Source organism: Eubalaena glacialis, chromosome 7 (assembly GCF_028564815.1).
Source record: "Eubalaena glacialis isolate mEubGla1 chromosome 7, mEubGla1.1.hap2.+ XY, whole genome shotgun sequence".
In the NCBI taxonomy this organism is placed as follows: Eukaryota; Metazoa; Chordata; class Mammalia; order Artiodactyla; family Balaenidae; genus Eubalaena; species Eubalaena glacialis.
The window spans coordinates 97,380,266-97,452,354 of record NC_083722.1 but is presented as its reverse complement, the minus strand read 5'-3'; positions in this window follow the sequence as shown (position 1 = coordinate 97,452,354).

Below are 72,089 nucleotides of genomic sequence, written 5' to 3'. Positions count from 1 at the left end.
TACCTCTTAAATCAGAGTTTGCCAGAAAGTTATATGTACTTTTCTTGAGTTTTATACAACAACTTAATGGAGAAAATCAACATGAATCTGGCCTTGCCTTTGAGATACACAGAAGAGTTTAATTAGGTGTTAATGTTAAAGCAGTGAAGATCATAAAATACAATGTATAAGGTGATTTTAGATTCTCAAGACAGGAAATTTTATGTATGGAATGCATTTAATTTTAATTTTCCTCTGGCAAAATAAAAACAAAAAAGTTTTCAGTTCTCATAATTTTAAGGTAATATCAGCCACTAGAAACTTGTCAATACTAAAAGTTCTTAGAAAGTGAATACAATTTTAAGGAGAAGTAAATAAGAACAAAAATATGAACATAAAATAGAGGAAAATGAATAATCCCAACCTGCCCTAAGCCTAAAACACCTCAGGGTGGTGAATTTGGATCGTCCGCTAAGGAAGTTGCTACCAGGGCAAGGAGACAAATTCTCATCATATTTGGAGCCACGAGGGAAATGACAGCACGAAGCTTCTTCTTAGCATAATTTTGAAAAGAGATCTTGCTGCCAAGTAAATCTGCCTTAACAAAAATGGTAGCACTTATTTTTTCAATTGTTCAATAGGCATTTATTTAAATCCTGGTGTATACAGTGAAAGGGTACAAAGTAACAAGAGCATAGGATCCTTACCACTGTGAAATATGAACAACATACTGGAAACAGCAGGTGAATGCAAGGAACCAGACTCACCAATATGAAAAATGAGGACAAATTATGCTGATAAATGCTATGGAGGTGCAGACACATGATTTGTTATCAGCCAGCTTCCCGCAGACTCAATCCCTAGCATTTGAAGTAGGGGGAGAGTGAGATGATTTCCTGGATGTCTTGGTCTGTTCAGTCTACTATAACTGTACCATGGACTGTGTGACTTATAAACAACAGAAATTTATTTCTCACAGTTCTAGAGGCTGGGCAGTAGTCCAGGATGAAGGCGTTGGCAGATTCACAGTCTGGTAAGAACCCTCTTCCTAGTCACAGGCGGTGGTCTTCTTGCTGTCTTCTCACACGGTAGTGAAAAAGGTGAAAGCTCTCTGGGGCTCTTTTATATAGGCACTAATCCTATTTGTGAAGGCTCCACCTTCAGGACCTAATTGCCTCCCAAAGGCCCCACCTCCTAGCACCATCACACTGGGGATTCAGCTTCAAGTTAGGCATTTTCAGGGGGTCATAAATATTCATTCTATAGCACTGGACCCTAAGATAATCAGGGAACAGCTTTGATTAATAACTATTGTTTTAATAACTACTGTTGTTACAATATGAAGTGTAAATAACTGTGTCTTAGAGTTTCCTAAACTGCTACTCCCACGTGTTGCCTCGCTGATTTAGAGAATCTCCATCCCCACGTGAGAGCTTCAGTGGCCACGCTGTGCTCACAGGTGTTCCAGGACTATCCAATTTGCTCTTATCTTATTTGTTCTAAGTGACCATCAAACTTTCCCTCCACCTAACTTTTTTTTTTTTTTTTTTGCCGTTCTGTTTATTTTTTTTATTTTTTTATTTTCCACCTAACTTCTTGATGCAGGAAAACCACATAATCTCTCTCAGACAGGTTGCCACTGAGGGGGAGCGATGTATGCCACCCCCAAATGTGCCATTTTGGCATGTAGATTGTTTTGAGCTGAAGCCAATTAAGACCCAGCAGACTCAGGAAAAGCTTTTTGCCTCTCCCTTAACTGCCCAGAACAATATATTAATAGATACGGAGCCTGTACCAGGAAGAGAGAGCTATTGTCAGAAATAACTTTTTATATCAGGAAGATTTATCTGCATGGCATGGCAAACATCTGATTACTAAACGGGCTCTTCTCACATTCCTGTGAATTGTCTTCCACCCCTTTAAAGCCCCAGTCTCCCACCCCCTTCTCCTTAGCTCAGGATGGTATATAAGCCTCAGCTGCCTGACTGTCCGTGAGTCTCATATTTTTTTATGGAGCTCCCTATGTACAAAATTGTTTTTCTCCCCTTAATCTGTCTCATGTCAATTTAATTATTAGGCCAGCCAAAGAAGATAGAAGGGAAGGAGGGAAAAGTTTTCCACCCCATCACAAAGCAAGCCTCTATCCTGATGTTACTGGCACCAAAGCCAAAGCTTAACATTTTTACAAATAAAGAGCAGGTGTGGTGCCAACCTATCTCTCAAGGAAAGGGGCTAATTCTTCCATAAGTTCCATCAACTCCAAGACCTCCCAAAGAAACTTTACAATCTAAGTAAACATAGCGTGCCTGTCATGCAGATAGAGCTTCAAGGTCAGTCCCTACCCCACTTCTCACCGGATTGCTGACTGAACCTCTTCCATGTAGAAATTCTAGCGCTGCCCTGGGTAAAGACATATCTTCTTTTGCCATCTACTGGTGTCACCGTTGCAGGTGCCTATTGGTGCCACCTGTAGCTCCAAAGGAACAGAGGCTTGAGCTAAGGCACCTGCTCCTGTTGTTGCCACAGCTGCTGGTAACATGTCCCGACCAAGCCACGTAATTCTTCAAAGTGCAAGAAAGAAGGCTCTTTCCCCAGGCATTTATGCTTAACCGAGGACGCTGCACAACAAAGTTGCCATGGTTACTAGGCTCACCACACTTTGTGGACCTTTTCCCGAGTGCCCTTGAGAAAATGATCTGCTCCTAGTGGACAAGGTACACAGACCCAGAGCCGCCACCCCCTTGAAACACCCACTGGTCCCATTTTTTTCTCCACATGGAATTGTTTGTGGGGGGGGGGGGTTGGTTTGTTTGTTTATTTTCCTTAGAAGGCTTGTTGTTTTGACCAAGGCTCCAGAGATTTCAAGAACTTCGAATACTGAGGAGAAACCTCTTGCATTCCAGAAGATTCCTGGGGTGTTTATCCAAATTTACCACCTCATTTTCCATTGCACTCCCCACTTTATAGCAACCATCAAGTTGAAAAACCTTAAAATTCCACCTCATTAAACCCTCTGCTTCACTGTGAATACTTAAAAGCCTCTTTCATTGCATTCCCCACACCTCTCTCTCACACAGGTTTTGAAAGAACGTGGGGATAATATATTATTGTATAGAATTTGAGAAACATTCTGGGTAGGGGCTACCCTCTTCCTCCCTTCCATATATCATCCTTCTCCTGGGCTTGGGGATCAGATCAATCAGAGTTTGCATTTCAACTGAGAAACTCAGTAGTTTTTGACTAAAAAAGTTAGTGTGAACCTCAATTCCTTATCTATAAAATGAGGATACTGAGAAAGCACAATTCTTTGAGTTACAGAGATCAGTAAGTGATATAAAAGTATCATCGTAGTAGATTTACAAAGTATCTATATCTCATTTACAAAATATACAAAAGTCTGTCTCTCACTTGTAGTTCTTTCTTAATACCCAAAGTAAAGTGCTTTCAAAAATGCTCGGGATTATTAACCAGGAAGCAAAGACTGGAAAGTACTGTTTATACAGAGTTGTAGATGTCTAATTCACCTAGCACTCTGGTCTTTTAGGCAAATAGCCCATTATGAAAAAAGACAGAAGGTCTTTGTATTCCAGAATGGTACAGTTTCCCTACAACCCCAAGACTATTTTATTAATCAGAATGTCCTTTGTTAAAAGAGTAAGGATCATTCATTCAGAGTTAGATAATGACCAGTCTCAAGCCCCTCCCCACCCCAATTCTGAGTATCTCAAAGACAGGAAGTGAATCTGCCTCTGCAATCTTCATTATGGCACACAGTAGGTGCACGATATACTTCCATATCATGCATACATGATACAGGTCAGGGGCACTGTGCTAGTATGACAGTCCTGAGTTATTAAAGATGCAAATTGCCAGCAAGTTTTCTCATCGTTGATCTTTTGTAGTATTGTTTTCAAAACTACTTCTCCCTTTCTAAGTTACCTGTTTATTTGAAAACCTACACAGTTTTATTACTACCGAGTTCTTATTTCCACTGGAATACAAATAGGGCCTCTACACGTTCATTTTCAAAATGATTCCCTAGGTGTAGGAAAGAGAGCAATAAAGGCAGGGGTTATGAACAGTATTATTTACTACGTGGGCTTGTTTAAAAAGTGCAGAAAGAAACAATTCACCTGTCCTAGTCATGTGGCAATGAGTTTAGTGTCATTTGAACAGAGTACATAAAAAGAATCATTCAACTCATTTAACTACTAATTGGTTATCCTTATAGTAAGGTCTGAATGACAGCGCCAGAGCGAAGCACCCACGGGAGAAAGAAACTAGAACAAAAAACTGCAGGCATTTGTGCAAATCTATCCTAAGACAGTGATAGTGTAGCCTATCAACACTATCCGTCTTAGATAAGCTGACACTGGACAGGAACACACAGGAAAAGGTCATTCTTTTCAAATCAGTATTGGCACTTTGCACCTACCATCGTGTGGCCCCGCACATGGATATATTCAAAATAGCTTACACAACTGTATGCAGCCAAGAACAAAGCAAAAAAACTGTGGCATCCTTAAAGTCACTCTTTAAACACCCACTAGCCCAACACAGATATGGTGAATGTTCTCTATATTCTAGAGTATGTAAAAATCTAAAAGTAAGATATACAAAAACAAATACATGCATAAATAAAAAATAACATAATTCTTGTCGTTGAGAAACTGACTCCATAAATCAATTATGTGAACAAATCTTAGCTAGATGGAGAGATTTGGAGCAGTGACAAATGCAAGTGGCAACAAGGGACTTATGTTTTGTCTGGAACATCCCATCACTGTAAGTTTCCAGTAACAAATGAGCATTTCCCTTCTCTAACATCATTATTTCTTAAAAGAAAACAAAATAACCAACAAGAAACATGCCACAACAAAACAATGAAGAAGATGTCGAAATTCAGAACCATCACAGTATAAAATGACAAATTTTCAGTTAAATGTTCAACAAGTCCCTTGCATTCTTTTTTCATTAACCACTCCAAGAGCCGTAACCTCTTAATGCATCAATACCACCCTGGGGATGAGACTGAATTAGCTCCTTCAAATGGCGAGGAGTTCATTTGATGAATCACCACGAGTCTCAGGGCACTAGAGTGGACAGAAGCTGGTCGATAGGGCGGCTCATTCCCATTTCTGAGGAGCTTAGCTGCTTGGGCATCGGGATTCTACTTGGGTGCAAATCATTTAGCAGGGAAATTGACACAAGAATCTACTCTCCAAATTTCCCTCACTTTGCACTATGTTTTGGACTGAATATTATACGGTCCTTGTGTTTCAGGGCCATTCTGAATTCTACGGGGAAGGATACTCTTTAAATATCTGAACGAGATGATAAAAAAAAACTGTCATTAAGGATTGACAGCTGATAGCAGTTTACCTGGTAGTTGAATGGGTAGAAGGCAAATCAGAAACCCTTGAATCAAAGCGGGGTAGGGGGCAAATTCTGCTCACAGGTGTCTTTGGTTTACCTTCCACATGGACTTTTTTTGAAGGCCTGAATTAGCTTCCATTGCTTAAACATTAAGAGTTTTAACAGTAAAATTCAGATTTCTGTCCTTTCTCTGAAAATGTAGAAAGTCTGACAAGACTAGTCCTGCTTTGGCATCTGGCAATGATCTTCCAGGGCATGAAATCAAGGGCACACTCATCAGTTATATCCCTTAAACTATAACTTGCTTAATAAATACTATCCTGTAATCGGCCTCCACTGACTAAACTCCTTTGAATTGTTCTTGCAAATTGCATACCCTCCAAACGTCACACAGCTTACTTAGACAAAACATCACAGGACTCCTTTAACTGCCCCTATAGATAACACCTCTGACTGATGGGTTACTATAGTAACAACTGCTTAAACTGGAGCCAGTCTTGCCCAGTTCAAACCGGTGGAGACCACCGACCTGTGTGAGTGTCCAATTGTCCGTCTTTTGACAACAGACGGCTCAGAACCCCACCCTCAGCTCACATTAACTCTACCACTTTCTGAATATGCATCCCATGAAGATGTGTGTAACTCAGATACACCTGCACAGAACACTCATTACTTCACCATTTTCTTGCCTCCAACCATCCCACCCCATGCCTAAGACCACCCTGCTTCTTTATCCCATAAATATCCCAAGCCCTTCACCTTTGAGGACCCTTGTTCTCCCCTCTCCTCACTTGTCTGCCTCATGAATAAACCCTCTGTCTGTGACAAACCTTGGCGACTCAGTGTTTGGCTTGCTGCACGTCAGGCAAACAAACCTCATTCGGTAACAAGTAGAGCAGAGGTTTCGAGTTTAGAACAAGCTGTATTCTCCAGGGCATCAGTCCCCACTCCTCCCTATCATCTTATACCTCTCCTGATGCTCACCCCTTAGCACTTAAATGTGTGATTCATGCCCTGTAACTACTGCAGATCTCGGTTGTGAATATACTTAAGCTATTAAAACTCTCACGCTAAATTATTGACTTGAAGAAGTTATGAAGAATACATATTGTTCAATATCTTTGTATTAAAATATTAAAAACTGAATTATACTCCAGCAATAGTGGTACTTTCCATTATTATCATTTTATTCAAAATTTATTTTTCCTTCTAAATTTGATTTAGGTCTTTTAGAGCCGATTCTTTGTGTCTCACATTTTAAAATAATTATTCTATTCTTTGTATTTCAAATTTGACAGATACATTAAAAATCAAAGAGACATATAGTTTTTAAGGCTGGAATGTTGCTTCAGTATCATTCAGCTCCAATGCATATATTTTACAAGTAAGAAATCTTAATAAATGTGTGACCTTTTGAGGGCACACAGGTAGTGAATATGATATTCAAGCATGGAATACGATTGTCCAACCTCAGTAAACGCTCAACTTTAGTAGCAACTGGCATTACCTATTCCATGATGCTTCACGAGGGAGAAAAAAATACCGTTTTCTGAATAGAAGCAGTTTCTCCCATTCTCTCCCCCATCTCCCTCCCTTTTTTCTATCTTTTCTTCTTCCTTCCCCCCCCTTTCTTCTCTCCCCTCCCTCTCTTCCTCCTTTATCCCCATTTTAAAGACCCAATATTTAATTCTTACCTCCAAGTAAACTAAACATCATGCTAAACAGATAACATTTCAGTGGAGAGCAGTATTGGGTGATATCTGTATGCAATTTTGTTTCATTAGGCTTGTATTATGCAGTACTGGGCCTTCTTTTTGTACAACGATCAAAGGTGAAAACATGGGTTGTGTCCAGACCAGCTAGCTGAGAGGCGGAACTAAGTGACCAAACCACTGTGGGATTTAACAGCTTAGCTCATCGTTCAGATGATTCACATTTATTTCCGGAAAACAAATTCAGTACAATTAATTTGATAAGTGAAAAAGGGGGCAGACAGAATGGTTTCTCAAACTGTCACAAACCAGATTTCCAACAAGCTGGTGGTTGCAGAGCTGCTGAGACCTCATGGAAAAGTCTGGGAAAAATAATTTCATTTAAAAACCATTTTGGCTTTCCTAATCTTGTTTGTTTCTTACTGCTCTTCTCCCTTATTTTATTAGTAATGAAATTTATAGGAAAATAAGAGTGTCTCCTTCCATGGAAAGCTTTTATGTAGATCTTTTCCTTCCACCATCCAATGCGTTGAGTTTTTGAGATCAACATTTTGAACAAGTGTCACAAACTACACCCCAGTGTCGATGAGGTAACTTTTATAAATGACCTCCCTGTCTTGTTTGTTTGGTAAGCTACAGTAGTCTGCAAGTACCCATATATGTATGGATCTCTGCTGTCATACTGGCATGAGAATGTGATTTAGCAAATATTATGGTTTGGGAGGTAGTGATCCCAAATTGGACACTAATATGCAAATGACTTAAAATGTAAGATGGAAGTGGTTATTTCTAATGGCGTTATACAGACTTATGTCTTCTTTTAAGAATGTAAAGGAGAAGAACCATTTTTGGATATTTCAAAAATTTACTTTTTATATTTTATTTACAGTTTTTGGTGTATTAAACATTGTGTGCACGTATGCAAAAACAGCCCTGCTAAAATTTTAGAATACAGATGAATTCCTAGAATCCCGGGCCCCGCAGCCAGAGTGGGGCCCAGGAATCTACATACGTAATTAACATCCCAAGTCATTCTTGTACTCATTTATGCAATTATTCATTTAACAAAATCTTGTGACAAATATTATGCTCTGTGCTTGGTACTATGGATAGACAAAGCCCCTGCTTTCGTAAATTGTTTTAATACATAAATAAAAAGATATAAAATGCTTGGTAGCCACAAGAGCTATGAATAGAAATCAGATAGGGTAGAGCAATAGCAGGCAAAGATGGATGAGATAGCAAGATGGGATATTCAGGCAAGACCTCTATAATAAGATGTTGCGCATATAAATGGCTCAAGGACCAAAACCGGAGAAAAACTTCCTTTGAACAGGCTAAGGAAAAATAAAACTGATGTCTTGCTTTTCAGCTTACACATGGTGTCAGATATTTCCTACATCTTCAAATGTCTAATTTCTCTTGGTACTTAACGGTTTACTCTTATTTCTCTGCAATTCCTATTTCCTGCTACACACACACAACACAAATCACACATATTTTTATTAGAAAGACATTGGCATAAGTTTAAAACAAAGAAGGTGTGGCACAATTGTAGTATTTAAAAAAAAGACAGTTAATGAATGATGTGATAAAATTGCCAAAAAGTTGGTAATCCTGGGATATAGTAAAAGAAATATGGTATCTAGAATAAAGAATGTGATTGTCACACTTTACTTTTTTCCCCTAAAGGAACACCTAGACATTTTTATCCAGGCTTAGGTGCTTAAATTTAAAATTGATTCAGACATACAGCTTATTCAGAGGTGAGCTCCCAAGGTGGGAGGTGGGATGGACACCACATCGTGGAAAGAAAGGCTGAAGGAGCTGGGGATGTTTTCCGGGGAAAAAAGATAACTCAAGTGAGACATAAAACCTCTCTTCAAACATCTGAGTGTCACAGAAAAGGAATTCGATTTTGTTTTCTAGGGGCCCAATGGGCAGAACTGGGAGAAACAAATGAAAATTCCTGGGAGAGAGATTCAAGGCTTGGAGTTACACAAACATGGACTTGGAAGCCTCAGGAAGGAGCCCTCTTATCAGAGGAGGTGAAGTAGAGGTTGATGACTGTGTATGGGAATGGTAATGCAAACGCCTTCACGCCCCAAAAGAATGGTTGAATTAAAGGACAGCTGAGGTCCTGCTGACTCCTATGACGCATGACTCAGAATTCCATGACTCATAATAGTAGGACTGAGTGCCCAATGAAACAATAGTCCCTCTTACTCTCACAGGCCTCTCAAACCAGAAGGCATGTTGGTGCTGCCTGGACAGATACCCATGTGAGAAGAACTGAACAGCTGAAGTTGATGCAGTTGACCTTTAAAAGGGGCCTATGTGTCCTTCCAGGGCTTGTCCACCCCCTTTTGGGGGCCGCCCTCTCCCAGCATCCATCATCATCTCCCACGTGGCCCCAAAGACATACAAACACATCCCCAGAACATGCTGCCTCTTTCGGAACCACCACTCAGCCTGGGGTTCCCCAAGAGTCTATCTTCTTCAAGGGGAGATATCAAACTAACCAAATAAACAAATTCAATGTTTCTCAAGCCATTCAAGTGATACATTCATGATTTTTTCCATATGCATGCATTACTTGCACTTATTTTTAATTGACTTACTTTTCCATTTAGATTAAACTATCTTAAGATAATATGTTCTCTCACTACTACAGAATGGGAAATCAGCACCACATCCCATAAAAATAAATACACTGAAACCTAAACAATTGAATTCTAAGTAGACATTGTGTCCAGCTGAATCTTGGATTTTGAAGTCTGGTCTCTTTTTATGAGAAAGAGATGGTAGAAAGTGTTAAAAATTTATAAAATCATGCAAGCACAAAACTAGTTTTTGACTTAATCCAAAGTACCAAAAGAGAACGAAAAAGGAAAAATATTTGATTTACATGTCTGCTATTTAATTATACTTAATCTTAGATTATCTATGATTATTTTATACTCCATCAGTGGTACTCATCCCATAACTAATCAAAGCTAATACCCCCATGTTAGAGGACACATGAAGCCTTAACCCCTAAAATTACCCAGGTGGACAAAACTTTAAGGTGAGAATGCCAGGCACCATGGAAAATCCATGGAGAGATCTTTAATCACCTACATATTAAGTCCCCCCTTGAACTGGAATTTCCATGTAAGGACAAACATAGACACAGGCAGGACTCAGTTCTTGTTTCTAATGTAGTTCCCTTTTGCCTAGATACCAGGGCTGACAATATAAGGTTGTCCAGTCCAAGTCGTTCACTCATTCAATCATCCCCAAAATATATTGGGTAACCACCATATACCAGCTTTTCTTCTAGGCACTGGGAATACAGCACTTAAAAGACAGATGAGGTTCCTGGCCTCTCCTCCGAATCTGCTTGGGAACTGAGGACATTTCTTCCTTTGTCTACTCTCACACTCTCACCTTAATTCCTGGGATCTATGGTCTCATTTCCGAAAGGACAGTGAATTAATTAGAAGTATACAGCAGCATTCATCAATACTGCTTTTGCTTCTTCATTTTCTTTGGGCTTCTGCTTAGAACTAAAAACATGTTAAACAAAGTAAGAGAGTTCCATGCCTCGGTTTGTGTGTATGCATGACAGAGAGAAGAAACTACAAAAGAGAAGCAATATTCATGAATGCAGTTAAAAAATACAGTAGAACTTTGATTAAGTATTCTATATCCTGGTCCTTTATTAAATCTCCAAATATATGTATATCACCAGAGCATGTCATTTCACCCATTACACAGTAGAGCAGAGCTTCTCCTTTTGAGTGATGTACAGCTGTTGTACAACTCGAAGGAAGAACTCTGCATAGAATACAAATGAATGGTATTCCCTGGAGTTGTACAAGGCAGTATTCTTGCTTTGGATGTAGGGAAGAAGGCCTTACTTAGAGCAATGGTTTTTCCACCAGGGGTGATTTTGTACCTTCCTTATAGATATTTTAACAGACTAATGCTTCTCAACGCTACTTGTCAAATAAAATCATGGGTAGAGGTTGAAAAGAGCACCCACACCCACCACAACAAGAAATAGCTATCTGGGCTTCACCTACAAAGTTGGAATGGCTGCCCAGAGAGCCTTAGATCTAAAAAGTGCCACAGGAAATTATGATAGGCAGTCAAAGGTGAGAACTACTGTGCTAGGTTGCCAGGGAACACTGGGGGAAAACAACGCAAGAAGATACAGCTTGCAGCATATATATGAATCATTTATCTCTGCAGTTTCCATATTTCAGATACTAAGCTTCTTCCACCAGGCACTGACACTTGCCCAAAATAAATGAAAACCTTTAGCATTTACACTTTTTCCCAGAGAGTATACCTAAATAATTAGCATGTGTGTGTGTGTGTGTGCGCACGCATACACACACACACGCCAGTTATCAGATACAAAGATGACATGGTGCCCATCTGTGCCTCTCTGTGACCTAGAAGTTACTGAATTCTAAAGGTCATTTGAATGACCCCAATCATAAATCCATGTGGTATAAACTATAATCATTTCAAATGTCAGAAAAGGTTTTTATAATCTCATGAAACTCTAGGAAATATTCCCATTGCCTTTAAATCATAGCAACTGGAACTCTAGCCTTTTTAGTGGATAAAGAAAGATATTTCTTAAACTACACACAATTGACTAAGTCATAACTAACAGCTCAAAACATCCTTTTCCCAGAAAACAACTGCTTTTTGAGACTATAATTATAGTAGCAAGCCAGTGAGAAGGTTAAGAATGAAAGGGTCTATAAATAGCATTCTGAAAGAAAACACAAATTCAAGTACAATTTCATAGGGCAGAAATGGGCTCCAAAGGGCGGAGCCATGGTAGCTAGAGATAGGGGGAGGCGAATCCTGGTGCATGAGCAGAAAAAAGGGTAGAACAATTGAAAATACAAGTCTAGCTTCTTTGCATGGCTTACAAGGCCCTGCATGGTCTGGTGCCTGCCACCCTCTCAAGCTTCTCTCCTCCCAGCATCTTGTGTTCTAGCTTTACAACAGTCATTTTTAAGACCCTAGAAACAATCTAGCTCTTTCTCTGCTCAGACTTCAGAGCTATACTTCCCCCGAGCCTGAGGGTCTCAGCCAGCTTAACCTCCTCAGAGAGGCCTCTTCTCTAGCTGGGGATGAATCTTCAGAAGTTACCGTAGCAGGTTTGTTTCCCTGGGAAGCACACTCTGGTCTATTAATGAGCTATCTGAGATCAATGCATGAGGAAGGGATAGCAAGGAAGTGGAAGTGGACAAAGGGAAAAGCTGAGCTGTGACACAGCATAAAGAGAATCCTCAGCCCACCCTACAGGAAGTTCTGAAGTGGGCATAATCCTTAGAGCTGTCCTAATTTGGGTTAGGGTCCTGGGTCTTTATCCCTGTACATCAGGCAGTAGATGTCTCCCTGGAAAGGAGACATGACCTTGAGCAAGGGGGTACTCTCTTCATCTGAGGCAATCGTGACCCTGACTGGGTGCTTACATGTGAGGGCTGGTTGCTGGCAGCACTCCAAGCAACAGACGGAACAGCTGGTTCTCAAAGGCTGATCGGAGTGGAGCGTTACAGAATCTACCACTGTGACTTTATCTCACTGCTCCTCCATTCTCTCATTTGTGAAATGAGGATGATACTAACAATCTCAAAAGATATACAATATCTAACATGATGAATGACTCAACATTAAGTTCTCAATGAATGTTAAATTTGCATCTTTACCTACTCTATTCAGTAAAAAATGTGGATGCAATTTTGACTAGGGAGCATTTTTTCAAAAGACGATTCCTTTCTTTCTCCCTTCATCCACTGACTCACCCAATATCAACTGAGTGGCTACTAGGTGTTAGGGATTTTCCAATATGCGAGGAAAGACTGTTGTAGGTTCTTGTCCAAATGGAGTTTACACTTTAGTAACAGGAAGAAAGAAAATAACCATGTAAATAAATAAGTAATAGAACACTGTTAGGAGTAATAAATGTTAACTGAAGGTTGAAGAAATGTGTTTCTTAAAAAGCTGTATTATTGGACTCATTAATGGGTCACATAAACCCAAATCAAACTAACTTAATTAAGGGAATTTATTAGCCCACAAACAAAAAACATATAAAAAGCAGAGGGAGAACCAGCACCAGGGGCCTCTGAATTCTGCAACCCAAACACCATCAAGCCATCTTGCTTACTCTTAACTTCTGTCTTGTTTGTTTGTAGCATCATTCTCTGAGACTAGCTCTGTTATTCCAGCGTGAGTTCAATAAATCCCCAGCGAAGGATGCTGAATATAACCAAACTGGCATTACCTGTCCCATCCTCTAAGACTGTGGTGCTAAGGGAGGGTAACTGGATCATAATTCGATAGGTACACAGCCTTGTAGCCAGGGCAATAAAAGTCATGTTGTTAATAATTATCGAGGCCTTGCCATGTAGAAAATACAATGCATTTACATAATTGCATCTATTAAAAAATAAATTCTGTAAGTACTATTATCTCCTCTTTACTGAAGAGAAAACCAAAGCTCACAGAGATTGAGTAACTCACAAAAGCACACATTATTAGTAAGTATTGAAGGTCAAATCCAAACCCACTTCAATCAGATCTCCAAAGCTCATGCTCATAACCACTAGGTAATTAGGCCATGCTAATGTTGGTTACTATATAGTTATATCATAATCAGTGTAATTATTTCATTACCTTAATTAATCCATGCTAATCGGTCTTCCATCCAACATGAAGGCATGATAATTGGACATTCACAAATGAAAAGCATATCCATACCAAGGCCAATAAAATGGGAAATGGCATAAGAAAAAAAGAGCAGAGGAAATCAAGATGAAATACCATTTAATGCTATAATCGTTGAGGCCAATCAGACAATGATTGACCAATTTAACCATATCTAATTCATGTCAGGGGTTTGCATGCTTCCATTAAGTTAGGAGGAATCTATATTACATTGGCAAATCAGTGAGGCACTGTAAAATGTACACTAGTCTAGAAGCTAGGAGATATAAGATCTAATTCTTATTCAGTAAGTATGAATTTGACTTTGAATGAGTCAACATCTCAGTTTTCTAACCCATAATTTAGGGACAGTAGTCCCTAGGCTGTCTATTTAATATGTTTACTATGTATTCCCTAAGGGTTAAGATAAAGAAAAATACAAAAGCACTTAGAGTATTTATCACACAAAACATGAGGGTGAGTTTTTAAAATACCAAGTAGAAAAAACATATATCTGGATTCTTTCTTATATCTGTAGCACTAGAAAAAAAGATTAAACGTTTAACATAATACAGACAAAAGTAAACTTTGTAAAGCTGAAACATGAGTAATTTAAGTGAAGCATAAACAGAGTGAAGAAGATGCTCCAATCAAACCAAACACTTATGTACTTAAATAAATAACAAGGTGCAAAATAAATCATTTTCCAGATCTAGAAATGTTATAGAATTTCACTTTGACCAAAATAATCTTAGAAGTATTCTTATGCATTTTATAAGAAATAAGAAAACACTTTTCTAGAGGTATTTCTACATGTTATGGTGGTTGAAAACTTTGGCCTGAAAGCTCGTTTTTTATCCTTTGATTTTACAGTCCTAGAATTTCAATTTCCAACTCAGCTTGATATTTTTAGTTGGAAAATTAAATTCATTTTAAAGAGGACTGTAAAAACGTGACAATTACAAAGGGAATGATTTGAGAAACCAACCATAATGGGAAATTAAACATCCCACCGAAATCCTTTAATGGCTTTTTAGCAGAAGAAATATGTGCTATAAAATTTAATCTAAGATAATAGAAACTTCTAAAATGTGGATTATAGAAATGTAAGTAAAGTTGCTAAAAGGTGGAACTGTGCTTCTTTTCAAAATCTACTTCCCTAAAACAATACTTTCCCTAACCTGCCAGCATATAGACTTCCCATATCTGGAATGAAATTTCCAGCTTTAGATTTGCCTGAAAAATCATGGAACCATTAGAACAGGAAGGAAGCTTGCAATCTAAATCCAACACCCTCCATTTTATAGAAGTATGATGTTGGAACTCAAAGTAATGAAATGATATGCCTAAAATCACACTACAAACCAGTGCTAGACCTCAAGGTGATGGTGATGATGATGATGATGATGACGATGACAGCTACCACTTATTGAGACAATTCTGTTATGTAAGGGTTATGATCAGAAGCCTAAGGTTTGGAGAGGTGAACTAATTTGTCAAACCCATTCTCTTAATCAGTTTACTATCTACTGCACTGTCCTCTGCCCTGTAGCTGGACCCATTTTCCACCACCACTTCCCTTCCAAGAAAAATGAAAGCATGTTAATAAAATTCTCTAATCAAATGGATCCTTCTTACCTTCCCTTCTTGCCCAGTTTATTTCCTACCTCTGATCAGGCATCAGTTTCTCAGAGAAGCTTTCTCTGACCTTCATAGGTCAAATCCCCATTTAACTCTCCTTAGTAGCATTGATCAGAGTGGCAATTTCACATTTTTTTGCATGATAATCTGATCAATATGTGTCTACCCTAATAGAGATAAGCTTCATGAGGGTAAAAACTGCCTGTTTTAGTTTGCTGCTGTATCCTCAGCCAAGTGCCTCTTAACAGTTAAACAAAAATAATTGTTGAAAAAATTAATTTTTAAAGAATGTTTAATTCCTACAAATGAATGAAGCATCCTATATTAGACAACTGTAAAGTGATTTATAAGATTTATTTTGCTTTTACCGTCATTTTACATGTGGCACAGGTTTAAAATGTTGAAAAATACGTAAAGTATGGGTGACAGGAGAATATAATGTATAGAGATATCGTACACAGTTAAGGAACTTGTTATACTCACAACATGGAGTGAAATACCAAAAATCACATAAGGGTTGATTAACCGGTTAACAAGAAGTTAACAATTAGCATGGTAACAGGGACTGAAGTCTCTGACCCAGCCCAAACTCAAAAGACAATAGTTACTCAAATATAAAATAATTTGCCTTCTGTTTCCAGTTGTGAAAAGAACCCTAATATAGACAAGAAAGGGCCGCTAGTAACAGGAAGCACTGCTTAGAGTCTGTTTGCAAGTAAGTTACTTAAGCTAATGGTGCCAACTACTCTCGATCTCAAAAGCAGACCTCAAACATACTATTAAAAAAAAAAAAAACAAGATTCATTTTCACTTTTCTAATAGTGCGTGCTGTCCTTAAGAAAGGGAGATTATACTGTTCAGCGTTCTTAGAGAGCTTTGATGCATTTCTCCTTTGCCCTCCTTCTCTTGCTTTTTTTAGGGCAGGGAATGTTGTGGTGTCTGTGGAGGCCCCAATCTTTGATCTCTGTGCATAAGGCTTCTTTCCATGGCAGCGTCATTTATGACAGGCTAAATTAGCCTTTGATCAGAGGCTTTGATTTACTTCCTACTTCCCAGCTTCATCACCAGGCTCTCAGATGCGCCTGCCCCTCTGTTCTCCCCAGTTCAGGTGGTGACAGAAGTGATGTATTTCATTGCTTTGCTTCTTCTCCAAGGCCTCAAATATTTGCACACATGTGCAGTTCAACAAAATCTGCTGTTTAGGGGAGACGCCTACGATTTGTCTCACTGTTATACATGGTATTGTTCCCCAACATGGATTGCCTTAGGGCAAAAATGGCATTTTGTTGAGGAAACACAGTTTTCTCTCTTCATTGGATTTTACTCTAAGTCATTTGTTTGCTTGTGCTACATATTTCCATGGACATTTTATTTGTGCAGTAGGTCATGTTGCTACTTGAAAAGTCCTTTTAAATAACAATATAAGATCTATAGTGTCTGTTTATTAAAAAGATCACCCAAGTTTTGCTGGGTTTCAGGGTCTCTTTGTCTTTAATATTTTTATGGTCATTTTACTTCAGTCTTTTCCCTGCAAAGGAATAGCAACATTTTTCCTGTTGAAGAAAGGCTCTGCCTTCTGCAATTGCATAGAGAAAATAAGTAAATGATTAGAAAATGGCTAAGAAGACTAAACTCAACCCTATTAAAATCTTACAAGCCAACAGACTGGCAATAACAACAAAAACCTGCAAAATGATCACAACGCTTGGCTTTAAAATAAAATTCTTCACATAGTGCTCATTCTACAATCTTTTGATTTTGAGACGCCATTTCCCTAGTGACTTAAAAATCTACCTGTAGCATTTTAACAACATATTTGCATATCTCAGCTTCCCTCTGGAGCCTTACTGCGTTTTCATGCTTTAGAGATCGCATTTATTTGTGTACGTGATTTGAGTAAAAGCAACTGTAATAAGACTCCAGTTGAAACAAACATGTTTTTGGCACCTAGATACCAAAATTATGTGTGCAAACTGGAGGTAATCCAAAGAACAGCCACGAGAATGATGGAGGGAATGAAGTGCTTGGCTAAGGAAGAAATGCAAGGTTTCTGAATGTCTCTAGAGTGGATAAACAACAATAGAGGAACAAAACAGCCCATAAATATTTAAAAAGTGTAAACATCAACTTTTACAGAGGAGAGGAATGATTAATTCTGGGACAAGGGCATGGAGCTAGTTCTGATGCTCTTATATCACAGGAAGGAAAAAAGAAAAGAAAAAGGATACTGTTTAATATCATCATTTTGGAATATGCAATATTCATTACTTACGCAAAATATTTTAGCATCCAATGGAATCTTATCGTCTCTGAATGCCCCCTTTCAAGAGATGCTGAAAAATCGGCACTTAATTATTCAAAATAGGGGAACTTCTTTCTGAGGAGATCAATTTTACTCAGCTTCCACTTAGGATTTCTTGAGGAGAGCCTTTCATTTTGCGTAAGACTCATTCAACAATTCCTCACGCTTTTATTTCAGAATGGTCCTGAAGTGAATTACCCATAGGCAATGCCAATCTGGGGCCTCTTAGCCAGGTGGGGATATTAAAGAGAGGAGAGTTAAGGGAACATTAGAATTCATCAGAAACCAAGTTTAAGTGAAACTAGAAACTGCTAGCAAGATTGCCTAGACTATAGGACCCAGAGAAGCAATCTGAGAATTTAGCCCAGTAGGTGTCCAAGGAGTGACCTATCAGGAGAACCTTTCCCTCCCTCTGTTCTTCCTTTTAAATCTCCCCATCCCCTACCTTTATAAAGCATCTAGTGTGTGCCATGGTCTATGCTCAGTGGTAACAAAGCAAATATATATTTGAACTGGGCCCTGCCCTCAAAGACATATTACTGAGACAAATGTGTAAACAAATAATTGAAACTTAGTGTAAGGCCCGTAAACAGAGAACAGACAGAGGCAGGATCAGCCAAACAAGTTGCATTTGCGCAGTGTGTTCATCAGGTCCTCCAGAGAAACAGAACCAATAGGATATATACAGGGATAGAGAGAGACGTATTACAGAAATTGTCTCATGTGATTAAGGAGGCTGAGAAATCCCATCGTCTGCTGTCTGCAAGCTGGAGAACCAGTAAAGCCAGTAGTATAATTCAGTATGATTCCAAAGGCCCAAGAACCAAGAATGCTGATGACTGAGAGCAGAAGATGGGTGTCCCAGGTCAAACAGAGAACAAATTCACCCTTCCTCTGCCTTTTTATTTTCTTCAAACCCTTGGTGAACTGGATGGTACTCACTCAAATTGGTGAGGGTGGTCTTCTTTATTCAGTCTACTGACACAGATGCTAATCTCCTCTGGAAACACCCTTACAGACACACCCAGAAATGATGTTTCATCAGCTATCTGGGCATCCCTTATCCCAGTCAAACTGACATTTAAAATGAACCACCACATGCAGTAAATGCAGCACACTGCACTGAGAATATTTCAAAAAGGACAGGCTGCTATATCTTGTTCTCCCCAGAGTATGGGAGCCAAGCCGCGATGTAACTGAGCATGCAGAGCGTTCTCTGAGAGGAGACGTGGATTTCATTGGAAAATAATCAATACCTTTATGACAACTTCACAGACCAGCAAGGGAAGGCAGCTATAATCTTCTCTCACATAATAGCACTATACTAAGATTTAAAAGAAAATACTACTCTCTCTTACCTCCTCTCAGGACATGCAGCCTAGTCTTTGATATAAAAGAATATTCACGCAAATCCATAAATCAGTACGAGGAGCTGTGTGTAGAGATAAGCACCATCAACCAGTCTCGGCACATGACCCAAGGCGACTCACCATATTTAACAGAGCACATATTTTATTGTGACCTTCTGCTACAAAAATACAGTCTCTATCATTCAACTACTTAAGCCTTCTGTTAAGATGTATGGATAGTATCATCTTCGGATAAAGTATACATAGGTATGGCAATGATTAAAATGTATAGATAAACCTATGTTAATGTGCTATGCACAAACTCAAGGTCATATGACCCACCTCCTAGAGAAATGGAAATAAAAACAAAAATAAACAAATGGGACCTAATGAAACTTCAACGCTTTTGCACAGCAAAGGAGACCATAAACAAGATGAAAAGACAACCCTCAGAATGGGAGAAAATATTTGCAAATGAAGCAACTGACAAAGGATTAATCTCCAAAATTTACAAGCAGCTCATGCAGCTCAATATCAAAAAAACAAACAACCCAATCCAAAAATGGACAGAAGACCTAAATAGACATTTCTCCAAAGAAGATACACAGATTGCCAACAAACACATGAAAGGATGCTCAACATCACTAATCATTAGAGAAATGCAAATCAAAACTGCAATGAGGTATCACCTCACACCGGTCAGAATGGCCATCATCAAAAAGTCTACAAACAATAAATGCTGGAGAGGGTGTGGAGAAAAGGGAACCCTCTTGCACTGTTGGTGGGAATGTAAATTGATACAGCCACTATGGAGAACAGTATGGAGGTTCCTTAAAAAACTAAAGATAGAAGTACCATATGACCCAGCAATCCCACTACTCGGCATATACCCTGAGAAAACCATAATTCAAAAAGAGTCATGTACCACAATGTTCACTGCAGCACTATTTACAATAGGCAGGACATGGAAGCAACCTACGTGTCCATCGACAGATAAGTGGATAAAGAAGATGTGGCACATATATACAATGGAATATTACTCTGCCATAAAGTAAACAAAATTGAGTTATTTGTAGTGAGGTGGATGGACCTACAGTCTGTCATACAGAGTGAAATAAGTTAGAAAGAGAAAAACAAATACTGTATGCTAATACATATATATGGAATCTAAAAAAAAAAAAAAAAAAGGTTCTGAAGAACCTAGGGGCAGGACAGGAATAAAGACGCAGACATAGAGAATGGACTTGAGGACACAGGGAGGGGGAAGGGTAAGCTGGGATGAAGTGAGAGAGTGGCATTGAGATATATACACTACCAAATGTAAAACAGATAGCTGGTGGGAAGCAGCTGCAGAGCACAGGGAGGTCAGCTCCATGCTTTGGGACCACTTTGACGGGTGGAATAGAGAGGGTAGGAGGGAGAAGCAAGAGGGAGGGGATATGGGGATATATGTATACGTATAGCTGATTCACTTTTTTATATAGCAGAAACTAACACAACATTGTAAAGCAATTATACTACAATAAAGATGTTAAAAAAAAAGTATAGACTGTGCTGTAAACAAGTTCAAATACATTTGAGTGCTGAAAAACACAACAGCAAAATCAGTATTCATGTATTGTAGTCTAATCAGAGTCTTGGGGATTATTTCACCCCATATTTTTAATTCTTGAGAGGTTGTATGGGGGGACTCTCTAAATCAGAGATTCTCAAAAGAAAATTAATGCTAAAGTATGTCTGTGTGTGTGTGTGTGTGTGTGTGTGTGTGTGTGCGCGTGTGTGTCTATAACTCCTAGGACTATGATTCCCTAAGGACTTCCTGGAAGCTGCACAGTTGAATTTCTCAAGCTCTACAACGAAAATGGATGGCAAGGGAACTTATTTTGTAGAATTAAATAATGATTTGGTTGATCATCAAGAGGAACACAAGAAAATAAACGTAACTCAATAAAATAAAGAATGCATTGTTACGAGTGAGCAGTTGTTTTGCAGGTTGCCATCCATTTTCATGATGTCAAAAGACACAATTATTAATACATCATCATGACACAACCCCAATTAAGGTTCCTCATGGTAGCATGCTAACATCTTTTTTTAAAAATTTAATACCCCAGACATTGTATTTTGTCCTTTAATTTCTGAAAAGATTTACCTAGGTTTCTTAGGATCTAGAAATTCATTTAGGATGAAATCATAAAAGTGTTTTAACATAATAAATGTACTCCTCATAACCAATCATCATCAAAGGATTCGATTAATCAGATTTCAGGAAGAGTTTTCTCTAAGAATATGAGTATATATCGCAGATGCTTTTTAATCTTCTAATAGACCAGCAGACTCACTGGAGTTAGAAAGACTGCACAGAGTAGCCTCTTGCAGCAAGTTCCAAAGGGAAGATCTAAATATAGTGGAAGGGCAAAATCACTCCACTGAATGAGACGGAGAGCACAAGTTATTCAAAACACACACACAGTTTCCTCATAGACTTCTTCTTGGAACAGCCCCACATTTGTTTAGCAGGCCCCTCCTGGTTACCAGGCAGCAGGTAAGCTAGCAATGACTCAGAAAGTCAAGGAGTTCCACCTCTTTCCACATTGTCTTCCTTATAGCTACTAAGCTCCCAGTATACAACCAGCATATAGAAAGATTTTGCATGTACCCCAAAACATCTTAATTCTACAGGAATGCACATTCTTTTGCTAACAAAACGTGCTCTTGAGAAAGTAAAAAGAATATTATTCTTTCACTGAAAAAAATACCATTTTTTTCTCATACAAAAAACTAGTGAACATAACAAAAAAGCAGCGGACTCACAGATGTAGAGAACAAACTAGTGGTTACCAGTGGGGAGAGGAAAGGGGGGAGGGGCAATAAAGGGGTAGAGGATTAAGAGGTACAAATTATTAGGTATAAAATAAGCTACAAGGATGTATTGTACAGCACGGGGAATATAGCAAATACTTTATAATAACTATAAATGTAATATAACTTTTAAAAATAGGGAATCACTTTATGGTACACCTATAATATTATGTATCAAGTATACTTCAATCAAAAATACTGTTTTTTTCTCAAATTACTTTGTCTTTAAAAGCTAATAATGATAGTAAGGGTTGACATTTACCGAACAATACTATGGGCTCAACACAGTGCTAATAAGCATTATCAAAATAATCTGATTTAACCCACACCTACAGGAAAGTACAACTATTATTCTAATTTTATGAATTTGGAAATGGAGGTTTAAAAGGACTAAATAGCTTCCCCACAACCAGATCCTTGTGTATCTGGCCCTTAAAAGTAGACTTTTTCTCACTCTTCCAAACTCTTTGAAATTTGTTACAATTCAGCCTGGTACTGCACAAAGAATTTGAAAAAGCTCCAAAGGAGGATTCAGGTCAGATTTCACACTGATCCAAATCCAAGGGACAGTTACTGAAGCTGAAAGCCCTTCAGACCATGAAGGGGTGAGCTCTGTTTGACTGATGAAAATATAGGTTTTCTCACTAAAACTTCAAGCCTCCTAAGAAGCCAACCTGCTCAGATCCCAATGGAGAAATTCATTTTTCTATTAAAAATGACATTTAGGTAAATATCATCAAGATGCAACTTTCAATCAAATATGCCCAGAGGTCAGCTAACAAGAAAAATAACTTTTAGTTATTCTGCTCTTTCGAAAATAAGCCATTTTAATGGAACTCCAAAAGCAAAAAACAACTCACATTATATATCTGGTCCATATCCTGGGTCACTCTCTATGGCTATATTCTTCTACCAAGTATTGCAATAATTAAACGCATTCAAAATGCATAAAGCACCTGATGAAGGAAAATATTCTTACCAGGAAATTAAGTTCCCTTTAGTTCCACTATGATATGTCTGCAGTATTAACACAGGGTCATTGTTTGTAGTTTACAGCACCTAGAGACAGATTAGAAAGTTGTAATTTTAGAGATAATTCCCATCTAAGGATCCACTTTTAATTTTTACCTTTTCCCTGTTTAAGAAATTGATTTCATTTTTCTTTCTGTTCACCCCTCAAAAAAATTCCCAAATACCTAAACAATAGCATTGCTCTGTCGCTGAGGATAAAACACATCCTCTAGACTTCTATCTATGAATAAATGAAGCAGAGATGCAGAAAACAGCCACATAATTACTCTTCTTATTGAAAGAATTATTGACGTGTCTTTTCTCGAGGATTCAAGTATTTTGCAACAGACCACAATTTGTGCGAATTTCTACTTGGCATTCCTCCATGAACTGTTTTTCACAATAACCATCTGCTTTTGTCTGAGGCTGTGACCAATCTATCAAAATAAAACTGTATAGACTAAAACGATGAGAGCTCTATCAGGAAGCACTCTCCAAGATCAGAACTCTATGAATCAGAGTTAACATAAACCTTCCATTCAAGAGGCCATCTCTCACCCAGGTGTGTTATCATCAAGCCTCCCATCTTTTAAAAAATCAACATGTGAAATGAAGGAAGTGTTTCAACCAGGATATACAATCTTTTTAATGTTAATTCCCCAATCCTTTGAGAATTGGCTCCCAATCTCTAAAAGACTATTTATAAGCTTTTTTTCTGAATGCCATCCTAAGAGTACATCTATGAAAAGCTAAGATTTTCTGTTGAACATAAGGACGTCAAAATAAGTCAAAGATTTTTCTCATACCAGTTGTCTTAACTTAATGAGTATCATTCAGAAGAGCTAAATTCCATCTAGTAATTCTAACTAATTCCTGTAGAAACTACTAAAGAGATTTATAAAACTACAATATTTTTCGCCTTAAGAAAAAGAAGGATAGCTAAAATATTCAAGCAACGCACTTCCTTTCTGTGCATTAATTGCCAATCTCTTTGGCCTTATTCCAAAAGCTGTTGCCAGAAAGTTATAAACAGATTGCAATGCCTCTGGAGAGAAACTCACACCAATACACTGAAAAAAATTCCACCCTGGCAAGTATGAGAATAGTCCCCACTGCTTTCCAATTGACCAAGTGACACACTGTACAGACTGTGCCCTGTATACTTCTGTTTAGTGACCTCATTTCAATCCCTTTAGGCCGACTTCTGACACTGTTATAATTTGCCTTATTATAACAGAAAGAACTGTTTATGGATGACTCACAAAGTGCAAAACATTTAATATGGCTCCTAACCAGTGGGTTCATGGTACACTTAGCTTGAGTATAATTGTATTTATTGAGGTCTACAGGCTAATAGAAGCTTTTTCTCTAAATACAGGAATATAAAAACTGGCCATCATTTGTTGTACCCAGAATCCTCTGTGTTTCAGTAGTCACCCGTGGGGAAAAGAAAAAATGACATGTTTCCGCGTGTGGATTCCAAATTAGATTTGCTGATTGTCCCGCCCCATTTATTGAGGCTAAAGTTAAATGATATAACATAGGATGTCCTCTACTTATCCCAGTGATAAAGAATGTCACAAATTGGGTATACTACAGCCAGGGAGCCACTTTTATGGTTTCCATATAAAATCTCTCTAAGACACCTCTTCAAAACCCACCCGTCTCATAGAGCTACTGCAGGTGGTTCTTCCCAATGGGTCTCACCTTTTTACCTCTGTCAATGACACCCATGACAACAGGGATCAGTGCCTGTGCTGAATTATCCACACCCTCGCTTAGCAATTTCAAGATAGTTGCTTGGCATCAGGCATGGAGACTGTAGCTACTGATCAAACTTATTTGTATGCTCACAGCAGCGTATGTCTGCTGAGCTCTCATCCGCTTCATTCAACTTTGGTTGAGAAGGTACTCACCATAATCACGGATATAAGTTCTATGCTGCTAATCCAGTCGTTCTGTGTGTGTGTGTGTGTGTGTGTGTGTGTGTGTGTGTGTGTGTGTGTTTGGTATTGGTGTGTATAAAGAATTATTTCTGTACTATTAGGTCTCCTTTTATTCCTTCATGTTGTAGGTGTATGATCTTCAAAAAGGGGTACGCAGACAACCCCTTAGAATGCAACAAGTAATACTAAAACATATATATGTATAACTGATACTGAACCTATATATTAAGGCATATAGTTTGATATTAAAATATCCACATACACATATATGAGCATATATGTTATTTTTATCACATTGTATCTCATTCTTTTAAATTTCTGTCTGCTCTTCTGTTTTCTTACAGTAAATATTAGCACACTGTGAATCTGTACAATTTGGGATATACATATGTTGGAAGTATAGGCTCAAATATTATTATGAGAAGGGTACACACATACACACACATACTACACTACTGAAGTCTAAGAAAATATCTTTCTGGTTCTACTTTTATTATATTTAGCAGGATATATAATCTTTCGAATTTGTTTGTTTAAAGCCTTTACCCTTTCTCCTATCACCAGATATTAGTATCACAGATACTAATAGCTTCTTTTCCATTCTTAGAGAAAAGTTGCTTGTTTATTTTTCAAAGTCCCTAAGTTTTTCTACTTAAGAGATATTAATAAACATACCAACCAAATGTTAAGGGAGGAATGAGGAATACTGAAAGGAAATCTGAAGAATTTAGAAGCATAGTAAAGTAAAATGGGCATTGTTGGTTTGTTGGTTGACAACAAACCAAGGTTTATGTTAACCAACCTTGTTGGTTGTTTGCTTTTCATTGAAAAAAAAAAAGGACAACTGAAAGAAACTATAGTGTAGGCACATCAAACTAATTAAGTTAAACTCAACTCACTTGAGGAAAAAATAACAGAGAGAGAAAGTACACTAGAGGGAAAAACAGAACTTTCTCAAAGTAAGAGGCAGTTAAAAAATGGATTGGGGTCCACCCAGTGAACAGTGAACCCACGGCAGGTATAAAACAGGAGCTTTGAATCAGCTGAATTCAGGTCTACATGCCTTCCTGATACGAACATCTTGCTGCTCTGAAGTTATTTAGAATTTGAAAATAGTATTTTTCACACACTATGTCCCCTACAAGCAAACCTATGACTTCACAGGTGCTCAGCAAAAGAAATGGTGATCTCTTACAATGCTGGGGGAAAAGCTGGCTATATAAGAATTATTTAGAGATAACATGCAATTTTTCTACATGGCACCATCCTAGGATACTTTTAAGGTGAATTCTCCTTACCACTGAATTTACGACAAATCATATGAAAACTGTAACTGCATTCTAGACAAAATTAGCAAGAGACCAATGGCTATCATAAATATTCCTGCTAGCTTCTACTCTGTATTAACACAGTGAATCTTGAGCTCCATAATGTCAAACCTTGATTGTCGCTGTAATCCCAGTGCCACTGATTGGCAACATAATGAAGCTTAAAAAAATACATTTTGGATGAATCAGTGATTGAATGTATAAAAGCTACACATATCAAAAATTAGTGGTCCCAACGACCCAAAACCTATGGGATGCAGCAAAAGCAGTTCTAAGAGGGAAGTTTATAGCAATACAAGCCTACATCAAGAAACAGGAAACATCTCGAATAAACAACCTAACCTTGCACCTGAAGCAATTAGAGAAAGAAGAACAAAAAAACCCCAAAGCTAGCAGAAGGAAAGAAATCATAAAGATCAGATCAGAAATAAATGAAAAAGAAATGAAGGAAACAATAGCAAAAATCAATGAAACTAAAAGCTGGTTCTTTGAGAAGATAAACAAAATTGATAAACCATTAGCCAGACTCATCAAGAGAAAAAGGGAGAAGACTCAAATCAATAGAATTGGAAATGAAAAAGGAGAAGTAACCACTGACACTGCAGAAATACAAACGATCATGAGAGATTACTACAAGCAACTCTATGCCAATAAAATGGACAACCTGGAAGAAATGGACAGATTCTTAGAAATGCACAACCTGCCAAGACTGAACCAGGAAGAAAGAGAAAATATGAACAGACCAATCACAAGCACTGAAATTGAAACTGTGATTAAAAATCTTCCAACACACAAAAGCCCAGGACCAGATGGCTTCACAGGCGAATTCTATCAAACATTTAGAGAAGAGCTAACACCTATCCTTCTCAAACTCTTCCAAAATATTGCAGAGGGAGGAACACTCCCCAACTCATTCTACGAGGCCACCATCACCCTGATACCAAAACCAGACAAAGATGTCACAGAGAAAGAAAACTACAGGCCAATATCACTGATGAACATAGATGCAAAAATCCTCAACAAAATACTAGCAAACAGAATCCAACAGCACATTAAAAGGATTATACACCATGATCAAGTGGGGTTTATTCCAGGAATGCAAGGACTCTTCAATATACGCAAATCAATCAACGTGATACATCATATTAACAAATTGAAGGAGAAAAACCATATGATCATCTCAATAGATGCAGAGAAAGCTTTCGACAAAATTCAACACCCATTTATGATAAAAGCCCTGCAGAAAGCAGGCATAGAGGGAACTTTCCTCAACATAATAAAGGCCATATATGACAAACCCACAGCCAACATCGTCCTCAATGGTGAAAAACTGAAACCATTTCCACTAAGATCAGGAACAAGACAAGGTTGCCCACTCTCACCACTATTATTCAACATAGTTTTGGAAGTGTTAGCCACAGCAATCAGAGAAGAAAAAGAAATAAAAGGAATCCAAATCGGAAAAGAAGAAGTAAAGCTGTCACTGTTTGCAGATGACATGATACTATACATAGAGAATCCAAAAGATGCTACCAGGAAACTACTAGAGCTAATCAATGAATTTGGTAAAGTAGCAGGATACAAAATTAATGCACAGAAATCTCTTGCATTCCTATATACTAATGATGAAAAATCTGAAAGTGAAATTAAGAAAACACTCCCGTTTACCATTGCAACAAAAAGAATAAAATATCTAGGAATAAACCTACCTAAGGAGACAAAAGACCTGTATGCAGAAAATTATAGGACACTGATGAAAGAAATTAAAGGTGATACAAATAGATGGAGAGATATACCATGTTCTTGGATTGGAAGAATCAACATTGTGAAAATGACTCTGCTACCCAAAGCAATCTACAGATTCAATGCAATCCCTATCAAACTACCACTGGCATTTTTCACAGAACTAGAACAAAAAATTTCACAATTTGTATGGAAACACAAAAGACCCCGAATAGCCAAAGCAATCTTGAGAACGAAAAATGGAGCTGGAGGAATCAGGCTCCCTGACTTCAGACTATATTACAAAGCTACAGTAATCAAGACAGTTTGGTACTGGCACAAAAACAGAAATATAGATCAATGGAACAGGATAGAAAGCCCAGAGATAAGCCCACGCACATATGGTCACCTTATCTTTGATAAAGGAGGCAAGCATATACAGTGGAGAAAAGACAGCCTCTTCAATAAGTGGTGCTGGGAAAATTGGACAGGTACATGTAAAAGTATGAAATTAGAACACTCCCTGACACCATACACAAAAATAAACTCAAAATGGATTAAAGACCTAAGTGTAAGGCCAGACACTATCAAACTCTTAGAGGAAAACATAGGCAGAACACTCTATGACATAAATCACAGCAAGATCCTTTTTGACCCAGCTCCTAGAGAAATGGAAATAAAAACACAAATAAACAAATGGGAACTAATGAAACTTAAAAGCTTTTGCACAGCAAAGGAAACCATAAACAAGACGAAAAGACAACCCTCAGGATGGGAGAAAATATTTGCAAATGAAGCAACGGACAAAGGATTAATCTCCAAGATTTACAAGCAGCTCATGCAGCTCAATAACAAAAAAACAAACAACCCAATCCAAAAATGGGCAGAAGACCTAAATAGACATTTCTCCAAAGAAGAGATACAGATTGCCAACAGACACATGAAAGAATGCTCAACATCATTAATCATTAGAGAAATGCAAATCAAAACTACAATGAGGTATCATCTCACACCGGTCAGAATGGCCATCATCAAAAAATCTAGAAACAATAAATGCTGGAGAGGGTGTGGAGAAAAGGGAACACTCTTGCACTGTTGGTGGGAATGTAAATTGATACAGCCACTATGGAGAACAGTATGGAGGTTCCTTAAAAAACTAAAGATAGAACTACCATACGACCCAGCAATCCCACTACTCAGCATATACCCTGAGAAAACCATAGTTCAAAAAGAGTCATGTACCAAAATATTCATTGCAGCTCTGTTTACAATAGCCAGGACATGGAAGCAACCTAGGTGTCCATCATCGGATGAATGGATAAAGAAGATGTGGCACATATATACAATGGAATATTACTCAGCCATAAAAAGAAATGAAATGGAGGTATTTGTAATGAGGTGGATGGAGTTAGAGTCTATTATACAGAGTGAAGTAAGTCAGAAAGAGAAAAAGAAATACAGTATGCTAACACATATATATGGAATCTAAGGGAAAAAAAAAAAAAAGGTCATGAAGAACCTAGTGGCAAGACGGGAATAAAGACACAGACCTACTAGAGAATGGACTTGAGGACATGGGGAAGGGGAGGGGTGAGATGTGACAGGGTGAGAGAGTGTCATGGACATATATACACTACCAAATGTAAAATAGCTAGTGGGAAGCAGCCACATAGCACAGGGAGATCAGCTCGGTGCTTTGTGACCACCTAGAGGGGTGGGATAGGGAGGGTGGGAGGGAGGGAGATGCAAGAGGGAAGAGATATGGGAACATATGTATATGTATAACTGATTCACTTTGTTATAAAGCAGAAACTAACACACCATTGTAAAGCAATTATACTTCAATAAAGATGTTTAAAAAAAAAAATATTAGTGGTCCTTCAGTTCTTTAACCTGACAGTCATAGGTGTGAATGTCACTCTGATAGAGGCGGAAGGAGCACATTAACCACTGTATTTGGCAAAAGAGACATGGAAGCATAAGGAAAAAGAGCCAGAGGAGCTAAAACTAAAGTGAGTGTGCACTTACTCACGGTGTGATCTTAGGCTAATCACATAACCTTTCAGAACTCCAACTGTCTCATCGGTAAATAAGGGATAATAGTATCTACCTTGCAGTACAGGGTTGAGGGAGAGGACTAACACGTACACATGGCTTAGCTCAGGGATGGGACCTAGAAAGTGTCAGTGACCAGAGGGGCAGCACAGATCTCCATCATCACCCAGAGGCAGGCAGTGAGGCTGGGAGGGGCCCCTGATCAGTGCCCCCCACAAGCTCAAACTCAGCCAATAGGTGGAAACCACATCCTAGCATAGGCACCTTGACGGCTGCTGTATAAGCTACCTGTGTGGACAGGTACATGCCTTATTCTCATGAGACAGAAAAGGATTTCTTTACAATATTTTTTTTTTGCAAGTCTGTGAGTTCCTCAAGGCCAGGAAAAACACTTGTTTTATTAATTTTTGCCTCCCTCAGACTCAAGCACAGTGGCTGTCAAGTTGTCAAACCCTGGTTGCTTATGAAATGTACATCGAATGAAAATGCCTATTTTGTGTGTGTGTGCAGGGGTGTGTGTGTGTGTGCATGTGTGTAGTGTATTTGGAAAAAAGTGGATATTTTTTCTTTTCTTTTTCCTTTTAAAAATGTACCTAATCTCGGGCTTCCCTGGTGGCGCAGTGGTTAAGAATCCGCCTACCAATGCAGGGGACACGGGTTCGAGCCCTGGTCCAGGAAGATCCCACATGCAGCGGGGCAACTAAGCCCATGCGCCACAACTACTGAGCCTGCGCTCTAGAGTCCGTGAGCCACAACTACTGAACCTGCGAGCCACAACTACTGAACCCGCATGCCACAACTACTGAAGCCTGTGTGCCTAGAGCCTGTGCTCCACAACAAGAGAAGCTGCTGTGATGAGAAGCCTGTGCACCTCAATGAAGAGTAGCCCCTGCTCGCCGCAACTACAGAAAGCCCCTGCGCAGCAACGAAGATCCAAAACAGCCAAAAATAAATAAATAAAATAAAATAATTTTTTTTTTAAGTACCTAATCTCAATCTTTAACCACTGGAGAGTTTCTAGTGATTTATAAAATAGACTGAGAGTACCCCAGCTTCTAGTCAATATTTGGGTCAACATCCTTAAGACGCTGTTATTAACTGACATTTACTTGGCATGAATGAGCTCTTGATTCAAATCCTGGAGGTCCATACCCTCAAAAATGTGTGCCAAGATGCTCGATTCAATTCTGTTGAATGAATATAGTATCCTTTAAAAAGGAAGTGATATGTGATGCACATAATATTCTCTAGGATATAAGCTGGTGGTAGAGTAGAAATGAACACACAACAGATATTCTTCAATATGCCTAACAAAAAATGCACAATAAAATGAAAACAAACAAATGTTTGCTTTTGGAAATTATTTACAAGCAAAACCTTACACAAGCAATATGAAGATGTTGAATTTGTTCCTACAAACACTTCTGGAAGAATACTCTGAAAGAGTCCCTATTCCTGATCATTAGTTTTAGTATTTGTTGACTAAAAAAAAATTATTGACCCCTTACTAAGGAACAATTGAAGACATACTGGATGCTGGATGCTGTGCTAAGCAATTTATGGATTATCTTATGTAACAGAGTGCCCTCTAAGTTAGGTAGCACTGACCATAATTTTATAGATGATTAAATGAATTCAAATAGGTTAGTTAGCCTGTACAAACTCACAATAAGTGGCAGAGCCAAGATGTGAACCCAGTCTGTGTAACTCCAAGCCCATGCCTTTACTTACTAGCTTACCTTCCCTACCACATCATTCATGTCAAGTGCCATGAGTTTGAGAAAAGGACTCCATAATAATTATTTCTCTAAGTTCTACCACATTTTTTTTGTCCAATCACATTTTAAGATATACATTCAACTGCATCCTAAAGATGCTAATAGCATAATATGGTGAAATCAGTAAAGAATATTCCAGGGCAATCAGACGACCTAATAAATATTATTCCTAGCTCTGTTATTAACATTGCCTATTAAGCGCAAGTTTTTTAACCAGTTTGGGTCTCAGTGTCTTCATCTACAACATGAGAGTGTCAACAGTGATTTCGAGTTTCTTTTTGTCTCAGAAGTCTATAATTACAAGAAAAAAAATTCTCTGATAATGGAGATGAAGGAGGTACACAGAAGATCAATTAAAATATTCAAGAGGCTAGGATAATGAGACATACAAGGGAAGACTAAAAAGATTAGAAGTCTTTAGTGTGTAAAGATGAATACACAGAACAGATAGATCAAAATAAATAAAATCTTGAAGGATACAGGAGAGGTGAATATAATTATCTTTTCTACAACTTGGACTGTTAAAACTTAAAAGCGGGGAGATCCCTCAGAAATGAGGTAATTCATACAGAATAGAATTCTATTACTATGATAGGTCATATATGTTAAAGAAATAGTTTCCAGAAAGATCAAGACATATTTTTGGCAAGTGAACTCATAGTTTATTCACAGAAAGGAGGGTTTATATTTCACCATTTGAGAACATCATGCAGAACAAATACACTTTCTCAAGAACCCCTTCCTTCCCTATAGATGGCTAGTCTACAAGGATCTGGAATTGACCAATGATATCAATTATCCTCAGGTACTGTGGATTTTGATTCAACTCCATCATGTAGCACACAAGAAGTAATCAATAAATATTTGCCAGAATGAATGAGCTCTGTCACTTACTAGCTGTGTCACCTTAAGGAAATTACTTAACTCCTATCTTCTCCACAATCAAATGTGGCTATAATTGATTCCGTTGACTATCTGAAAGTGAGAATCAACATGACTAAACTGCAGGACAAATTCTCAGTGGTGATGTTTTCTGCCAGAACTCCTAGGAAACCAGCTATAGCCAAGAGTTGAAGGCAGTTTGCTGTGCAGAGCCCTGAGGTGGAGGAGCAGGACCGGTTGCTTTGGAGTATGACGGGCAGGGGCATCCCCCCGTTTTCTCAATATGTCAAATGCATGTAAGTATTAATAGAAATCATTTTTGAAATGGTTTTGAAAGCAATAAGCAAAAAGTCAATGTTTTAAGTTAAGAATAAATCAAATAGATAATCTCTTAGATCTCAAACAGGATCTAGCTCTGATTTTATATTACTTTCTGATGCAATTGGAGATTGTCTCCCCAGGTAGTAGGAATGTCCATTACAAATCTGCAGTAGCAATTCTGAAAACAATTGATTGAGGAGCACTTTGCTTTTATATATGATCCAAAATGTACGTGACAAAAATCTCATATATCAGAGAAGCGAGGCTCCTTTGACAAAAGCCTGATCAAATCAGTTGATCATGGGTAAGTTAATAGTGAAAGCAGACTCATTTAGTGATGATAAGAGGATATGTTTATGTGGGGCTTGCTGTATGCCAGGCATTGTTCTAACTATTCTGCATTTTATGAATTCATTTCATCTGTACAACTCTATGAGGTAGACACTTTTTGTTTTTAAGGTCCTCATTCCAAAGATGAGAAACTAAGGCAGAAAGAATTTACATATTGCCTAGGGTTACAATACCATTTCTCCGGAATGCAGCTTTATAATTTTGATAGCCTTAAATACTGCCAAAGATATTACTGCAGCATCAGGACACTTTTAAAGCAGACCCTCGTTCTTTAGGGCTTCAAGCTTAGTGACACAAACATTTCAAATCATGATTAAAGAATGGAATTACAAACCATTAAAAGTCACACTGGAAAATGTACTGAAACTGCCTGAGAGTCTTTCAGGCACATTTAGGTATGAAAGGAAGTTAACATGACTATTATTAGGACTTTCTGTCCCAAAACATTGCACAAGGGGTCTTTGTTTATTCATTCAAATATTTATTACTTGTCTACTCTGTGTCCTGCGCTGTGGTCAGGCACACCCATGAATGGGGAGCCCTATGCTCCTGAAATAGGAACTTGTCTAAACAAATCCGATCCCAGGATATTATTCCCAATTTCCTGCTTGAGCCATTCCACCTGCTGCTTTGGTCAGAGCATTTGCTCAAGCGGCTTTCAACCCCTGACTGGTCTCCACTGTTCCTGCACCACTGGCTTGTGGACCTCAGACTCTCCTTCCCTCTCAGCTTCACCAAAGCACACCCAGGGCTATACTCTCTAATCTGCCCTTGAAATAAGACTAAATTTCAATAATCTGTCCACCTTCCCCAGATGTTTTCAGCACTGTATGTATTTTAGTCTTGATAGCTACTTAAGGTTTCACATCACAGGGAACCTTAGGAGACGAAGAATTTTCAAGTGGTTTCACTACTCCATCCATGAAAAACTCATTTTCACCCATGAATTCATGTTAGAAAGGCTTCATAGGAAATGACAATTGGTTAAGGTGGATAACTGTGTGGGGTTTTTTGCTTTATTATGAGTGTAATAAATGTTCACTGTAGAGATTTGGTAAAATACAAATGTATATGCATGTGTGTGTATATATAAATATACACATATATGTGTGTATGTATGTGTATACACATATATACATATACAATAGAAATCATCTGCCAAAAATAAATATTACTAACATTTTAGTGCATTCCCTTCCCCAATTAATATATCGATATTCAACTAGTAGTACAGCTACACACACAAATATACACACATACATGTATGTATGTATACTAATGAATATCTAAAAATCATAAACTGTTTAGCTATACATAACATTATGAACATTTTGCTTTATTGAATAACCTAACATACCTTTTATGTTCATATGCTTGGGCCAATATTCACATAATGGAAATCTAGCTTGATTTAGATTAAACATATGAAAATATGCTCGAACAGTAATGTAAAATGTTTACTTCCTGTAATTTATAACGATGAAATTTTGGTGAACAACCTAAATGCTCAGAAACAGAGAAATAATTAAGTACTTAGAATATAGCTATGTATTAGAAAAGTTTGTAGCTTTTTTTAAATGTATTTTCAAAGAATATTGAATGCTACAGAAACTTCTTATGTCATAATATTGGGTGAAACGAACAAAATTTTATACAGAGTTTGAGCTTGATTTTACAAAAAAATTGTATGTATCTATATCTACCTGGGGAATAACACTGGAAACAAATACATCAAATTACGAGCATTGCTTCTGGGGGGAAACGGGCAAGGAGAGAGTAAATATGATCTAATTTAAAAGATATATTTTTTAATAGTCATGAATTATTTTTTTGCACCAAAATGAACATGATAATAAATGAAAACACTTTTCTCCCAAAGGCTGCATAGTTATTTGAACTAGGTAAGTAAATGGCCCAATTTATCAAGCTGAGAAGAAAGAAATTGCGTTCCAGTTTTAGGGTATAGGGTGGGTATGGGAAAGCAAGAGAGGCAGCTGAGAAGTCTAAGAAAACAGAGCAGAGTCAAGAAGATATATGAAGTTTGGGGAAGCTGAAGATAAAGACAAAGAAGAAATAAAAAAGAGATGAGGCTGAAAAAATGTAATCATTTCACAATGTATATCAAGTTATCATGTTGTACACTTTAAATATAAATGATTTTTATTCATCAATTATACCTCAATAAGGCAGGAAAAAATGAAATTATGTTTCTATTTAAAAAATAGAGATAATGTCTAACATGATGATCATATTTTATATACACTCATTGGCAAATGGAAACTTTGTTCTATAAAAAATTTCTAAGTGCAAAAACCCAACTGTGAAAATAAATAAGTAGCAGAGCATGGAAAAGTTACTCTGATAACTCAAAAAAAAATCTAAAACTGCTACAAAGAGATGTCATAAGATGTTCAAAAATTAAAGTAGGCTATTGTTATTTATACACTTTAAATGGTATAGTAACTTTTTAACTTATAATTTATTAAAATAAAATTCTAATTAATCGTAATGCAGAAGAAAATATGCAAATTCAATGACAACTCTCAAAATACTTTTAATGGGGACCAACTCAAAATAATTCTGTATGAAGGGCTCCAGGGAACTGTGTGCAAGAAGAATAATATACAAACATAATTGTGTCACTCAAAAGACCAAATTAATAATTTCTAACAACCCGCCAATATGTAGACCTAGACCATGATTCCCCAGTGCCTCTTCACACTGAGCTCAGTACAAGGTAGATGCCAAAACCTCTGAGTTAAAGAGATGAGTATGCAAATTCCCAGTATGACTTTCTGGTCAACCAGCAGTGATTGCCATGACTTCCACTCCTACCAAAAATTGATCAGCGAATCAATGAGAAATATAAGGGGATCAGAGATTTCTGACATGAAGAGATAGAAAATCACTAATGATGCTTTAAAAAATATTCATTAAAATAAAATTTATTTTGGGCTAGGTAAGGCGAAAGTATAGTTAAGGATCACACCAACACATTGAGGGTGAGATACATTTGTGGTGACAGAGAATAAGAAATAAAGTCGAAAGATACAATTCTGGTTGAAAATTTCAATTAACATTAACTTTTTAAGATATCAAAAATCAACATTTAGAAAAAAATATTTAATGCAATCCTATTTCGCAAAATTTCAAATTTGGTCACCTAGGGCTAGGCCTGTTTCAGTTCTCCATGAAATTGTGCATCTGCAATTACCTAAGACATTTAAAGCAAAAGAGGAAGAAAAGACAGCAGTGGTGGTAGTGATGATGGTGGTTGTGTTACTGTAAAAAAAAAAAGAGAGAAGAAGGAAAGAAAAAATAATCTGCCTTAATTATGGGAAATCACTGAAGTAATTTTTTATTGTTTATAAATATTGGGGAAAGTTATTCAGATCTCCAATCTGCATTGATTTTTATCCCCCAGGGAATGTGAAAAAGAGATAGTATAGTAAAACATAATGCAGAATTTCAGTTAGACAAAAACTCTAAGTAAATATAAACCAATATACTAAATTCACTTTTCAGGTATCCAATCCTATAGTAGTAGGACTACCAATTAATGTGAAATGAAAATTAGTGATGATTATCCAGTTAAGAGATTCTTAACCCATTAGAATCACAAACACATTTGAAAATCTGGAGAAAGCTGACTCTTCAGAAATATACACACATATTCATGCATTAAATATATTGAACACAATTATAATGGCTTCAAAAATTCCCTCTGATCTGGATCATTCAAACCACTCAAGATAAAGTTCAACATAAACAGAGGATGTTCAGCCTTAAAATAGGGAACTAAAATATATAATTGTTTAATCAAATTTTATTGCAAATTACCTATCTTATGTAACAATATAACATCTTACATCTTATAGCACTACATGACTTTTTTCACTTAATCCTTGAAATAACTTTGTCTGTGAATTTTATCAGGTTCATTTATAAATCAGGAAAAATACAATCCAATGAACTAAGTTGCTCTTTAATTTCACACATAGTAAGTGACAAAAGTCAAGTGTAGAAACCATATTGTGATTCCAATTCTAGTACTTTCTCAACAGGGTCATAATGCAGTTTCTAAGCTAAAAAAAAAAAGTGGTTTTTACTTTGTGAAGTTAGACAGTTTAAAATAACACAAAACAAACTCAATCCTTTACTGTGAAAGGAAAACTTTTTTTTTTTTTTTTCCAAATCATCAGCTGGTGGTTTGTTATGAACCAGTGAGCAAGCTGTGGACCAGAGCTTTCCTACTTGGGATTTTGTCAGTTTAAAGCCTTTGCTTTCATCTATTTCTGTTTAACATGATAACACAAAAGTCTAGAGAACCATCACCTTCCTTAGTTTCTTCACATAATCTGGGCTCATACAGGAGCTTAAAAGACATGTTTTATACTCTTCATTATATACCGAATGCTCCGTATTTATTATACAAGAAGAGATCTTTTGATGCTTCAGAAACAAGCTCCTTTTTGAAGCCCTGGCAACATAATGTTCAAGAGGGTTCCTCCAATAGGGGCCAGTGGGTCACTCAGCACACATTTTTAAGTACTTACTTTGTACAGCTCCTTATTAGGTCTTTATAATAAGGCAGAAACTCAGGGTGGGAGGATCCATCCAAAGCAAAACAAAACAAAAGCAGCAAACACTAAGAGGGGTTCAACTCCTTCCCTTAGTGAGCCCTCAGTGAAATGGAGAGAGGAAATTTTATCTAAGGAAGGCTGGGATGGTGGACTGAGGAGGGGTACAGGCACGTAATTAATTTGCAAGTTCAAGACCAGAAACAGATGAAGGCTAAAATTGCATGCAATCAACATTATTTTCTGTTTTCTCAAAGCCACCTAAAACATTACAAAGTATAATCTGAGCCCAGATATAAGGATCACACAGAAATCTCAATAGGCATTTTATAATTCCACAACAGTGAAGAAACTAGTAGCTGAGAGCTGAATTAATTATCTGGAAAATTCAAGCAAAAAATCCTTTCCTCTAATACTTCCATATCCACAAATATTTCAGGAAATATTAGGCTCTAGAGAACTACATATTCTAGAAAATGGACTAATTTCAGAAAAGCCAACTCTACTTTGGACATTCACATTCTTTTGGTTAGGAAATGTAATATTCTCAGGTCATTTCTTGCATTAATTATTCACTTAGTGTACCTGGAGTGGATGCCACTGAATTTGCTTCTGTGTTCTAGGGCAAAATTTGTGGAACTTATGATGGACACAAGGGGAAACTGGCTGGTCAGTGAACGTTTTGGGAATGGCATTTTTTCCTGTCATTTTTACACATCAGTGGTCAAAATTAATGAAGTTTCTGAAGGAAATAACAATTAGAAAAAAAGATTAGGACAGACTTTTAATAAATTGTATCAGACATAAACCATGTTGGCAGAAATTATAATTAATAAACGGTGAAATGTAACACTGCCTTAAAATAGAAAGCAGAATCTCCTTAGAAACAACACACAGGCTAATACAAAAATCAATGTTCACCGTGCTGGTTGTTTGCAAAATTACACAATTAATCCTGTGTAAACTAACCTATCAGCAATGCACACTGCAGGATTCCTGATAACTATTAGGCTGCACAATATATTAAAGAAAGAGAACTTTAATGAGATCCCATGAGAACCTAATGATTTAAATCACTTTTTTTCCCCCTAAAAGAACATTTTTACACCACTTAACGGACATTATTTTCCATATCTAATACACATATGGTCGAATCCACCATTAAATCAGTCACCAGGAACCAGAAGACAGTCTATCTTGAGTCTAAAATATGCTATTAAGCTGATTTCAAAGTAACAAAGGATTTAGAAATCTACATGAAAAAGATGCCACCCTTATCTTCTTAGATTTGATAGTAAACTACTGCTATCCTATGTCAGTGGGCTCTCACAGGGGCTAATTAGCCATTACAAAATTGTATTACCACATGATATACCACTCGAAGATATGTGGTCTTGTGTGCATTCAATTTATGTAAATTATAATCCGGCTTATTCCACTACAAAAATAACTAGAAATAAAGTAATCATTTAGGTATAATCATTTTAAAGATTTTTAAATGATTATACATGTACCTGTCACACATGTACTTACACTTACATAAGCGTATAAGTAAAGATGTTTACATTCATTTGTAGGTATTCCCTTGAACACTTAACATACAAATAGACAATTCTGCACAGTTTAATCAGAAAAACAGTTCAATTTTTTTTTTTTTTTTTGGATGATTGGGGTAAGCCTTTTAGGGACATTTTTCAACTCTTAGATTGAATGTAACTCCATCCAAAAGCATACCACTTGGATAGAGGCAAAGTGATTCTTCAAAAACTGCCCTGTGCCTTCATTACATATTCAAGTGAATTGAAATGCCCCTGAAGAAGACATATTATTGTTACATATTCCAATAACCTCATTAAATTTGGTCTTAACTTCTTCTGAGCCCTGATTCTGTAATCCTGACAGCAACCCTGTCATAGATGAAATCCAGTTAGACATTGTCTACCTCTATACCAAAACTGCATGCCAAAATAAATGGATGCATGGATGGATCGATCTGTCAATCCATCTATAGATTGATTAATACACAAGGGCATTAATTGCAATAAGCGAAATTGAGAAAAAGAGAAATGCTGTCAATCATCTTTCTGGAGCCAGTGTGGACATCCTAGGGAGCCCCACGTGCACTCACAAGTATTGGCTGGTTTGCTTCCCTTTACTCCACTGTTGGAATCAAACAGAGCAAAATTGCCAGTGGGAGGTCAGAAGCAAAGAGTACAGGTATCTTAAAGAGTAGAAAGATGGGGAAAAGTGAGGAGAGACCAAAAGAGGAAAATCCAGGAGGAGAAAAGAATGTAGGCACACAAAGGAGAGCAATTTGCCTGAAAGGCTGGAAGCCTCCAAAGCAATAAAGACAGGCGACATTTCTGCAGTGACGTGTCAGCACGAAAACTGTAGCAAGGGCCCACACGTGCCAGCGCCGTGCCACATGTCACCTACTGTCTTTCAAAATGATATGAGCCTTTTAGCTCTTATTTTCATATAATAATAATTAAGAATGTTAAGAGAAAAGACAGGGTTTTGGTTAGTTCATTTTTTTTTCTCATTTAGCTCAGAAGCACAATACTCGCCTACTTAGTCCAAGGAACTAGCACTGATATCTCAGCAGCATCACTAAGCAGAGCACACATACCCAGTGCTACTCGAGACCCCAACTTCAGGTCCTGCTTCTCCAGGCTGATGTATCACTTCCTGTCTCCTTATGTTTCTTCTCATATAGCTTTTCTATGAAAACAGTTAGGCAGAAACAAATGTGAAAAGTGATTTACGAGACGGCTCCGTACTTGGTTTTAATAGATGGGCATTCATAGGTGGTTATTAAAGTAAAAGTAAGATGAACATGGGGTGGGAAGGAGATGGCTACCATTTATAGTCCTTATAAACCCTGGTAATATCTATTGGGCTGGCCAGAAAGTTCGTTCGGTTAGTGAATAGGGTGTTCAATAGAATTCTTGGTGAAAATGAAAATTGTGTCTTTTTACTTAAAATCGAATGAACTTTTTGGCCAACCCAATACACCCTGCTACTTTCTTGTATGATATAAATATTAATTTTACCATGAAGACTCCTGGTGAAATTATTTACCTGAAATAATAGGCATGAATTAATCTGACATGCATTTCAGTGTTCACCAAAACTTTTCCACTTTCAACAAGAAAATATTTTGAGAAGGACTAAGACACGCTTCATAAAGGACAGTCTGATACCCTGTACAGCTTCCATCGCAGCACTTATTATTCATCTATGAATCGTCTACCTACTGAGCTAGACAGTAGGTTCTTTTAGCGTAGGTACCAATCCAGTTGTTCACTATTGTTCCTGAACTTAATGGAGAACTTGGTGTACACTCAGAGCTCAGTATTACATGTTGAATGAATAAAAGGTTTATATACTTAATCCTCTAGTCAATTAGTACCTAACACAGTCCTTTTGAGTTCTTTCAATCAATTCTTTGCACTTTTCTCTGCCACTGAACTCTGCAATTTGATGTAACCAACATGGTTTTGGATACTTCACTGGATCTAATAGTGTTCACAATTGCAGCAAATACATTTTTAGCAAATGCTACATGTTGCTCACTGTTCTAACAGTTTTCAAAAGAATAATCCATTTAGTAATTGCAACAATCTTCACAGATAGGTCTTATTCTTTATACGTGATACAGTAGCAGTTTCACTACAAAAATTGACCACGTTTTGAATAGTAGATTAGTCCCAAAGAAAGATGGTATAGCACCCGTACAAAAGTTAACTCTATGGGTCAACACTCAGAGGACATTTACCTTCTAATATTAACATCACAATGCATATTTGTTTTCCTATAACAGTTCACTTAGGTATCACTGTTTTATATCATATGATAGTGATGGACCATAAAGCTTTCACCCAAAGGTCACTTAATATTATGAATCTTTCAACCAGAAAATAGTTTGAAGGGTGGTATGTTTGGCTGAATAATGACTCCCAAAGTTGTCCACATGCTAATCCCTGAAACCTGTAAGTATGCTGCCTTACATGGTAAATGGACTTTGCAGATGTGATTAAATTAAGGATAGTGAGACAGTGAGATTATCCTGGATTACATGAATGGAGCCAATATAATCACAGGGTCCTTACAGGGAGAAGGTAAGAGGGTGAGAGTCAGAAAAGGGAATAAAGGGACAGAGCAGAGAAAGAAATTAAAAGATGCTATACACTGCTTGCTTTGAAGATGAAGAATGGGGCTGTGAGACAATGCAGGTAGCCTCTAGAAGCTGAGAAATATAAGAAACAGATTCTCCCCTAGAGGCTCTGGAGGGGGCACAGCCTTACTGACGTCTGGATTTTAGGACCTGTAGCCTCCGGAATGGTAAGAGAACAAATTTAAGCCACTAAATTGGTGGTAATTGTTAATAGCAACAATAGGAAACTAATGTAGGTTGTGTATAGAAATGTGTAGATAAGGACTCACATTTTAATTTTGAGGGGCAGTTTTTGGTACTTCTTTTGGGTTCATACAAATGCTGCCTTCATTCTAATTATTTTATAAGAAGATGAAGTAATATTATATTTATAAGCCAAAATTAAAATTACACTGCTTTTTACAGACACTTAAGTCTTTAAATAAGATTTGTCATATAGGTAGTCTCATATTTACTATTGAGCACATAAAATATTTTCATAAATTAAGCCACTTAATATTAAGGTAAAATGGATTAATATCTTGTATAAGTTAAACACAGCATCTACAGTCTTATTAACTTAATATGAAACAAGTAATTTAAACTCTCTCCAGTGGTGTGCTCATCTATATTCCAAGATAAGATAAGAACACTTACAGAACTGAGAAGAACACTGGGAAGATTATCTGATATGCAAGTACTACTAAAGTATGTCTTTGAACTTTGTGTAAGTACTGGAATGTTACTATGTAGATCCCCTCTACTCTTATAAAGAAGAGACTGAGTTGATTTTTTTTCACCTAGTTTTTCACAGCTACCATGTTGAAAGTGGAAAGGCATGAGATTTCTCTTAGATCTAAGCAAGTGAATCTTTGAATACGTTTACGGTCTAGTACAGGTAAATACTCTGATATACTGGCATTGTAATCAGGAGCTGAAACAAACTCATATATCAGTCTTGTAATGATAATGTTTCCACAACTGAGGACTCAAAACCACTAACTCTAAATTTTCAATTTCACAATGTAGCTTAGGTGTTTTTATGTTATGAAGAAATTTAAATACAGAAAAATAATATAGAAATACCTATATGATTGCCATCTAGAATTAACAAATACTGACATTTTGTCATATTTGCTTCATAACTCAACTTTTTAAATAAATAAAATACAAGAAATCAAGTCGAAGCCCCTTAAATTTCTTTTCTAAATTCCACTTCCCGACTTCCCTGGTGGTCCAGTGGTTAAGACTCCGTACTGCAGAGGTCGTGGGTTTGATTCCTGGTCAGGGAAATTCCGCATGACGCACAGTGTGGCCAAAAAAGAAAAAACAAAAAATCCATTTCCTTTTACTTCCAGAAAGAACCAACATAATCCACTTGGTGTATAACAATACATGTTTTATATTTTTCTACAAAGACAGTATAATTTTGTATGAGTTTTTTTAAATTCACATAATTGGTATCATCCGCAAAGTGTCATTCTGAGACTTGCTTTTTTTCAGGTAAACTGTTGCTTTCAAAATCTACATTTAGATTTAGTTCATTCATTTGAACTGTTCTATAAAAGTCAAGATCTATATATTAAATATTTTATATATGTCAAATTATTCATTCCCTTTAGAAGGACATTTAGGTTGGGTTGTGGTTTTGGGGGGTTTTGTTTTTTGGGTTTTTTTGTTGTTGTTTGTTTTGCACTTACAAATGGTTGCATGGAACATACTTGTATATTTCTCCTTGAGCACAAGTGTGAGCATTTCTCCTGGGTGATCATGTAGCAGGCATGTGGATGAGCACGTGGCTGGCCATTCCAGGGTGTAAACATTTTCAACCTTTCTAGCTCTTGCGAATTCCTCCTCCAAAAGGGGATTATGTCACTTTACACTCATACCAGCAGAGTATGAATGCTTCCATTTCCTGGCATCTTCACAACATTCAGCACTAGAGGGTAGCCTAATAGATGTTAAGCAGCTTCTCACTGTGATTTTTTGAAAATCAGCTTTATTGGGGTATAATTCACATACCATAAAATTACCACATTTTAAATGAACAATTCAACGGGTATTGACAGAAGCGTGCCGTTGTTTAAACATCACTATAATCAAAACAGAAAATATCCATCTCCTCACCCCCCTACCCCCACCCACCAGTCCCTGAAGTCACTGATCGTCCCTCTGTCCCTTCAGTTTTGCCTTTCCCAGAATATCATATATCGATAAACGAAATCATACACCGTTCGACTTTTTGTGTGACTCCTTTCACTAAGCACAATGCTTCTGAGTGTCATTTATGTTACTGTTCATATCAGCACTCATTATCTGTGACTGCTGAGCAGTAGCCCATGCTGTGGATGAACCACAATTTGTTTTCACTGTGATTTTAATTTGCACTGTCCTGATTACTCAAAAAGTTGAATATTGTTACATATATTTTGAGTCTCTGTTTTCTGAAATGTTTGCTCTCTCTTTGCCCATTTTCCCATTGTGTTGTCTTTTTTTCTTATCAATTTAAAAACGATTCTTCGTTCTTTTTGTCATTCTCAGCATAAGTGATAGATATTTTTCACATAGATTTGAAAATAAATACCCAAAGTGTAAACTTTAATCCTCCTAGAAGAAGAACACATTTAGCAGCGTTTGACATCTACATGCCAAAAAATAGGGTAGGCATCTGGATTAAAGTCAGTGTACTTTATTTTCTATTCAGTAAACCTTTAAATGGTAGAATGGTTCTTTCCTAGGAAGGAGGGAGGTGGGTAATGTGTCCTATATTGACTTGGGGACACAATATGAAACATTCATATATAGCAAGAGAAAAAGATATCTAAATTCTATTTGAAACAATTATCTCACCATTTCAACCAACACACATCATGCTTATGATCAATAATTGAATGGAAAATGTCTTTCATCTTCTACACCCAACGCAAAACTGCTGTACAAATTAATAAGCAGGTTCTCCCAGAGTAGTATGCACGTACTCTTTCTGCAATTGCACGCCCTCATCCAGACCAGAAGCTCACTAAATGTCACTCACCCCAGCCCTGAGCCCCCCTGGGGCTCATACAACTCACTCTGCTACTAAGCAGCATGGAAACAAATATCTTAAACCTTGTCATCACACAACTCCTTATTCTTTGGTTGTTTCCTATGTAGGTTTTCTGCCTGCAGGGGCTGTGTGTTATTCCTTACATCAACCCCCAAACCACCCATATCATCTTATTAGAAGTACAATAAACAGTCTCGCTTACGAAATCCCCTTTATCACACCCTGGTTCAAGTCCAAAGCTTTCTCATCTCCCATGTGGAATACCAACTGATCTTGCTCTCCATCATAATCGAGTCTTCACACAATAGCAAAAGCGATTTTTTTTTTACAAACATAAATCAGATCAAGTTGCTTAAACTACCTGAAGAACTGAATAGACATTTTTCCAAAGAGGAAATGCAGATGGCCAACAGGCACATAAAAAGATGTTCAACATCGCTAGTCATCAGGGAAATGCAAATCAAAACTACAATGGGATATCACCTCACACCTGTCAGAATGGCTGTCATCAACAAGAACACAAATAATACATGTTGGCGAGGATGTTGAGAAAAGAGAGCCCTTGTACACTGTTGGTGGGAATGTAAATTGGCGCAGCCACTGTGGGAAACAGTATGACGGTTTCTCAGAAAACTAAACATAGAACTACCACATGACCCAACTATTCCACTCCTGGGTATATATCCAAAAAAAACCCACAAACACTAATTTGAAAACATACATGCACCCCAATGTTCAAAGCAGCATTATCTACAACTGCCAAAATACGGAAGCAACCTAAGTGTCTGTAAACAGATGAATGGATAAAGAAGATGCAGTATACATGCACACACACACACACACACACACACACACACACAATGAAATACTACTCAACCATAAAAAAGAATGAAATAATGCCATTTGCAGCAACATGGACAGACTTGGAGGGTATTATGCTAAGTGAAATAAGTCAAATACAAAAAGATAAATCCTGTATGGTATCACTTAGGTGTGAAATCTAAAAAACACAACAAACTGGTGAATATAACAAAAAAGAAGCAGACTCACAGATATAGAGAACAAACTAGTGGTTACCAGTATTGGGGCAATATAGGGGTGGGAGACTGGGTGGTACAAACTCTTGGGTGTAAAATAGGCTCAAGAATGTATTGTACAACACAGGGAACATAGCCAATATTCTGTAATAACTGTAATGGAAAGTAACCTTTAAAATTGTATAAATTTTTTTTAAGTTGCTTAACTGCCTGGATTTTTTTGAAGTTACTATATTGCACTTAAAATCCATATTCTCATGCATGACCTAGAAGGCCTTATATGATCTGCCCTCACCTCACCCGTGCCAAGCTCTCCCACGCTCACTGCACTCCCGGTCTCAGCCTTCTGTCAGTTCCAGACGACGCCAAATTCGTGTCTTCCACACTGCCTTTCCACTCCCTGCCCCTCTGCCTGGAACTCTGCTCTTCTGGCTCTCTTCCTATTTGCCTTCTCCCCTTTCTGGCTCAGCTTGAAAGTCACCTTCTCAGACAGCCCTTGCCAAAGTAAGTTCCTTCTCTCATTTTTCTCTACCACAGTCCTTTGTTTCTTTCCTGTAATGATTTTATTGTTTATTTATTTATTGGCTGACAGTCTCAGTAATGGCAAACTATGAGAGGGCAGGGAATCTGTCTTCACCTTAATGCTTAGCACAGTGCCTGGGATTTATAACAGCTCAATAAATATTTGAGGAATGAATGAATGACTCCTTGAAATCAAAACTACGCACATACCACACACACACACTTCACTTGAAGACACTGGTTCTTCTGTCTTCTATTTGGGAGCATAGCTACAGCCCCATAGGTAAATTTTTCTGATATGGTTCCTTGCCAGCATCAATCTGGTCAGACCAAATTATTCAGGAGTTGCACAGAAGATAATTCCTCCCCTGATACACACAGGACTGAAGGGGGGAAAAATCAAGCTAGTAAAAATGTCCTTCCTTTGCAGACTTTTAAACTGCTAATCGGCACAAGCAGCTTGTAGCAGATTGAGCTCCAAGTGTAGCTGAAACGGCACATAACTAATGCCAGGTGATCTAATATGTTACATTGCCCCAGTGAAAATATTGACAAAGAAGAAGAACACGATTTGGAGTCTTTCTGCACTGCTGAATTTGCTGTTAGCTTTGGAGCCTCTATCAAGGCATTTCCATTAATCAGCATTGCTGAAGAAAGGAAGTCTGGGTGTGGCATGCAGAAACCACTGCCAAATTGGGAAAATGCTAGAAAATGGTAAAATGCTAGTTATCTAGGTATGAATATTTAGGAGCCCTTTCTCAAAATGTACGGTCCCCTTGGTGAGTGTCAAAGTAATGTCCAGCAACGCTCCTTGAACGGTCGATGGCACATGCCTAAGGAGGAAATAAGTCTCCTGAATATACTGCCAATACTCACAGGCAATTACCAGTGTTAGGGGAAATATGACGTTGAGATTCTTCTAGCAAAGTCACATCTTACTAGTGGCATCTGTAAGCACAAACTTTTTTTTTTTTTATAAACAGGTCTGGTGTAAATTGACTATTCTAGGGTTCAGAGGCCATTATTTTATTCATAAAAGCTTTCTCTAGGGACTTGCCTGGTGGTCCAGTGGGTAAGACTCCGTGCTCCCAATGCAGGGGGCCCGGGTTTGATCCCTGGTCGGGGAACTGGATCCTGCATAAATGCCGCAGCTAAGAGTCCACATGCCGCAACTAAAGATCCCGCATGCCACAATGAAGATCCCACATGCCTCAACTAAGAACTGGTGTAGCCAAAATAAATAAATAAAATTTAAAAAAAAAGCTTTCTCTAGTGCATTAATTCAGAATTCACTCTCATTAGCTTTATGAAAGATAACAGTCGCTTTAATTCTTCTCCTGACAACATTAAAAAGAATACAAAAAGCAAGGAGATTTTTTTTTTCAATTGTCATATAGGAGAGTCAAATTTGAAATCATGGGACATCAAAAAGAAAAACAAAACTGTAGTATTTAGAATTATTGTGCCATATACCCTCAAAGATACATTTTACCCTCACTGAGCCAAAACTTCAAATACCAGCAATACTATTTCTCCCACAGTACTTCAGTTTAAAGCTGTACCATTAGACATCAGTTTTTAAATATCCCCTGATCAGTAGTGTCCCTCTAAAATACAGCGGTATTTTTTAAACACCATATTTTGTTTACATATTCTGGCAGCTAGGTCTCAGATCCTAAATTCTTAGGTTTAAGATATCTCCAAATATAGATACTCTCACTCAGAACATTCATTGTACCAATTTTCGAAGGTTTAGGCTGGCAGTTGACAAATTTGATAAAACTGACTGATTCATGGAGCCAATAAATGAAAAACAAGTGGAAATGTTGAAAGTCAAACAAATTTAGAAATCATAATATGGTAAACCCAGAGGTAAATTTCACCATTGAATCATTCAACAGATGTCAATGACACCTTTGTCAAAGACAAGTTGTAAACCTTTTGAGAGAGATGCTTCAATGCACAGAACAGTTTTATAATTAATCACCTAGTATGTGGCCAAGAAATAGATGTTGCGTTTTGCCCTCAATAAGCATACAGTGGCATAAGCAAACCCACTGACAATTTTAAGAGGTTTTCACTTTGCTGATGAATGCTTTATGAGAAAGCATAGCCTAAGAGAGTGAATGCAACATAAGTGAGGTTCTGTAGATTTGCAAAAGAGCAATTACATACACGTATGTGAGTATGTGTGTGTGCTGGCTGTGTTTAAACTCTCAACTTTTAATCTCTACATTATGGCTTGACACTGTTACTTAGTAGATGCACATAATTATTCTTTGTAAGGATATTTCACATCACTGTAACTATTGCTTTATAAACTCTACCAACGGAAGCACTTCTTCCAAGAGAACTCTGGATTTTTGTGTATTTCTAGGTATGAATAAAAAATTCATAGCAATTAACACAGGGTGCATTATTCAAGGAGCTATCAGAAGGAAGAAGATCCATTACTAATCAATATTGTGGATATTCATTTTTGTATCTTTTTTAAAAAGTAAAATTACTTAAAGTTGTGAGATTATACAAATAAAAACAAGAATTTAGAGAATCCTGATATTTCATAGTCAGACCCTAGTATTTGAAGTCCTTATCATTACTTTCCTGTTTCCCCTTTTTTTCATTTCACATGCATATTATGTTTAGAAAACTGACCACAGAATGACCATATGTGCATTATCTGAGCTTCCATGACTAAGAATGGGGTCCTAGAAAAGACTAGAGAACGCAGAAATAGCAGTACTCTGAAACATGGAGGAGAAATTCACCCAACTGTAAAAAAAAAAAAAAAAAAAGGATAGTGCTGTGTTTTTCTACTGGTTTCCTGGCCATCTTAAAACTGAAAATCACTTCACAAGGTCACTGGCACCAAACATCCCTACGATGGCTCAGGATGCCCATACCCCTGACCTCTCTGCCAGTCAAGCAGGCATTAGGCTGGCTCCCTAAACGCAGATGCTGTGACGGTACCATCTTCCAAATATGTTTGGCTTTCTGTAAGCCTACTTCAAATTAGGGAGGGTTCTTCTTTTATAATACGTGGGAGGGAAGGTCTTTCAGAACTTGAGAAAGGTATTCAAATCACATTTTAACACTTCAGATCTTCTCAAACAGCACTAGATTACAATGTGACAAATATTGCTAAAAGTCAAATGCTCATTAAATAGGGCTTGAACATTTATTTTGTTTCAGAGGAATGATACCTGAAATGGAATTTCGTCTTTGCCTTTCAAGTTCTGCCTTCTCCCTGACACCTTTTAGTAGTGCCCAAGCTGGAAGTAACCTTTCTCTATTTTGACCACACATTGTCAGTACCTTCCAATGGCATTTATAATCCTTTATTTTGCAGTACACTTATTTGTGTACATGTCCCAGCTCTTTAATTAGACTGGAGTTTCATAACATTTCAGGAACGCAAGATCCCAGAAAATGCAAACATACTCATATTAATACCATTTTACGGGCATGTATTCAGGGGTAACTGTAAGCATCTTCAGGCCACCAACCGTGTCTAATTCATCTTGGAATTTGTCCATTCAGCGTAGTGATTTCCACACAGCAAGAACTTCCCAGATTTTCACGTAAAGATTAAATGCAGGAACATAATAGAATAAAGAGAGAGGAGGACCGTGATGAATTTTTCTTAGGGGTGTCTTCACCCTCCTGGAGTTGGGTTGCGTGTCCTAGCATAGTAGTCTCAGTATTGAGACAATCTTGGAAAGTGGCTTTGGGCAGGATGTAAGTGAACATACTTTCTCTTTTAATCCTTCTGACTATAAAAACCTAGAAGTCTCAGGTAGGTTCTAATATATCATTAACAGCGCTTTAACTCTTCTAATCTTGCTATTTCATAAAGAGGGAGCAGGACTTAAGCCTGGAGCCTTGGTCAGGCAATAGGACCTCGCTAGAATGTAATGACCTTGGGTTGTTTTTGTTGTATTCACGTTTGTAGTGACCTTTCATTATTTCCCACTGACACTGGTGTTTCATTGATAGCAGTGAAATAAAACTTCCATTTTAAGTCAGTGTCTTTTTATAACAAGCCAGTTAAAAATTTAAGTGAATTATGGTAGATGGCACAAAGATAAGACAAAAACCGTGACAATGGTTACATTTCAGCGAGTACAGTCTTAGAGAATTGTAGATGACTGAGTGACCAGTGACTTTAAGAAGAAAGGACAGCGGGAAATGTGTCTGAGAAGACAGACAGGAGCAGCTAGCTGTCCAGTAACAGGAGGGGGTCTCTAAGGATACAGGAAAGAAGAGGGGAATCATGGAGCCTGAGTCAGGCTGGATGTGGAAACCAAGTATGACAGTTACTTGGCCTGCAGAGCAGTGGGGAGCCAGGGGAAATTTTCAGGAAGTAAGTGACATTATGGTCAAAGTGACAAGCGAGAAAGGGGATTTTAACAGTGACGTTTAGGTCTTAGTGAAGACGGGCGACAATAAAATGCAGAAATCCAGTGAGAGAAAGGTTGCAGTGGTCTAGTGATTAGAAGACTGAACAAGGAATTTTCTGGAATAGCTCATGAGAAATAAATCTCAGTGTGTCAAGAAGAAAGCTGAAGCAGGTTTTCCCGTTGTTTAAAGTAGAGAGAGGTTAAAGAGGACAGAAAATGGCAAATTGCTAAAGGGAGATGGATGAAAAGATGCTCTCTGCTACAGTAAAAATGTATTTGCTATATCAAAAAAAAAAAAAAAAACTGTGGGGAAACCTAGGATTGCTTGTGTTTCAGTAGTCCCAATCATTTTTTTAAGTACAAACTCATTATAGAAACCTCAGTTTACAACCACCATCAATTTCTGCCATTTCTTTCATTTTTTTTTTCTGAGATCCAAGAGAGCAGAATTTAAAATTTATAAGGCTTTACGTTATATCATCGAAAAATGAAACCTGTTCAGAAAACTTGCATTTTCTGAATAAGGAAATCTTTTATCAGTCACAAATGATTTGCCATTAAAATAACTTTAAGACAAAATCAGATGACCTGATTTCTAGTTCCACATTCACACATATGAGTTCCACGAGTTCCCTTAACTCTCTGAACAGGATCAATACCTACCTTGCTTAAATAGCTAGCCGTTATGAGTATCAAATTAAATGTACATACATTGTGTCTTTCAAAGGCAATTTAAAGCATTACCAGTAAAGAATTAAATACACCGTAGCATAGCCTTTTAGGGTTACATATATTGCATTTTGCCTGTTGACATAATTGTTGAAATATGAAAAATATAGTGCAATACTCTGCCGGTGCTTTCGGCAAGACGGCAGGAGAAACACATCTACTCACGTTTATCAGAAAGGTGGGAGTCAGAGGTATAAGAAAAATAGCATGCTTGGCTCCCAAGTACTTAGAGAAAAATGACATGCTATAGAAGGAAGAATACGATGGGAGGATTTGAGAAAATAGAAAGGCAGAAGCAATGACAACACAAACTGAACCTACATCAGGCATGGCGGTAGTTGTTCTTCAGCCACTCTCAGTGAGCACTTGAAGAGAAAGAAATAGCCCAAGAAAGTCCCCGGCTATATATTCTTGACCTGCTTCTTGTTCTGTGCACAAGAAGAAATAAGAATAATGTTGGTCCTCGCTACCCATTAGCGCCTTCCCATTACAGTCATGCTTCTGAAAGTTACAGGTAAAGCAGGGTTGCAGCCAAATGCACAATCATCATTTCAGGCCAAGAAGCCTGCTTCCTTTTCCATGTGTGGCTGTAATGGACAAAGAGAAGGAAATGGAGCAGCTCTTCTCTCTCCCTCCTCAAGTCTGGTGCCTTATGTAATCTAAGTAGCCACCTCCTTGATTCCTGGCATTTGGGTTTCACCTTGGCCCTTCTGACTCTAAGGAGGTACTCCTGGTTCTCCCAAGCCCAAGCCATTTCCAAGGTAGATGGAAAAGAGTAAGGATAAATGTAAATGGATTAGAAGACAAAAGCATCAGAAAAGCCTATCCCGCTAAAGAATCTTTAGCCAAAAGTATTCCTGGCCAACTCGTCCCTCCCTTACTCTCAGCTCTAGCCTCTCTCTCCAGACAAAACCATAGGCACTTCCATGGAGCCCAAGTTCACCCTCTTGTCACACTCCCTTCTCAAAGGCATTTGTCTTCCTGGGCTTAAGCTATTTAGGAACTGGGGAAGACAAAGGACTCTCCCCTTGGGACAGAGAGTAGTTCTACTTGTTCCATGTTTCTTCCACTTTTTAATCAATCGTGTATAAAGTACATGGTGTCACAGTGGGTTTGATAATCCTGTTATTAGCATGTCTTTAAAAAAAAATTTCTTCCTACCATGTCTACTAGAATCCTCCAGCAAGGTAGTTAGATGAGTCCTCCCTTTGAATCTGGACTAGTCTTTGATGGCTTGGACCAATGGATTACAGCGGAAGGGCTACTCCACACCTGGCCTTTAAGACAACTGACAATCTTCTAAGTTGAGCTCTTGGAGCCCTGAGCCATCACGCAAGAAGTCCAACAATCTGTTGCAGAAACCAGTGAAGAGGCCATGTGGCTACATGAAAAGGAAGAGAAGCCCAGCTGAGCTCAACCCAGCTGGCTAAAACAACGGACATGCAAGTGAAGCCATCTTGGGGCCACCAGTCCAGCTTAGCCACCATCTGCAAACCATGAGGTGACCTCAGTTGTTACGAGGTGGGGCTAAAGAAATCACTTACCCCAGCCCAGCCTGAATTCCTGACCCACAAAATTATGAAATTTCATAAAATGGAGTTTTAACTTGTTTAAGTTATGGGTTAGTTTGCCATGTAGCAATAGATTTATGGGACAACGTCCCTTCTCATTTTACATAAATTGCTACATGGTCACATTTCTGAATCATTTTTCATCATTTCCCCTCTTAGCTACACATAAGCCTCCAGGTATTTTTCTTCCAAACAATAAGCAGCTCGTGTATTTCCCCAAGAATCTCATATGCAAAACACGTATCTACTGAGGTCTTAAACAGTTTTAAGCCATATGGTGAATTCCCAGTACACAATTCAACAAAATAAATGATGAAAATAGCGTGAACTCAATTTCAGAAGCCAATGGAATGGTGATAGTATTTACACAGCACAGTCTCCCTAAGTGATAGTAATAAAAAAATACACTGTGATTTCCCTATAGTGGGCAATACAAAATCTTATCTGCAAAGAATAGTACCTTGGATAGTTATCAGTGCATTGCTTCTAGAAGGACATCTTGTAAAAGGTTTGGAGGTTTTATTATTGCTGTTTTGTATTTGTATTTAACATTCTTAAACAGCTACAGCACTAGTTAAGAGGGTTTTACGTGATTTTCAGATAAATGATCTGTACTCCTATGGGTGATACATGAAAATTTATCTTTTCTATTTTAAACTATGTTGTAATTTCTTAATGACTCAGAACCATCCATATACTCATGATTTCTGAGTTGTCTTTTTCTAGTGTTTCTATCCTTATCCCTTGCTGAAGAGATGTTAGCCGTAAATTCTTTTGTCTGTGAATGAATCTGCAATATTTCCTTCATCTGCTCTAACTTGCAGTTTATCATGTTGTCCACTAAAATAAAACAGACAATTAAGCTTACTGGGATGCTTCTAAATTAAGAGTAAATAGTCATCGAATGAGGCTGGTCTTTCCACAATAAAATGATTGCAGTTTGGTGAATTTTTGCAGAGATTAGATTTAGGTCGCTATGATGCCTCTTTTGTTCAATTTTTAGATACTAGCTTAGGATTTAAATACTGGAGTTACCTGGTGAGTAAACTCCAAATGAATACCTATCATTACAGTCATTGATTTATTTGACATTTTTACTCTTATTTGTAGCAGTAAAACAGCATGGAGGAAAATGAGCATTGTTTTGGCAATAGGTGAGAAATATTTATTTTTAGGACATCTACATAGGTCAAAATAAATTGGGATTGAAAGTACTTAATATGATATGTTAACTACAGATTAATAAACTACTCTGTATTATTCAAGGCTTCCAATTTTATTTTTTAAATATTTATGGACTGGGAGTAGCTGTGTAATTACTTCAGTTTCCACTTCAGTTTTAGCATGAGTTGTGAACAGTGCACACCCCCCTGCCCACCCCATGCACGTATACACTTACAGCCACCCACATAATCTTGCTTCATTTATGGAACCAGTTGTAAATAACCAAAACCATATTGGTATGCAATCTTCAAAGACAGTAAATGCAATGTAAATCCAGTTGAATAAAAGTCTAGAACAGGACTTCCGTTCCCTTCATAGGACACAGAACCAAATGGACAGCCAAATTAGCCTCCCATTAAGGACACATTCTAGTTTTCAGAGGAGACAATCAAAGGACTCTCCGGCCAGAAGCATCCAGTCTGTTAAACCCATTATTTAAATGAACTTGGGAAATGATGACACAAACCTTTCTGTCCCTCCTCATCAGCTCAGAATTTGGAGGCGCAAAGGAAGTGGAATGCATGCTTAACTGAGGCAGTAAATACTAGGCTGTAGCAGACTGTTATACTGTTAAATACAGCAATGGGTTTTTAATGGCTGCTGTCCAAAATTACACTGGAGAAAAATGGTTTATTAGTAATAATAATAGCTGGCACTTTTATCCTCAAAGCACTTAACAAATATTAGCTCATTAGTCCTCCAACTGCCACTGGGAGGCAACAGCAAATGTTTCTATCCTCAGTGTACAGCTGGTGAAAACAGGGAAATAGAAGGTAGTAACCAAGTTTTCAAAAGGAGGTTTTGTGTATGGAGGTCAATTTCCAATTCAAACAACTCATATCAATTTTTATACATAATTGGATGGTATTCCCTCTAATGACTGCCAGCCCATTTTTGAGGGGATAGTGATTAAGGTCGAATCCAATTTATTTGAACTTGACTGACATGAGTTGTACCTGAACTGCTCAATGCTGGTCCTTTAGCATTATTTCAAGCAAATCAATTGTGTTCAAAATCTATTCAGCCCAAATCAATTACATGCAGAAACTTGTATGCATGGAAAAAGGTCTCTTGAGATCCTTTGAAATCTAGCTCCACTGAGAATTGCTGGAGGTCACAATGTGAAATGGGGTCGAGGTCAAATTTAAACACCTTTATTTTGGCTTTCTATTTTTAACCATTCTCTCAGATCTCCTTTGTGGAAAATAGTATATGTCTCAAATTGGTGAACAATAACGAATAACCCCAAATAGTCCGTTATTCCTTCTGGTGTAGTCTATAGATGTTAAAATTATTATATTTTTCTTTGTTTACTTTCCATCGTGGACAATGTTTTCAATTTCTTGCCATTGTATAATGCCTTAAGTATTTTAATTTAATGAATGATTTCTCTGCTGTGTCATCAGATGCACTGTACAGAACAAGTTTAGAAAGTCTCTGAGTTTATAATACCAAAATAAGTTCATTTCTTGAGGAGCCAAGTGCTGTACTCTAAAGAAGCAGGCATGGATCAAACAAAAGCCTTACAGCAAATCCACTCCATATAGTCCGAGGAAATGGGATCTGCTCTATAGACAAAGCAGAAAGCAAACACATTTTTGCCACTATCTGTTATATAAAAAAGAGCCTTTTGGAGTCAGTGCTTGAGAATGCTACGTGTATTTTGCATATTAAAAAAATGTACATTTTTTTTCTAAACACCACACACCAAAAAAATCAAACACCTCTCAAAAATCCTAAATACATTGCCCATGCCTAGAATAGAGTTGATATCTTTTTCCCTCCCAAACCTTATCTTAACTGACAGCTGCTAATAAAGACAGCGCCATCGTTATGATAGGTGTCATTTTCAAGAACAGTCAGGCTGGGATATGGCATCTACCACTGCCAACTATTTCTATCTTAATCTGGAGTGGCAGATACACCTTTGTGGAAATGCCAACCGTGTAATGCAATTGGTTTCATATAATACCCAGATGTGAAGGAAATCCATGCACATTGATACTATAGAGCATCAGAAACATTCCTGCCAAGAAATAAGAAATGGTAATGAGGGCAAGCAAAAGCTTTGGTGAGGGTGAAGGTTGATTTTTACATATACTGGTGCCCAGGACACATTTCAGGAAGACTCAGACACCAAACACTTTTATGACATGATTTTGGAGAAAACACAAATGTCCTCCTTTCCCAATGCATCTCCCACATGGCAGTGCCTCACAATGAATCTTTGCAACAAGAATTTTAACTCCACCATTTTAAATGCCACCATTCTTAGTATAAACATACAATATCATGTAATACCTTAGGAGGAGCCCTTATTATCTACTTTTCCACATGTTTACCTGAGGTAATAAGACACAGAACAGGTAAATCTGGTCGGACAACAGGGATGAGTGCTGGCCCTTGATGAAGACCATAGTTAGAGAATCCTACTAATCCAGGGGGGTACTGACGGACATTGCACACATGGGAAATGAAGTCAAAGAGAGAAGAGAAAGGGTGTGCAATGGACTGAATGTGTGTCTCCCCCAGATTTGTATGTTGAAACCCTAATCCCAGTGTGATGGTATTTGGAGGTGTGGCCTTTGGGAGGGAATTAGATCATAAGGGTAGAACCCTCATGAATGAGATTAGTACCCTTATAAAAGGGACACTGGAGAACTCTCTTGGGCCCTTTCTGCCATCCTCACTGTGACAATGCAACAAAAAGTCAGCAGTCTGCAAACCAGAAGATGGCTGGCACCCTGATCTCAGGCTTCTAGTCTCCAGAACTGTGAGAAATAAATTTCTGTTGTTTATAAGCCTCTCAGTCTGTGGTGCTTTGCTACAGCAGTCCAAACTAAGAGGGGGTGCTGAAGGGGTCTGCTGGACTCAAAGGCAGCATAGTGTAGTAGTTAAGATCTTGCGGCTGGGCAGATCTTGAGTTTGAGTCCCGGCTCAGCCACTTCCAGGCCATATTATGTGACCCAGGACAAGGACACCCCTACGTCTGTGACACTCAGCATTAAATGGGTATTATCATAATAGTACTTTCCTCAAAACACTGATGCAGAGATTGCAAAATACATCATAAACATTTAATAAGTGATAGCTATTTAAGTGTTTGCCTGGCACGGCCTCAGTCCTGCGCAAAGCAGTTATTCAATAAAAGCTTTTTAATGATTGGTCGCTGTCAATGTCTCATAGAACACACAATCAATCAATCAACTAATCAATCAATGTGCACTGGAATTACGGAAGCTATGTAAAAAAATCTAATCTCCCTATCTTTGGGCAGGGCTATATTCAGCCTTGGAAATATAATTGGTGAAGTTTTCAATACTTCCCCTACATTCACTGCATCCCTCAGCAAATATATTAACTCTGAATTTGCTTTTAAAAAAAGAAATCAGCTATACAATAGTTCTCTTTTTTTTTTTTTTTTTTCAAATAAGGAAATCTAAAAGCTGTAGAGTGGATTATGAACTTGGTTACATATCAGGATATCTACACTTTAATTCTGGTTTCACCACTGCCCAGCCCGCTATTCGACCTTGTTTCAGTTGTTTTTCCTCTATAAAATGAGCTAACAAACCTGTCACTTTTTGTCTGCCATGTTGTTGAAAAAGTCACATGAGATATGGGAAAATTCTTCAAAAAGCTCAAATAAGTACTTAAATAATGCAAGACATGGTGATTTTTAAATAGAAGTATTCAGAAGGAATCTTCCAAATGGATGGAAATGCAGTGTCAAGTGTCAAGAGTCTCATAAAAGGTCAATACTTATCTTCCCCTTGAACCTTTGCACGTGCGTGAGAGGTGTTATTTCCTTTGAACACATCAATATGTAAGACATCCCATAGTAAACTGATATTCTGTCACATTACATTCTTTAGTGGAGGTCTTCAACACAATAACAAACTGTATTCACAATCAACTCTAATAGCATCAAATCATCAAAAATCTCCACATTTTTCTCACCAATTTACCTTCTATTACACTGACGACATCCCTTGGCCAGGGAACATACAAATTTCTCACATCAGGATGCTACCAATGCATCCCTGATCTATTTCCTCATCCTCTTTACCCTGATACCACTACACCAAAGAGAGGTACCCTCCAGAGATCCAAATATCCAGGTCACAATGACTTTAGGCTGCCAGACGATTATTTGAGGGTGTCTCCACTTCCTGGGTATGACACCTGCAATCCCTAGAGTTAAAATCACCACTTACAGCAAAAGCTTTTGTTAGGGAGGAACCTCTGCTAAAAATGTAAACCTGTTACCTTAGAAGAGAGAATACATCTTTTGCATTATTCTCTCTGCTGTAAAGCTCTCATCTTGGAAAGCAGAGATAATGCAAGGGAATGGGCAAGTTTGTTTTGAAGTATGAAGGCTGCAACTGAAATCCACCTCTGGCCATGAGCATGCCCACCTGGGGCAATGAAAGAGGAGCCGAGAAAGGAACAACAAAGGAAAAGAGGAAAAGATAGCCCTGAATGCAAATTTAATGATTCTCCATTTTGTCCTGCTTTTGGCAATTCGAGCTTCCTTCTTCCCCATTACCCACATTCTATACATTTGAAGCCTTCAAGGTGCGCTTGATATTCTTCATTAACCCCCCAGATTCAGATCCATTCTCCACCTTTCTCCAGGCTGCTCTGTGCAGGGGGATCCAACTTCAGCAGGACTCTTGGACCAGGCTCCCTTGTCCTCTGCCTGCTGGTGGGTACAGCCACTGCGAGGAAGGAGCAGAAGATCTTGGGGTAGGGGGAGACCTGTGACTCAAGAATGGCTATGTTTCTCTAAAACCACAGTTCCTGTCTGCAGCCTTCCCCAAAGCTATGGCTCTCACCTTCCAGTAACTTTTCTCTCTTGTCGTCCCACTGGACTAAGGGCAGTAACAGCCCCAGGGGTGCCTCCGCAGCCCTTGCTGGTTTCCCTCAACCCTGCCCAAAAAGATGTGGTCCCTTCTTTAAACGCCCTTCAATTGCCCCATTTGAGTACTACTTATATACAAGAAAAAATCAAAGTGAAAGCAAGAGAGCGCCAGGTTTTATCCAGAGAAGATGAAAAACTCTGGGTCCTTTAACACTGCCAAGGGGACATGTTACCCAGTTCCAGCCAGTGGTACTCTCTGCCACCTGGGCATTCAGGTCCAATATTCCAAGAACATCAAGTTTCCCAAGATAAGTCAGAAATATGAATTTTATGTGAAATATTTGGGTTTTAAATATTGGCTCAAATATTTCTTAAACACACCTTGGGCCAAAAAAACACATATGTAGGCTGGGTTCAGTCCAAGGGACACAGGGTTGGATCTTAAATAGACTACGGTGCCTCTTCTTAAAAAAAAAAAATCTGCTTTTCCTTATAATGCAGAATTATAACAAGAAAGGTAGAAATTCTCACCTATACAGCTCTTTCCTACACAATTATTTAGTCCAAAAACAACAACCTTCCCTCCCTCATTTGAAATCTCAAGGCAAAAAGAGAGGAACATCCAGAACTCAAAAGTGACAGGAATCTTGATATCTGGGTCTGTTCTAAATGTATGAATCTAATCAAATCATTTAATTTCTGTATGGCTCTCTCCATTCATCCGCAAAATCAGGATAATGACTTTTTTCCTACCATCTTCACAGAGACATTTGGCTGAAAAATGAAATACATAGTAAATGAAAAGCACATTTGAGCTCTTCAGAGAATAAAGTGCTGTCTAAACCAAAGGAATCAGTAAGAAAAACCTCAGAGGTTTATCAGAGCTCTTCTTCTTTTTCAACCACATTTCATGATGCCAAGGTTAACTGTGAGTCAATGCCTCAGGCCAACATGATATTATAGAAGACCTACCCAAATCTAAGGCGGTGGTTCTCAACTCTGGCATCAGAGTCTCACCAGGAGCTTTCAAAAATCCACATGCCTGATCACCACCTCCAGGGATTCTTATTGAACTGATCTGGGTTGCTAGTTTTAAGAAAAGCTCTCTAGGTGATTCTCATTTCAGCCAAGCCTGAAAACTACTACTCAGGATCTTTCAAAGATGTGAAATAATCACAACCAGTATATGTGCATATAATTGATGTAGGTGTCAACGCATGTTCCATACTTTTAATGATAATAATATAATAAGCTCATACTTATTCATATACATAGACACACACTTATGTCTATCTCTCTTTTATCCATTCATACACTGAGCGTGGAGTAACTATTATAATAAAAAAGCCAGAATTTACTGAATGCTTAATGAGTTCTAATAAGTTGTCTACATAGATTGCCCCATATAACGCTCATAATAACACACATGAGCTGGGTATGGATATTACTCCTCATTTCCATAGATGAAATCAGTCTTAGGGAGGTTAAAATGACTTAGCCAGGGCCACACATTGAGGAGTTCACAGAATTGGATTTGGAAACCTGGCAGCCTGACTATTACAGCCACACCAGTTTGCTTCCCACTGTGCCAGAATCCGTAGGGTTTATGAGATGCATAAAATGAAGCATGTGCCCTCAAAAGATTTTACCATCTGAGAAGGGAATTATGATGCACACTAAAATTCACAGGCTGAATAGGAAAACGGTATACTGTAGTCCCTGGAGTCAGGGGGAGGTGGATTGAAAGATGGGCAATGGCTGGCTTTGCTAAGCTCCTACTTCACAACTATAGGGGAAATGAGATGCACCCAAACATCTGAGGAGAGAATGTGATAAGACCGCCTGGAGAAGAAACCCTGGTCAAAGAACAGAGTGCATTTATATATTTGCCATTCAGCACATTTATTATTCTTATCATCTCCCAGTATCACTTGGATTGAATGTGTATGCCCCCCTAAATTTAACAAATTAATCATGTCAATCATGACTTTTGAAGACTTCACCTCAGTTCGAAATTTATTTCTGATTTTTATTGAAAAATTGTGTACACACAATTTTAACATACACACACACACACACACACACACCCCCAATAATTTGACTTCCAAAGAGGTAAACAAGTTGCAATCCTTTGGTAGTAATTAACTAATGTGAAAATTAAGTAAACATTTTTTACAGAAAATTTTTTAAAACTCAAAACAGAATATTCTCTCTCTTTGTATTTTTACTATCTAAACACAATGGGAAGGTAAGCAGGATCATTTTTTATCCACAATACATAAAATCTCAATTAGCTATGGTCTATTTGTGCACTGACTAAAAACATTCGTTAACAAAACAGAATTTTCTAGTTTACTGGATAAATATACCAGGAGAAATTGCGGAATAATGTTAGGTTGCCAAGCAACCACTGCTCTACTCCCTCATTCATCAAGCTTCTTATCCCAGTGCTAGAGAATTCCAACCGATTTGTTTCTTGGGAAAATTACAGTGACTTTCGGTAACACAATAACACTTATATTCTCAGAAGATAAACTTAGATGTTCTTTTGATCAAAGGGATGTGTTAATTCATTATTCTCTACATGGTGCTAATGAGAAAGCTATAATTAACTAACTACACTAGTGCGACACATAAAATAAACTGCAGTAATTAGTAATGTTTAAGGTGTTAACCAGCTTCCAAAATCAGAAAATACAGAATCTTTCCTCCAATAAAGATGTAGAGAAAGGAGAAATCACCATAACTAATTAAATTGAGAATTGTTTCCATTCTCTACCCTCTCCCCCCCCCCCCCCCGAAAAAGGGATAGAGGCACGTGATTGCCAAAATGTGAGAGATTTCACTTTAATAGCAAAGAAAATGGCTCAGTGCCAATTCTACTTGCAGGTAGACATAAAATGCTGGAGAATAATGTAATCTTTTCTTTGAAAGAATGCTTAGCACAATATTTTTCCAGGAATGAAAAGAAAGAATATTAGGCTTTCACTCAATAGCCGTGTTAATTTAGCATACTGTATGTAAATCACCATAATAATTGCATTCTCTTCATACTGAATTAGTTAGTTAGAATGAAGCTGTAATCAAAATGTTCATAATTGAAAATATAGTATTCTCGGTCTCGTTTTGAAACAATAACAAGGAACACTGATTGAATCAGATAATACAGTACATCATTGAAAACAGCCTTGGTATAGAGACAAGTTGGTCCTCTAGATTATACCTTAGCATGTCAATTAGCTCCCCAGATTCAGGACTCAACACTTCTGGATCTGTCATGGTTTTTTATTGTTACCCTTTGTCTTCAGCCTAACTTAAACTTTCCATGTGCATTACTGCTCAAATTTTTAGGGAAAATACAAAACAGTGAAAAGCTAAATTTTGTTTCTAAAGAGTATTAGACTCTATGGCACTGCTGGCTGTCATAAATCAAAGGGCAAAATAATTTCCAATAAATGAAACATTTAATGCCAATGCTCCTGGGAAAGAATGTGTAAATGATCACATGAATTTCAGGCAAGCTGTCACACTAATTCCTCAAGGCACCCTTTAAAGATGACATATTCACTGTGAAGAAGGGGGTGTTGGTTGTCATGCAAAAGTCAAACTTGAATCAATACTCTACTATCTGAATTGATATTCACAGGTCTTCCTGACACTCATTTCTTCAAATCTAATGCCATTAGCCACCCTCTATTACTTAATTTTCTTTTATGAGATAAAAACTAGTAGAATCTTAAATCAGTCTTAAATCATTACTTTTATTTATAATTCTCCATAAAAAAAATGAATCAGGCTAAAATATTTCAAAAAAGCAATTTTGGGTCAAACAACCTGCTATCTTCAAAGAATTCAGAAGTTAACTATATAAATCAAGCTCCTATCCAGCAAACATTTTCCTAGGTGAGGTCTATTTTGTAAAATCATAAGGAGCTTTGTGACGGTGACATCTGTCTGGTTTTACTTGCTTCAGATTCATCAAAACTTGCCAATATTTTAATAAGCAAGTAATTTTAAAATGAATTTAATATTACTTCATTTAATGAGATGAATTAACTTTAAGGTAGTAAATATATTATGTGCAATATCAAATCCTGTCAGACCTGTAATTAGGTCAATGGGGTGTATAATTTGCTCATCACCAGATATGTTGGAGCACCTATATAACCAAGAGTAGTAATAAACATCCGTAGCCTTTTCTTTAAAGGGAAGGGCCCATAAGATGCAACAGAGAACAATCTGGAAAACATAGATTAATCATCACAGTCCCGCACTTCTGCAGTGAAGAGTACAAACATGCTCGGAAAAAGATTTTAATGAACTTTCCTAGCCAGTACTCACACCTGCCCAGACATAACTATTTATCTCCATTTATTCACTGACAATATTCAGGAGCTTGTGAGGAATGATTATACACTGTGTGCTCTGCCCTTACTAGAGGTGAATCCACTGCAGCACGTAAGGCCATAAAATGGAAAGCCATGTTATACACTAGACTCTAGAACCAAGTTAAATTTTGAAAGCCACGGGGTGGTCCATCATAAAGAGAATGAAATTAAGACAAAGCCAATTGCAACATTAGCAGGTGAAAAAGGAAACATTTCTACACCCAAAGCGGTAAAAGCAACTGTTTTTTTCTTGTCACTAAAAGTTTCCCCCAATAGCTTTCTAAGCTTCTCTCTCCATCCAGTTGGTCAGTTTATATCTTCCAATCTGCTCCAAAGCAACGCTTTGTAGGAGTAGGACTGGCCAGTAATATTAATGTCAATTGATGGTCTCCAAAATTAGAAATTAATATTTTGCCTTCAATAAAAATGCAGAGTAATGAGAACACGCCATATCTAATTGAGGACTAACTTATAATAAAAGTAACGGCGTCAGCAACCATAATTTTTAGTGTTTATTATGCATCAGACACTGAGCTAAACTGTCTACTGGAATTATCTCATTCCAGTCGCTCAAAAACCCTAAAAGGAAGGTATTGATATTATCCCTATTATTTAAAAGGGGAAACTGAGGGACGGGTTCGATAAGTGGCTGGTCCAAAAGCACACATCTCAGAGACGATGGACCTGAAATTCGAACCCACGTGAGCGCGGCGAGAGCCTTTGCCTTGCACGAGCCCAGGTGGCTCACCAGTTGCCCACCTCCGCGCGCACGCGCAAATGTGCCCCCCCCACCTGGGGCGTTCCCGTGAGCGCGCCATCGCGCACGCGCGTGCCAGGCGCCGCTTGCCAGCTCTGGGGGCTCTTTGGGAGCTCACGCGGGCGGGGCTGAACCCCCGCGCCCCTCGAGTTGGTCTGGACCTGGATCTTCCTCCCCGCCTTGCCGCCCTGCTGTGTCACTACACACCCGCCTTCGGCCGCTCACCTCCCACCCCTTCCCCTGCCCGCCCTTCGGCTGACAGCCCGACCACCCACCCGGCGCTCGCCCCAGGGCGCGGCTCCGGGCGTGGGTACCTGAGCTAGCGCGGCGGAGGCTTCTAGGGCCCTGGCTTGTCGCAGGAATTCCTCAGTCCTGCCCTTGCATGAGAAAGTGAGGCTCGCAGCGAGCAAGAGGAGTGGGAATGAAGGGGCTGGCTAGCGTCCCCCAGCCTCCTGGCTCCAGTCCCTGCTCTCCAAATTAATCACTTTCTCCCTGCTCCCTCCCCACGCACACTCTCACTCAAAAAAAAAAAAAAAAAAAAAGAAGGGAGGGGGAGAGGCACAAAGAGGAAGAAGGGACCTTCCATGACTGGCATCTCTAGCTCCCCCAGCTTCGCTACCAGGGAGCCATGGCAACACGCCCCCAGCCTGCCCCCTCGCCCCCTCGGTGGTCTGGGGAGGTGGAGCTCCTAACCCTCCCAGTTTTCTCGCCCCCCAACCCAGATGTCCACAGATCTCCCTTTTCCAGCTGGCGGCGCGTACCGAACCCCAGCGGGATCTGGAATCCTCCCCTGAGAGTGGGAGCAAGACAGTGGGGCGGGGGTGTTGGTGGAAGAAAACTGAGCCTTACGACCCAAGAGATGGTAAGGGGCAGAGAGGAGTGAAGCCAGGACTGACCCCAAACCCAGCTGGACCTCGCAGCCCCCTCTCGGGAGAGGGCTGGAATCTCCAGGAGGGTCTGGGATCCTCTCCAGAGGGTAGGAAGAGATGCTGGTAAGGGAGGTTGGAGGAAAGACAAGAGGGTCAACCTACCCGTGACCAGGCGGAGAAAGTGGGAGCTGGAGGATTCGAGGACCCGTTTACTCCGTCCGACTGACCGGAGGGGTCTGAATCCAGCCTCAGCCACCAGGGGGCGGGGCTGGGAAAGGGGGTGTCTCTAACTGGCTTAAGGCTGAGGGACCTCGGACCACCCTACTTCGTGCAACAACGGAGCCCTGATTGCGCACCATCTCCGACCCACAATGGGTTGACCCCCTCCTCCCAGGAGCAAACCACTTACCCTCCTTCTGTCTCGCTCAAAGATTTGGGGAGCCCCCAGGGCTAACGAAACAAACGCAAACTGACCCTCACCCCGGACACACCTGAGTCGCTTCCTGCACCAGATCCGTTCGGTACCTTCCCTCGGGGAAACCTCTCCCTCAGGCTGGCTTGGAACGGGAGAGGGACGTGGGGGTCCAGCAGCTCCCGGCGGATCCACGGGAGTTTCTTGCCGGCCGCTCCCAGCTGATCTGCACGCGGGTCTGCCCGCGGAGATGCCGCCGCGCCCCGCCCACCGCCGGCAGTGGCCGAGAGGACGCGGACCTGTTCTGGCTTGCGCTCCGCTCCACGCCCACCCGGCAGAGGCTGGTTCGCGCCTCTCGTCTCTCCGCTGGTTCTGCTCCGCCACCCCTCACCCACGCCGCTTATTTTCCTTCCCTTTGCACACTCCCGTGGGACAGGGAGAGTTACAGGCTTAAGACATTTATTTCATGGTGAAAAGCAAGGGACGAAGCCAAAACTTTGCTCGCCATTTTCCACATCTATGGTCAAAAGAGGTCAAAAGATCGCTGCCCCTTTTGTCTGTAAAAAAGAAATTTTAAAGAAACCCCTCCTCCTCCCGAGAGTTCCAGTCAGTACATATTCCAGACACGGGTCGCCAGTCTGGTTTTCTCTCAGGGCTGCATGTTGGAGGGGTGTGATGCCATGGACCTGTTAAAAAAAATTCTTTTTGCTTTCCTTCCTCATTTAGAGGCGTGATTGGGCGTGCTATTTAATTTACAAATGATGCTACTTCCATAAACTGCCAAATTATTGTATACATAAATTTAGGCACCTTCTTCTGTTACCATTTTAAAAAAAAATTGTCCTAACACTTAACGGTCTATAATTTTACCATATTGTTCCCTAACATTTTTTTCCTATTTATTCTGTATTAATTCACTATTATAAAGTAGAAGAAAATCCTGTGTGCTTATTTCCATTGCAAAAGGCCACTTCTGATGCCTTATCAATGCCACCAAAAAAAGCAAATTTTATTTTAGGATTCCAAAATTAATCTGGGAAGGTTACAGTCTTTGCGGTATAAGTGGTTTATATACCTCTTTCATTTTTTTCTCCACCGTGATCATATTTTCCAAAATTTTCACACTGTACTACTTTTTTTTTAAAAAATCCTGTTGAATTTAAGTTCTCTTTGATGGTTAGAGAATCACTGACTTCTAATTTTTACTCTAGTAAGGCAGCGAGATTGACCTTACAGTCTGGTTTTGTTCTCATCTAGTGCATTGAACAATGAGGACATTTAGAGCTGTGAGCTACCCTCAGAGCTGGATGCCGCTATAGTGAGCAGCAAGGGGAAGGCAACTCAGGATTCAGCTTCAGAAGCAACTGAATAAAATATTTTGAAAAGGAATAAATGAACTTTTAATTTTAATAATTGCTAACCTTGAAGCCCCAATTCTGTCAGTTCATGTGTGGGCATAGTTCTTACTGACTGCATTGCAAATTGCAAATGCAAGTGAGGGCAGGATTTGTCCTGAGTTTAAATTGAACTGCTGGAGTAATTTCTTCGCCTGAGGCATCATTATTCACGTGGCATGTCTTCTAAAGTAGAAACAAAGATAGAATATTGAATAAAATTCCGACAGGGAAAATACTGTGTCTGTAGGAAAACATTTCCAAGGTCAAGGAGACACAAAGCCAAGTTGATCTCCGGAGTTTACCACCTTCTGGATAAACATCTGCTGAGCAAAAGACTCAGAACTCCATCCTGACCAAACCAACAGAATACTGAAACATACTGTTCTTCTTTTGTCTATGATGAGTTTGCTTGACATCTGGATCATTATTTTAAAAACAAATGTTTATTGAGCACCTACTATTTATCAGTCATTGTTCTAGGTGCTAGGGTACAATGGAAAACTCAACAGGCAAGGCTAGTTGCGTCTTTTTAAATCAACTACCCAAAGATATATAAAATACCAAGGTATAATACCTGAAACAAGAAGATGAAGTGTCAGTTCTTAAATATGGGTTTTTATTAAAAGGAAAATAACAATAACGTACTTCTGAGCCTCTGGCACTGCATATAAATTAGGAAATAGCCCAATAGTAAACCCATGGCTTACTAGGGACAGCCATTAAGTCAGCATATACACAAAAATCTTTACCCCAGGCAGCTACATTTTAAGAAAGAAGTGAAGGAAAGAAGAGAAAGATAGGTAAGGAAAAAGGAAGAAAGGGAGGGAGAGACGGAGGGAGGAAGGAAGAGAGGGAGGAAGACAGGCAAATGATTAACCAAGAAAGGAAAACAGTATTGAGAGCAAGAGAGTATTTTAGCGAACTAAAGGAAGTTTTTTTTAAAAGGAATACAAAATGGAGGCAGTGACTTAAACTTCCACATCCAAGAAACACCTCATAGCTCTTACCTCCAAGGATAAGTTCATATTTTTAATACATATTTAAGGGCAGGCAACCAATCTAGGCTTTCCTGTCCCAAGAAACTTACAGCTCCACTGCCTCAGCTTCTAGGAAGACTGGAACCTGAAACCAGAAGGCATCCTTCAGCCAGAATGGATGTTTGCTGAAGATACCTTCTGCTGCTGCTTTGAAACCCTCTCTTGGCTCCCATTCTCCTGTCTGACACTTTATTCAGCACATTTCCCACTCTACAAACAATCCTAATCTATCAGGCATCACACCTTTGCATGTGGGTGCTGGAGAAAGACTAGATACTTATGTCACATGAAAATTTGATTGCATTAGCCTTGAAAGGTGTGAATTGCTCTCTCACAATGGAGGAACACCATGTAAAATAAAAATTCAACTATTAAATCACAAATGAAGGGGAGAAAAGGAATTCTTTCATGAATAGAAGCAGAAGGTGAGAGATTGGCCAGTCATCTGGAAAAAAGAGAAGAGGTATTAAAAGATGGGGGATTTTTTAGCTTTTACCCCGGCCTGAACCATCATTTGGTATCATTCCCAGAGTAGGGCCATTGGAGGAATACTGCCTTTTGGCAAAGCCCCGTAGCTAGTGATATGGCATCACTCCTAGAAAAAATTGTTTAGCAGAAGAGCTGTAGTTTTGGAAATGGCATTTCAGTCTATCAGTTCAGAATAGTCACAGATCGACAGAGGTTTGCTGGCCAACTGCTATAATAAAGGAAAGCCGGATGTTCCACTGAGGGATAAACCCTCAAAGGCAACCTTGGAAGTACAAAGCAGCCACCTTCGGCTCAGATATTAATCAAGCTAAAGAAGACCATATTAACTCTGAGGAGTTAAAATGACAGTCGATACTCCTTTAACCTGTCCTTTAATGTGAGAACAAACGACATGTATTAAAAATCAAAGGGCAATAATTCTGGAACAAATAAAAAGATAAAATCTTGTATTTCATTCTGTTAATCATTAATATGTGTGATCCACCCTTAGGAGGTCATGGAACCAGATACTTCAACTGGATTCTAAAAGGGCTAGCTAATGTTATGGTCATTAATAACATTATACTTATATAGCTAAGACATTGCTTGTATTTTGTCAAATCTCAGGCTTCAGGGCATTTGTTGATTTCTTGTGGAGATCAGAAAGATTTCCTATCCTCCAACCAGAAACGCCCAACTGACAATTACGGCTAGCTCACTTTCCTATTGGTGATTGCTCTAAAGTCCTAGTCAATCAAATTTCATCTCAAAGACCTGTGAACTGGGTTATAGAATGAATTCACATTTATTGGGGGAAAACCCTGGTATTTTGGGAGGGTGGGAATTTCATCTAAACCTCTCTACTTCCAACATAATATAAAATCTTTTCAATCTGATAGGGACCTCAGATAAAATATTCTCCTACAACTTCTTTTTATATTGATACCTGAGATGGGTAAGGTTCAGAAATTTTCTCAAGGTTGTACAACTGGTTAGTGGCCTAGAAAAAATTGAAAAATCTCCTAGTTTTTAATCTTGTATCATTTTAGAATATGACAAGACACTGCCATCTTGGAAGATAATTTTATTTATTCCAATTCTGCTACAGCAAATAAACATAGGCTGAATAGTGAGATGGTGAGTGATACCACAAGAATAAGGGTATCTGTCTCTGATATTTACAGAGACAAATAGTTTAGTCGAAGTAAAGGACTTAGTTTATCCTTTTTGCCTGTCTATTTTGTCCAATTGATTTTGGACAATAGGTTTTACCACTGTCAACATGAAGTAAACACGTTAGAGAAAAAGGAGAGAACCAGTGGCTCTCCTTAATATAAGACCTTGTGGCAGGGGACTTCCCTGGTGGCACAGTGGTTAAGAATTCGCCTGCCAGTGTAGGGGACACGGGTTCGAGCCCTGGTCCAGAAGGATCCCACATGCCACAGGGCAACTAAGCCCGTGCTCCACAACTACTGAGCCTGCGCTCTGGAGCCCGCGAGCCACAACTACCGAGCCCACGTGCCACAACTACTGAGCCCACGTGCCACAACTACTGAGCTTATACTCTAGAGCCAGTGCTCCGTGATAAAAGAAGCCACCGCAATGAGAAGCCCGCGCACCGCAACGAAGAGTAGCCCCCGCTCGCTGCAACTAGAGAAAGCCCGTGCACAGCAGCAAAGACCCAACGCGGCCAAAAATAAATTAAAAAAACAAAAACAAAAACCTTGTGGCAGGATGTTGTTTGCTCCCCTCCCTTCTCCTGCCTCACCCCCAAATCTGTTCCTTTTTTTTTTTCTTCTTCCTGGGCACATGGCCACCTACCAAAAGACTACATTTCCCAGTTTCCCTCGTGACCAAGTTTGAACCCAAGACTAAGTTCTCACTAAAGCGACATGAAGAGAAATGTAGTTGGCAACTTCCAGGTCATCTACTTAAAAATAATCTAGCTTCACAGCTCTTTTTCCTTCTAGCTAGCCTGCAGTGGTAAAAGTTTTATGTTGAAGATGACAAAAAAACACCCCTTAGCCTGAGTCGCTGGATGACTCCATGGATTGGAGCCCACTTCCTACCAGGAAATGACTTTATCTCTTCTTTGAGCCAATGTCTTTTGGGGTCTCTTTATTATAACTATTTAACCTTTTCCCTAACTAATACAATTGTGATCTCTGTCATCAGAATGATTTCAGAACAGTAAAGGAAAATAAGAATGGAAGCTGCAGTGGACAGTGCTATTTTTTTTTGTTTGCCTGGCATTTATCTGCATTCATAGAGCTCAACCAACTTTAGAGAATAACATTCCCCTGTGTTTATACAGCTGAGTTGAGGCTAAGTCCAATGCTTCTTATCTACCTCTGGTCCAGGTGACACAGGCACGAACAACCAATATTTTCTATCCCTCTGATCAGAGCAATGAAAGGCAGATTCAAAAGGAGCCAATGAGAGACCTACCTTGGACTCACTCCGAGCAATGGGGAGAAAAACTGAGGATTGCTCAGCAGGCATGAGGTAAGTGAGGCTGCTTTTTATCAACACTTAGAGCACGCCTGAGAATGAAGGCACCGCAGGGAAAAGAAAAGGAGAGAGACAGTTACTTGACATTCTTATTTGAAGACTTAGATCTTCAAATAAGCTGAAAGTTCATTGTTTATTAAAAGCTGAAACTGGAATACATCTTGACTCTGTAGCTAGGTGAGTGGAAAAGTATCTTACATAAAATAGTTTGCATTGGTTTCCTGTTTCTTGTGATCGAAATCATTTTTATTCATTATAAGTGCCCAAGTAAGATTATTCTCTTGGGATAAGTTGTTTAGTAAAAGGGATGTGCATGGCAATAAGTCTTCCTTTCATGAGATCACCGATCTGATTGGCAATGACCCCATGAAATACTCTGTCCAAAGGATTCCACCCTATGTCTGAGTTCAGCAGGAAAGGACAAAGTGATCTATTAATGATGCCTGTCATTGATATTATACAAGAAATGATTCTCATGTGCCATAGGTATTTGTCATCCTTGTTTTCAGTCATTCTTAAAGTTTGGCATAAATCTAGATGTATGTGGACTTTACTTTTTTTAAAAAATTATGACATAATAGTACATTCTTTGGGGGCACATTTTTAGCTCTTTTAAAAAGAGCCATGGACCAATTAGTCCTCTCCATGTAGTGTTTAGTGGCCATAATTCGTGCTTTCAATTGACTTTTTTCCTGCAAAATAAACAAATTAATTAGCAGAGATGCATTTAAAGCACAAATTGCTAGTATGTTATACTGTGTTAACAGAAACCATAACTCAATTATTTAC